The 72089-nt window shown below is 39.1% G+C and overlaps 1 pseudogene; it reads right to left on the bottom strand.

Annotated features, from left to right (window-relative positions):
- Positions 1–31862: 31862 nt before the first annotated feature.
- Positions 31863–31966, bottom strand: LOC131480250 (U2 spliceosomal RNA; annotated as a pseudogene).
- Between the last annotated feature and the right edge of the window lie 40123 nt (positions 31967–72089).

Here is a 72089-nt window from a genome sequence, read left to right as displayed (position 1 = left end):
CAAGACACTAGACATGCACGTATCAAAAATATCATATTGCATATCTTAAATGTTTACAATAATAGCATGTACAAGGAAAACAGGACACCAGGGTCTGATACAGGGTCAGAAGGCTTAGTTGGGCACTCCCAATAAGCAAAATGCCAAAATTCGAGGCTGCCTAGTTCTGAAGATTGAAATATAATGGTGCTAAAATTCATTAAGAGCTTTTAAATAATGTAGATTAGGAGCACCTGAATTAGGAAGTATTAAATTAGATGTTGGAGTTCTACCTTGGCGGCTCAGGTGACAGCAGCCCTCCAGAGTGGTGGCAGCCTGCTTGCAGAGGGTATCCAAGCCAGGTTGGACCCAGTGCCCAGGACTCAGCCCATGCACACCGTCGCCATGCAGTGAGAGAGTCCTAGGCTTTGGGCGCCAGACTCTGCCTGCTGGCCACCCAGCAGCAAGCTCCAGGATTTTTAGGATATGTAATTGCTACGTAGGGACATCCATGGTTAAGTCCACTGTGAGTGTAGGTGAGGGATGAACCTTGTGTGACTTTCAGCGACAGATTACGGAACTTGCTGGCAAGCATGGGCCTGAGACCTGGTAGGTTGGAAGGGAGAGTCCATAAGATCTATTTGGGCCAGACTGATTTACCAGCCCACATGGAGTCCTGAGATGGGCTGTTAGTGTAGAGCCATCACTGACTGCCACACACCAGTCCACGCAAAAGCTATGGTTGGGGGCCTGTCTGGCAGGGCTGGGTACCAGTACCTGACTGAGTGGTGGAACAGGGGACAGGTGACACTTGGCAGGGTCAAGACACTAACCAGTAAGCAAGAGTACCAGGTCCAGGGGTAGTTTCTGTGGGGTGTGTTTGGGCCCAAACCTGATGAAATACAAGTCCCTCTGGTTAGCTCAAGAGTTGGGGTGGTGATGGGCTGAGTAGGGTGTGACCATGGAACTGGCCATCACTCAAGGGTAAAGGAACCGACAACAGTCTGGGCAGGTCAAGGCAGCAGCACTGAATGTGCATCCTAAAACAGGGTGTGGGGTGGGCCAGCCTGCAACTGGCAGGCAGCAGAATGGGCAGGGCTGAGCAAACCTTAGCTCACAAAGAAGAAAAGTAATCAGGATGGAGCACAGGTCATGCTGAGCTAGGCTCTTACACCAACTGGTCTGCATAAGCCAGGGATGCTAGGCCACAGTATTGAAGGCAAAGGCTGAGACAGGTGAGGGGCTATGCTAACTGGGTCAGAGCAACCACTGACACTCGTGTAATCTATGGCTGGGAACAGGCCCGGTTGGGAGTTATGCTGGGTTGGGGTTCCCACTGACGAATGCAGGGGCCAAAGTGGGGCTGAGCTCTGGTCTGAGTTATGGCTGCAGTACCCCTTGGCACAAATGTGACCTGGGGCTGGGCACACCGAGCCAGGCTAGACTCCAGCACCATCTGATGCTCCTGAGAACTAGGGTAAATGTAGGATGGACTAGGCTAGGTCTCTGCTCCTACTGAACCATGTGTGAGTTGTGTCTGGGTATGGACGAGCCTTGGCTAGACTGAAACATCCAACAGTAAGAACTGGAATTGATCGAAGGCCAGTTAGAAAAGGCCACTGTTACTGACAGGACAGGAGGTGGACTAAGCTGGCCCATGGACCCACTGGTATGTGCAAGATCTGGCAATGGAGAGGTTCTGATGGAGGAGTTTGGGAAACTCCTCTGTCAGGACATAGTCCCTGCAAATGAGCAAGAGAACCACAAACCAGGCCAGGGAAAGGTACACACCGACATACATTTGTTATAGGCTGGAACAGACCAGGCTGAACCAGTTCGCATTACCTGCTGACGAATCCAAGCACCAGAACAGAATGTGGCTTGGGCCATGTTCAGTTGCAACACATACCAGTACACATTATGGCTGGGATTGAGTACCTGCGGGCTGGGCTAAGCTGTAACCCTCACCAGCGGCAGCTGGAGTTCAGAGAGGGCCGGGCTAGGCCAGATTAGAGCATCCACTGGCAAAAGTTGAGACGAGAAGGCCATGCCAGACTGGGCTACAGCACCCAAACAGCACACGTGAGAACCAGGGGGAGAAGGGGGAAAAGGTAGTAGAGGGGAACGTGGAGGGCCTGCCTGCTGGAATACTCCTACAAGAAAGTGTGAGTTGGAATGGGGACAGACCAGACCAGGCAGGGCTACAACACCTGTGGGCCTCATGTGAGCGATATCAGGGAAAAGCCAGGCTGGCTGATTGTTCCTACTGGTATAAGCATAAATTGGAGAGGGTGAGAGTTGGTTGGGCTTTGCTAGAGCATCAGCTGGCAAGGGAGGCACATTCTGCCAAGTTAAACTGCAGAACTGAACCACCTGGAAAACTCACATCCGGGATTAGGCTCAGGAGGGAAATAGTGGGCACCTCCCTCTTGAGTTGCCACTCCCACAGGAGAGCATGAAAACCAGAACTGGGGCAGATCTGACTGGACAGAATGGCACCCACCAGCATGTGTGTGGGCTGGATAGTGGGGCTGGTTGGGTTGAACTAGGTTTCAATGCCCATTGACATGTATAAGAGCTAAATGGGATGTGGGACAGACGGAACAAGTCTGCTGTACATACTGGCAAGCATGGGAACCAGGGTAGGAGGCAGGTCTGGTGAGGGTTATGGGGAGTCACTCCAACTAGGGTGCAGCTCCCATTGGTTTGCATGAAGGCTGAGTGTGAAGTGGACAGAATCAGGCTTGACTGCAACACCCATTGGTTCATGTGGAAGATGGGTGGAAACTGACCCAGCAATTACAACCACCAGCATATGCATAAGCCAATTGGGGCAACTGATGGTGCCAGACCTTGTACTTGCAAGCACACACAAGCATCAGGTCTGGGGATCACCCCAGACAAAGTTTCTTTGGGGATTCCTCCAACTGAAGTGCTGATCTCAGAACCCCAACCATGAAGAGACTATGTCAGCCAGTGGATTCTGAAGAGATTTTATCGTGCACGGAATGGTGAGACTGGCATCAATTCAGAACTGTTGAACTGTCAAAACTGGTTGAGCAGGACCCTCGGAGCATGCCTCACATTGGGGTCCTGGGATGGGTGGGAGGCTGGGTGGGGCTTTTCCCTTTATCTCTTCCCTTACCGCAGATACTGAAAAAAATAATAATATTAATGTGGAAATAATGGTCTTACTCACTTTCCTGTATCCCTTGACCCTTATGCCCTAATCAACTATGTAAAGATTATCAAAATAAAAGAATTTAAAAAAAAACTAGATGTTTACTCAGGGCACAGCAGGAACCGTGAAGTGCTAACTCTGTTTTTACTCTAATCCAAACCAAACTGATTGTAACAACCTCTTCCCATCTCTTCCCTGAGTTTCTTGTCTTCTCTAGCTTAATGTGTGTGTGTGTGTGTGTGTGTGTGTGTGTGTGTGTGTGTGTGTGTGTGTGTGTATGTATTTTGTGGTGTGATCTTATAGACACAATGAAGGAAAACATTTGTTCCAACCCAGCACTATAGCCTCATGGCCAAATCCTCACTTTGTATGTGCCGGTATCTCATATGGGAACTAGTCTGTGTCCCAGACGTTCCACATCCCTTCCAGCTCCCTTTTAGTGGCCTGGGAAGATAGCGGAGGATGGCCCAAAGCCTTGGGATTCTGCACCCACGTGGGAGACCTAGAAGAAGCTCTTGACTTCTGACTCTGACCATTGTACCCACTAGAGGAGTGACTCAGAGGACGGAAGAGTTTTCTTTCTCTGTATAACTGGTTTTCAAATAAAAATAAATAAATAAATCTTTTTTTTAAGTTTGCTTAGGAACTATTTTATATCAAAAACCATAGACTTTTAAAAATACAAGTAGTGTGGTAAAATTATATTCTCTTGGATACTAATAGCAAGCATAATAGAAAAAAGATTTTAAAAATCATTTCATGGACCTGGTGCAATGGGTGAATGGTTAAGTCCTCACCTTGCATGTGCTGGGATATTATATGGGTGCTGGCTTATGTCCTGGCTAATCCATTTCTCATCCAACTCCCTGTGTATGGCCTGGGAAAGCAGTATAGGACTACTCTAAGCCTTTGGACCCTGCGCCAACCTGGGAGACCTGGAAGAAACTCCTGAATCCTGAGTTTGGATCAGCTGAGCTCTAGCTGTTGCAGCCAGTTGGGGAGTGAATGAACGGACTGAACATCTTTCTCTCTGCCTCCTTCTCTCTGTAGAACTGCCTTTACACTAAAAATAAGTATATTGTTAAGGAAAAAGTCATCTATATAACTTATAAATTCTATAAAATTTATAAATTCAATACTTTTCTCAATGGTAAGGAGCTAATTGATTTCTTCCATAAAAATCAAGGTTTAGATACCATCTTTTACTATTCTTGTTCAACATAAAACTGGTAACCTTAAATAGTGTATAAGAGGAACAAAAAAAACATGAAAGGTATCAAAAATGGAAAGAAAGAAATGTGAAAAACTTGAGCCACAGAATGTATGGAGTTTACACATAAAAATCTCAAATAATCTATAACAAAATCCCTAAAACCAGTAGGAGAGTTTAAAGAGATTGTATGATGCAAAACCAATATATGATAGCCTGTCAAAATCTTATCACCAATGAAACGTTTGGATCTCAAATTGAAATTCAGAGTAACATATTTACAACTATTACATACTAAGAAAAAACATTTCAGAATACATTTTTTAAAATCTGATGCAAATATATGTATATAACTTCCAAACACCAAAAAAGTAAAATCTGAGTAAATTGAGATACACATGATAGTCATGAATTAGAAAGCTTGACTTTAAGATATTAAAAGTCAGTTTTTCCAATTTAGCTCACAAATGTAACACAGGCAAGGATTTAAACACACACACACACACACACACACACACACACACACTTTAGGACCCAGGGTAATAGCCTGTTGGTCACATAATCATCTCTCATGCACTGGGATCCCATGTGAGTGCCAATTCATGTCCTGGCTGCTCCACTTCCCATCCAGCTGCCTGCCAGTGGCCTGGGAAAGCAGTGGAGGATGGCCCAAAGCCTTGGGACCCTGCAACTGTGTGGCAGACTTGGAATACATTCCTGACTCCTGGATCTTGGCTTCGGATTCGCTCAGCTCCAGCCATTGCTGTCGCTTGGGGATTCAACCAGCAGACAGAAGAGTCTGCTCTCTATATCTCCTTCTCTCTGTATATCTAGTTTTCCAGTAAAATTTTTAAAAATCCATTTTAACAAATTGATTATAAAATTAATATGGAAAGTCAAAGTCACTGACATAGTCAAAAAAATTCTGAGAAAGAACTCTGTGAAGACACATGCCACCCAACTTCAAGTCTCACTTTAGACATACATAATCAACAAGGATTGTATGAAAAGACAGAATTACAGATCAATATAGCAGTGTAGAGAGAGTAGGCCTCACCTGCATAGAGTCAACAGATTCCTGAAAAAGGTTTAAAGTCATTTCATTTTCAGTTTACTTAAGAGAAGATAGTCTTTTCTTTTGTTATATTTTTATTGTTACTATTATTTTCTATGAATCAGGGATTCTACCTCCCTCCTCATTTTCATCCCCTGTCCTTCTCCCCATATTATTATAGTAGCATAGTGTCTCACAAAATTTCTAACTACATTTATCTCAAACTCATTTTTCTGTGTGAATGAATCATAAGTACATTTATCTATATGAAAAAGGCCAGGAATAAAAGCTATATGTTCTGTGTTTAATTTATATGACATTATAGGAGAGGCAAAAGTGTAGGGACAGAAAAATGATCATTAATTGTTGGGGGAAAGGGAACTGGGAGGTGTAAATTATAATTTTTGGCAAAATGGTTGATTCTGTAGCTGTGGTAGAAAATATGTTATGATGAGCCTGGAGCAGGAAGTAAGAAAGGGTTAAAACAGAAAGGAAGAAAAACTGTGGTCTGTGTCAAAAGTCACTGTACCAAAGTTTTGGCACCTGTGGATATTCTAGTGATATTTGCTTTATTTTTTTTTTTAGCTCTCTAATTTTTCCTACTTTTATTAATATCCATGAGCTGACCTTTAACAGTTCCTGTTGGCTAAAGCTAAAACAGTTTCAGAAATAATAAGTATTGAAAGCATTGGATTATTCCCTAAGGACTAAAATAAATAAGTGCATATTGATATAAACAATAATAGATTGAATATATTAGTAAGGAAGATTATAAACATGTTCTTTATCAAAGTAATTTTAATCAAGGCCAGCAAGCACTTAGTAGACTAAGCTTCCACCTATGTCACTGGCATTCCAGATGGGTACCCATTCAAGTTCCAGCTGCTCTACTTTCCATTCAGCTTCCTGAATATGGCCAGGAAAAGCAGCAGAGGTTGACTCTAAGAATCAGGACTCTGCACCCACATGCGAGACCTGGAAGAAGAACTTGGCTCTTGGCTTCAGATTGGTTCAGCTCTGCCCCTCTGCAGCCATTTGGAGAATGAACCAAAAGATCAAAGATTCTCTCTCCCTCTCCCTCTTGCTGTCTCTGTAATTCTGAATTTCAAAGAAAAATAAAATATATCTTTAAAAAATAATTCTAGAGGCCCAGCACAATGACTCAGTGGCTAAATCCTTGCCTTGCATGTGCTGAGATCCCATATGGGTGCCGGTTCATGTCCTAGTTGCTCCAGTTCCCATCCAATTCCCTGCCTGTGGCCTGAGAAAGCAGTTAGATGATGGCCCAAAGCCTTACAATTCTGCACCAGCATGGGAGACCTGGGAGAAGCCCCTGACTTTGGACTAGCTCAGCTCTGGCAGTTACAGCCACTTGGGGAGTGACCCAGCAGACGGAAGATCTTTCTCTCTGTTTCTCGTTCTTTTTAAAAATCTTTTAAAATAATAAAAACAATTCTGATTAATAAAAGTAGGAAAAATTAGAGAGCTAAAAAAAAAAAAGCAAATATCACTAGAATATCCACAGGTGCCAAAACTGTGGTACAGTGACTTAAACCGCAACCTGTAGCAGTGACATCCCATATAGGTGCTGGTTTACACCTTGCTGTTCCACTTCTGATCCGGGCTAAAGAGAATGGGAAAGCAGTAGAAGGTAACATAAGCAGTATGTCTCTGCCCCCAGGTGGGTGTCCTTGGTTGGCTTCAACCAGGCCCAACTCTGGTCATTACAGTCACCAGGGGATAGATGATTTCCTCACACTCTCTCCGTTTGCCTTTCTGGAACTCTGATTCTCAAATAAATAGATCTTTAAAAGAAAATAGTAACAATACTTGCCATAGGCAAAAATTACTGATAAATAGTAAATTAATTGACAAAAATTTCAGAAGGCACAAGTTATATGTACCTCCTCAAAGTATATTTATTCAAATTAATAAAATATATTTATTAATAACTTTAATCATGACCACAAATTGTTTGCTTTCCTGGGCGATAAACCCTTGATCCTTTTCCACTGGAGTGTAGGATGTTTCAAAGAGATTCTCAGCAACAATTGGTTTATGGAGGCACTCAGCAGGCTACAAATAATGATGAACATTTTACAAAATACATAACTGCTCAAAAGGGGCAAGAGTATGAGACACAATGAAACTTGGATGAACTGTCAGAGATGAGAGAAAACTGAGACATGACTGCTGCAGGGAATGTGGTATCCTCAGCTGATCCAGGAATAGGAAATAGACATCAGTGACAAAGCAGGAAACTTGGACAAAGTCTATTATTTAGTTAGTGCCATTGTCAATAAATTATTTCCTTCCAATTCCTGAATTTATTTTAAAAGAATAAAATCCAAAGTTAAATCTGATCTTGTTAACAGAAATATTTACGGTTTAGAAACACTAGTGATTTCTATAATAAAAGGGTCTTAAATCTAGGTATAACCTTAAGAATTATTTTCTGAGTTAAACAAATCTACCTGAGTTTTAAATGTCAAGAAAAATACCATTGTACTGATGCTAATTTCCTGGTTTTAATAAACATCATGATTAGTGAAAAGTTAGCATTAGAGGAAGCTGAATGAAGAGGCTGGAGGAACTCTACATTAACTTTATCATTCTTTTTAAATTTAAAAATGTTTCAAAATAAGAGGGATTTAAAACAATTATTTATAGTTTGATTTCCTTCAATATTCTATTGCAAAATTATTCTGCTTTTTCCTCCAGAGTCCCCCAGAAACTGAACAGATTCTTTGTTAATATGAGATTAGCAATATGTGAAGCTAACATTACACCGGACATCTGAAACCTTTGGTCCAAAGTCCAAGGCCAACAAGCATGATTTCCAGCAACTTGAATCCCTTAGACCCAGCTTCCTTATGAACAAAATAAGAATTTTTAATAATAAGATATATATATATTTATATATATATGGCATATTTTCCAAAGTGAAATGCATATCAAAAATATTTGCTAGAAATAATAAAAGTGTCAACCAAAGTAAGCAATTATTGACACTCAAAGGAGAACACCAGACACCATGTCACAAAACTGACAAGATAGATCAAACTGCAAAGAGGCTCAAGGCTGAGACATGATTGGTTCATTCTCTCTTCAGGGTGAAGTCAACAAAAGAAAGAAAAGTTTGGCCAGAATCTTTTCCAAATAAGAGGGACTGACCATCCTAGCTGTGAAGGAATGATCAGATCCATCAATAATCGCAAGTGCAGAGGGCTTCGTTGCCTGAGGAAGACCATGTAATCAACTGGGTAGGAGTAATGACTACTTCAGACACACATAGAGAGTTTAATTTCAACTATTGAGTTAAATTACAAATCTACTCGTCCAGGCATCACAATGAATACCACAAATATCCAGGAAGGAATTTAGTATAATTGTCTTCCATAATGTTTGTGGCCACCTTCATGATAACGTTTAGTCTCTTCTCATTCAAGCAATTATCAGCGTTGCTGTGACTACACAATAAAACCTTGGAGCCTTGATCTTCTATTTCTGAAAGCAAGCTTACTGAGAATGACACAGGTGGAATCCCAGTGCTTCGTTTTTTAAATTTCAGAACCCTTTTCTATAATGTGTGTTAGGCAGCCACACGTGCAGATAGTCACATTCCATTTAAGTTTTCAAAAATTTTCAGTTTCTAGGTGAGTGTCAATAAAAGACAAATATTCAGGAGTCCTTTCCGTTCCCAAGAGAGAACAGGTTTTGTTCGGGGAACACGTTACACTAATGAAGCTTTGCTGGCAGCTGGTGAGTTAAGCTCTTGGTTGACACAATACATTTTCCTAATACCATGTTAAAGAACAGCCAAGCCCGTCTGTTAGTGAGTAATGCTTCAGTTATTTAGGAAGAGAACCAGAAAAGTCTGTGGAAAAAAATTTTTTTGGTATTCTGTTTTGTGTTTCTTAATTTTTTTTTTTGGTATAGCTTCAAAACTGCATGAAAATTACAAAAAGACATTTTCAAAAATCTTCCATTTATTCTTGACTCAGATTCAGTTAATGTACTCAGATGTAATTTGTGAGAAGTTCGTTTTGCCCTGTATCCTGCTGACTCTCAGCAAACTTTCATCAGTTTGTACTGGTGGTGATTGTGCCTCGAATCAATCACTAGGACTGCATTTCTGAATTGGTAATTTCCTCACTCCATCATTTCTCCAGCATCTATGAGTTGACATTCCACTACAGAAAGCTGCTTTTACCCATCATTTATTTATTCTTGGATTTATTTTCGTAGTTATTGATACATTCTTACTTTATACAATATGCTATAACTCATTACTAGTACTTCATTTCATGGTAAAAATTGCCAAATGTAAGCTTTTTCAAAAGGCTTCAAAAGTGCATTGAGTTTGTGTTTGGTCACTCTGCTTTCAAAACATTTTGAGGTTAAAGCAAAATTGGGTTCTACTGTTTGAACAGAAACACTAACAAATGTTTTCCTTGCTTAGAAACTCCTGTCTAGACATATTACTCTTTCACAGCACAAAATCTCTGTTTTGCTCCTTATCCAAAGCTGCAGTTAATTACACGAACAGACAGATGCTGAGCAGCCTTAAGGCTTTCTCTGCCACGGTGGCAAGGCTGAGCTCCACTCAACAAGCAGGTAGTGAGTGGAGACAAATGCTATTTGACAAGGCAGCACATCCTAGCACCCTGGGTTAGAAAACAGACAAGCTACTCTGTGTTCCCAAGTAAAGACAGAGGAATATCAAGCAGATGGTTTCTGACAGAAATCATATCACAGCTGCACTGCCAGACAGAGTCCGTGTGAATGAAATGATACACTATCTGTTTCCCATCTTCTTCTTTACCAGAAAGTAAGTATATCAAAGGTACATTGAAGGTGACAGCTCAATACAAGGTGCTTAGCAAGATTTTATCAGCTTGGTTTCCCTTGGGAGATATTAAAGAATTGCAAGGCTTTAAAACTTATTTTATTTTTATTATTATTATCATTACTATTAGTGAGTCAGATGTTATAGCACTTCCACTTGATTCTAGTGAACTTCCATTTTCTTAAACACTGCAATATAAGTCTGCTTTGTTCAGTGAATGTTGTATCAAAATGTAAAATTAAGGACTCGAATAGTCCTTATTTCACAGGAAAAAAATAGAACTGATAAAATTAGACTTTTCCAACATTTATTAAACAACAGTTGGCTGGAAAATTTGTTTTTGAAATGTAAACTCATGCAAGATTATGGCTTTTAGAAACCACCTAATGTCTAATTCTCATCTCAGCAATAAATATATAGCATGCAGAACATTTTCTTAGGTAATACAGAATAAAAGAACAAGACTTTGAGCACTACAGTCCTCAAAGAACTTAATATATCAAGGGAAAAAATACATATCTAAAAAGTAAGCTTGGTCTGCGAGTGTTCAGTCTAGCAGTTAACATGCTAGTGGAGATATCACATGCCGCTTCAGAGCAGGTGGGTTCGATTCCTGGATGCAGTTCTTGCTAATGCAGACAGGGATGGAACAGGTGACTGGGTTCCTGTCATGCACATAGGAGACCTGGATTCCATTCTGCCCACCCCTAGGTACTGCAGGCACATGGAAAATGAACCAGAAGATGGGAGAGCTGTCTCCTCCTTGTGCTTTTCTCTCTGTTTGTTTCTCATAAATAAAAATGATTTTATAAAAAATAAAATGGAGTAAATAATGTGGAACTTCATAGTGTTTTATGCTCTCCTACAGATCATCCTTCACTTTCAGCCATTGAACACAATTTTTTGGCTCACTGAGATCATGAGTACTTGAAATACATCTCTATAAACACACTTTTCACCACTATATATTTCCCTCCATCATCTTTAACATTTTGACATGGATTAATCTCCTGCTACTGATGAGAAATTTCCTTTCATATTTATCTCCTTCTTGGCCAACATCTTCAACCTTTTCTTCTCTGCCTTCTATCATACAGAGAGTTCTTACTGAAACAAATCTGTAGAGCTAATGTTCACTTTATTTTCACCAGATTCACTCACTGTTTCCATTTCAATTCTGATTGTTGAATATTTTCTCAAAGCATATTCTTAGGCACAGCCAATGTCTTCCTTATCTATCCTCTCAATGGTATTGCCCCTTCTCTCCTCTGATGTTTCTTAGCTATGAACAAAGAATATCATTCTTCCTGAAACTGTGCAATTACCTTGGTAACCACAAACAAGGGCTGCATCCTTTACAATTCTCTAACCAATGTCTAGTAGTTTACTACTCCCCTTCCTGGTAATTGTTGATTGCCTCCAAGGGTTAGGTGCAAGCCTTCAGTCTTCCTACTGGTGCTGAAAGAAAAATCAATTGTTCTCACAGTTCACCTCTGAGCTGCTGAGTTCTGGATCTCTACCTTGGGCCCAATTTCTCACTAGTCCTTCATTTAAAACAGTCCTCTGCACAAAGTGGAGGCGCTTAGAATCAGACTGCCTCAAAGCATCTTCCCTTATTAAAGTTGTTTAATTGGAAACATTGCTTAAACCATTCCATTTCTCAGATACCTCATTTTTAAACAGAAGGAAATTACAATTCTTGCTTCATAAGGTAGCAGTGAGAATTTAATGAAATGATTCATGTAGAATATATTGAATTATATGGATTATACGAAGCAATCAATCACTAATGAAATTCAAGGCTCAAAACTTTACCACTGTAAATAAAAACCAAAGAATCAAGAAACAGCCTTCCTAATCAAGCAAAGAATCTGTTAAGATTGTCAACTTTTAAAATTATTCCATTCATTCAGGCACAAATTTTGCAACTATACTTTCAATCATTGCTATTCTCTGATAGCCCATCCAAAATCAAGTTTTGACTAGTTTCTGATGAATTTTTTTCTTCTCTGTGTTTTATTTTTTGTTTTTATTCCCCACAAAAGTCTTCATCTCCCAGTTCATCTAAATCACAGCACAAATAGGACCCTGTAAAGAATCTGCTTTAGTACCAGGATTGATATGTTGCCATATAATTCACTTGTTATAATAGACATATATATATATATGTGTGTGTGTTTTATATATTATGTATATTTATATTCATATATTATATATTTATTTATATAGTTTACATATTTTACAGATTTATGATGTAGAAATAAATGTAATAGTATGCCTTTATTATCATACATGTTATCATATATAACATTATACATATTTCACTTTTAAAAGAATTTTATTTATTTAAAATGCAGAGTAACATAATGAGACAGAGACAGAGAGAAAGAGATCTTCCATATATTGGTTTATTCCCCTAAAAAGTCACAACAATCAGGGCTGGGCTCAGCTGAAGCCGAGAGCCATAACAATATCTGAATCCCACACAGGGGCTGAGGTCCAAATATTGGGACATCCTCAGCTGTTAGCAAGAACTAGATTGGAAGCAGAGCAGAGGGACTTGAACTGACATTCATATGGAGTCTAGCATCACAGGGAGCAATTTGATCCCCTTCGTCACAATTTCATCCCTATACAGTGCATACATTGTTAAACAGAATAATTTCAGACTTTTGAAGGATTATTGAGTTTCAGAATTTGATTAGATCATGGACTCAAGCCTCATTGAGTTTACCTTGAAGAAACTGAGATCTAGAGGAGTTAGGAAACTTACCTAATACATGTAACGAATCAATTATAAATCCAAGACAGGGGTATTTGAATCTGCAGTTTCAGAAGTAGAACATCATAGCTGTGGACATGACTGCCAGATGAAAGTTTAGAAGGTGTCACTAACAGGAGGAGAGGAGGCAACTGAGAGCTGAATGGATCATTTTTATCATTTTTCAAATAATATGAAATCTTGGGAGACCTTTTTAAGAGAAATTGTGATCCAAGCACAAAAGAGGAGCTTACTTGATGCCAAAGGACAGTGAGAGAGTCAGAGAGCAGCCCCGTCCATCCTAGCCCAGCCCAGATGATGGTACTTCTGCTAGAGAGATGGACCTGTAGTAGCACAGGAGGTGTGATATGGAAACAGCAGTAAAAACAGTGTGCAGGGAGCACACCCTTCCAAAGAAGAATGAGGGATTCTCTTTCCTAACGCTGCATGCAGAGTCCTCAGGTCAGACTAGGATTCACCAAAGAAGGGAATACAAGGACTATTCAGTGGGAAAGGGGGAAGGAGTGTATTGACTACAAATGGGAGTTCAGAAGGCAAAGTATAAAGCCTTAGACAGTGAAAGGAGAGCATGAGTGAAGAAGGAAGGACAGGGAGTTAAAGAGGTGAGAGACTTGAGAGAGAAGAAAATAACAAAAGCAAAGATGAATTTAACCCTAAAAGATGGAGAATAGCAGGAGTCTCAAAATTTACCCATAGATGAGGAGGGGAAAGGAGCAGCTGGATATGAAGGGGTCAAGTGCTGCTTTGAGGGCCTGAATTGCCAAACAAATGGAAGTGACTCAAATGTTTCCTTTAACTTTTGTCATGTCCCCTATCTGTTACAGTTTCTTGCCAGAAACCTTTCCATTTTATATTTCTTTTGTGTAACACAGCTGCACAGAAAAAAAAGATATAAACCAAACAGGGCAGTTTGACAAAGATCATAGTTTTAGATTCCAGATGACTGGGATGCTCCTAAGTGGAAAACTATGACTCTCACAGAAATGATCATGAACTATATCTACCCTGACTTGTTGCCCAAAGCCAATTGAGCATATTCTAAACTGGCCAGAATAAGTGGAGTATTTTCCTATGTTTTTAAAATAATGCAAAATCAAAACAGAAATTTCATAGTTCATTGAAATTTTTTAAATGGCAAATTTTCAGTGATGCAAGAGAAATAATTGCAAGGAAAAGGGACTATTAACACATGAGTGCTCAGAGCACCAGGGTGGAAAAAGCAAAGATGTAAACATCAGAATAATTATTCTCCTATTCAGAATTTATAGAATAAAAACATTACTAATTCAATAATACCAGAATTCACAAGTTTATGTAAAATCCATGCCCATTAAAAAGAATATATTAAAAGGACTTTCACTAGTTTGTTTCAGGTCACATTTCTTCTTCAAGAAAAAAAAAAGCTTTATGCAAGACAACTAAAAATCTAAACCAATCAGAAGTTTACCTTCACCCTGCAAATAAAGTTGTAATTCTGTTTTTAAAGTATGTAAGAACAGAATTAAGATATAATGGCTCATATCTAAGTTCTTGTGTGTTCTTTCTCTATATTTATATAATTATTGAAAATCTTCAAATTCTTTTCTAGACATCACTGATATAAAAAATGTGTTTTCTTTTTAATTGGCACATTATCAAAAATTTCAGCTTAGAGGCCAGCATTGTTAATGGTTGCTTCTAAAACCAGTGTCAGTTGGAGAACTGGCTGCTCCACTTCCCGTCCAGCCACCTGCTAATACTCCTGGGAAAGCAATGCAAGATGGTCCTAGTCCTTGAGCCCCTGCCACCTTTGGAAAGACCTCTATATAGTCCCAGGCCCCTGGTTAACACCTGGTCCAGGCCTGGCTTCTCTCCTTCTCTGTTTCTTCTTTTCTCTTCCTGCACTCTATTTAAAAACTTAGTAGCATAAAGTGACACCTAAAATTATTATCTAATAGCTTGTATGCGGATAGATAGATGATAGATGATAGATAGATAGTTATAGATATATACATAGATGCTTCCTGACTTAAAATGCAGTTATATCATAATACACTAACAAATGGAAAAATATAATAAAGCAAAGGGCATTTAATATACAAAACCTATTTAACATCATAGCTTAGCCTAGCCTATACTTCAATGTGCTGAAAACATTGGCATTAGCTACGAGCTGCACAAATTCATCAACACAAAGCCTATTCTATAATAAAACATTCAGTAATTCATAATATACTCAATACCTATATCCAAATCACATTGGCAACATAGCACAATATGAGTATTGGTTTTTACTCTGCTGATTACGTGGTTGAATGGAGTTACAACTCACTGACCCAGTATGGCCAGAGGGTGACATACAGGAAAATGCAAAATATTAAATTTATATTACTTTTGCACTCGTGTAAAATCAAAATTCTTAAGTTGAATCATCCCAAGCTGGGAAATTTGGCTTTTGTGGTTATGGAAGCCCACAATCTGCTATCCACAAGCTGGGTTACAGGAATGCTTGTGGTTTAGTTCTAGTCCAGGTCCAAAAACCTGTGATATAAGTCCCAGCTAAGGGGCAGGAGATTAGTGTGCACCACACAGCAGCAGGTAAGGTGTAATTTTCCTTGATCTGTTTGTACTATTGAGGCTGCCAAAAGACAGAGCGATAACCATCCACATCAAAGAGGACAATTAGCCTTAACCAATCACTCCATTAAAATGCCAACCTCTGTGGGAAACTCTACAGACACACCAGAAGCAACGTTTAAGTAGATACCCAAGCAACCCCATAATTCAGTTAAGCTAATACATAAGATCAACCATCCTGGATATGGACTACAAGCATTGATGGGCTAGTTCTTCTGTTCAGTGTCTCACGAAGCTGCAGTGAAGATGTCACCTGGATTGCACTTTGATCTAGAGGTTTATCTGGGGGAAGACTTGGGTTGTTGGTAGAATTCACCTCCTTGCAGCTGCGTGATGGAGGCATTTGTATTCCAAGCTGTCACTGCAGTTTTATGCTACATGGCCTCTGTAACTAAATTTATCTACTTGATATGATGGCTATCAATTTTACTTCTCTCGTTATAATCCTTCATGACCATCAACCTATCCCATGGAGGGGCAACCACAAGGACTTAAACTGGGCACTTAGCTTTATACAAGCACTAACTTTAAGAAACTCAGGGATGTTAATATCCATATTCTACCCACCAACATCCCAATATTATCAGTGAAAACTTTGTCTTAGACAAGCTAAAGATAAATTTCATTCATTACCTTAAAGTGTAAGAAGCATCTCATATGCTCTTTCAGCCATATTTATAATTGCAGAATTTCCTTTTTTAGTAATGATCATTGCTCATTGTTAAGGAGATTTTTAGTATATTAAAATCAGGTTTTCAGTAATCATGAATTTCCACTGAAATGCTTATTTTTCCTTTTCTCTTGCTCATCAACTGTGTTTTCCTTCCTTTAATTCTGCTAGTAGTGTTTTTACTCACATGATATCTCTTCCTCCTGTTGATCCTGTCTCCCTCTGGTTGTTTTCTGATCTCCATGAACCCATCTGATGGTACATAAAAACCCTATTTGTGGGCTCCATCTTCTCATTACTTTCTGAAATTCAAAAGATCTAAATAAGCTTGAAATCTACTCACGAGGTAAAAGCAGAGCTTCTGGAGGGAAGAAGTATTTCAAGGATAAGGATGTGAAATATGGACAGATAACACCCTTGTGTAATCCTGGTTTTCAGAGAAAATGGTGAACAACACGGGGATTTCCAGGTGAGTGAGGCTAGTCAGTGTCAACCACCTTGTTTCAACTTCAGTGTTAGAACTTAAGGTCCTGAGAACACTAAATGGCTGATATCCTCTAAACCATCAAGATGTCTATGGTGCAATGCCAATGACAAAATAATAGGATGAAAAACTCATTGTATTCTTAGACGCTTTTTTCCCTGTCCCAAAATGTAGCTAGATGTTGAGATTTTTTAAAAGGGAAAACAAATTGAAACACAGTAGATAGAGGATTTGCTTATTAAAACCATCTGTGTCATTTTTTTAAACTGAGAAACCTTGTCCTGGTCACATAGTTTGAGTCTCATACCTTTGTTCATAAAACCCGGCTAATAAATACCTCTAGTAGAGGGTGGTAACAAGGATGAAATCAGATAAAGTGTACATAGTACACAGCAGTGCTCAGTAAGTGGTGGTTGTTCCCAGTTCCTCAAAGCAGTGCTAAAAAGGAGTGTAATACCAGTGAAAAAAAAGTGTGTGTGGGGGGGGGCGGTTCTTTTAGATAAAGTGACTCCATTCATTCTCAAACCTTAATTCTGCTTCTAACTATCCGAGCTAAATGTTCACTCTGGTTTTCTTTATACAATGCCACTGAATCCATATACTGTCATATAGAATCATGGATGTGGAGGATAATTAAATATAAATAACAAGAATACAGAAGGTTATGGGAAAACTGAAAATGGATTAACCACATGGCTTGAGATGAGGTTCATGGCATCAAAGACAGTTCCAAGAAACGACCACTCACATCAGATTTTTTTTCTTAAGAATTATGTATTTTTATTGGAAAGTCAGACTTACAGAGGGAAGGAGAGACAGAAAGAAAGATCTTCCATCGACTGATTCACTCCTCAAGTGGCCACAATGGCCAGAGCTGAGCCAATCCAAAGCCAGAAGTCAGGAGCTTCCTCAGGGTCTCCCATGCAGGTGCAGGGTCCCAAAGCTTTGGACCGTCCTTTATTACTTTCCCAGGGCACAAGTAGGGAGCTGGATCAGAAATGGGGCAGCCAGGACACAAACTAGTGCTCATATAGGATTCCAGAGCACACAAGGCAAGGACTTTAGCCACTAAGCTACCACTCCAGGACCCTGCATTAGGTCTTAAAGCAGGGAAATTTACCTTTTAGAAAAGGTGATAGGTAAGATGGTATGTGCAGGGCCTGGCACAGTGGCCTAGTAGATAAAGTTCTTGCCTTGAGCATGCCGAGATCCGACATGGGAGCCAGTTCTAATCCCGGCAGCTCCACTTCCCATCCAGCTCCCTGCTTGTGTCCTGGGAAACCAGTCGAGGATGGCCCAAAACCTTTGGACCCTGCACCCATGTGGGAGACCTGGAGTAAGTCCCTGGCTCCTGACTTTGGATTGGTGCAGTACCAGCTGTTGCGATCACTTGGCGAGTGAATCATCAGACGAAAGATCTTCCTCTCTGTCTCTCCTCCTCTCTGTATATCTGACCTTGCAATAAAAATAAATAAATCTTGAAAAAAAAAGGTGGCATGTGGAAAGGTCCTTAGCCTTGAGATACCGATGCATAAATCAGTGGTGCAAAATTTGCTTACAACTGAAGTCACCATGAGAGCTTCAAGAATAGTGATAGCTGTGTCCCATGTTAAAAATTGGGATATAGTTTTCTAGATTGTGGCTTGGCCTTTGTAATATTTAAAGGACTACAAAGTTTAGAAACAAACCATATTGGCTTTCTGTAAGTTGTTCTGCCTGGCTGAGTGTAGGAGAAATAATGGGAGATAAACCTACAATATCATCTATAATATTTGGATTTTGTACTCTGGTTTAAAAATCAGTAATATAAAGATATTTCAATTAATTCATTGAGATAACTTTGCTTTTATGCAATTTTTAAATCTATGAAGTTTCTGGGCCCTGTGTGATACTTTGGCTAATTCTCCCCTCTTTGGCTAATTCTATATCCCATTTGGCCATCTGTTTGTGTCCTGGTTGCTCTACTTCTGATCCAGCTCCCTACTTGTGCCCAGGGAAAGTGATAAAGGATGGTCCAAAGCCTTGGGACCCTGCACCTGCATGGGAGACCTGGAAGAAACTCCTGGCTCCCGGCTTCATATTTCCTCAGCTCCAGCTGTTGCAGCCACTTGGTGAGTGAACCAGCAGTTGGAAGATTTGATCTCTGTATCTCCTTTTCTATAAATCCACCTTTGCAATGAAACATAAATACATCTGTGAAAAAAATATTTAATGTATTGTTTTTAATCCATAGATTTATTTATGTTTCCAACTTATTGTAAAAAAATTATACTAAAAAATTTTGCACCAAAATAAACTTAGATCTCAATCCCATTTTCTATGCAGCTATTGAAATATTCATTCCTATAATTTAAAAATGTTATGTACCCAAAAATATAAATATGTATTTTCATGTATTTATACAGGTAAAACCTAAGTAGTACGGTATGTGCATTTCAAGTAGCTGCACACAAAAGGTAAAAAGTATTAAAAGAGTAGATTAAGGGAAAAAAATAGTAATTAGAGCAGGTATTTTATTAATAATTTAAAATCTTTTTATGCATTCACAAGTTATATTTATTTAAATAGTGTTTTAAATAAACAGTAAATTAGGGTATGATTCGTTACCACAACTTGGATTTACCTATTTGATACAGAAATTTGATGGTTTCCTTTAATTTTTTAACTTTTTGAAGTTTTTCATTTTTAAAGATTTATTTATTTTTATTGGAAACACAGATTTACAGAGAGAAGGAGTGACAGAGAAAGATCTTTGTTCATTTGCCAAAGTATCCTCAACGGCTGGAGCTGAACTGATCCGACACCAGGAACCAAAAACTTCTTCAGGGTCTCCATGGGGTGCAGGGTCCCAAGGCTCTGAGCCATCCTCGGCTGCTTTCCCAGGCAACAAGCAGAAAGTTGAATAGAAAGTGGAACAGCCAGAACGAGAACTGTGCCCATATGGGATCCTGGAACATGCAAGGTGAGAATTTAGCCACTGTGCCATGGTCTTATAGTCTTCTTTTAACTGTAGAACTTATAAAATTATGTTTCAACAATTATCATTCCCTCCTCACAATATGTTTATATACCAGGCAGAAGAAATGAATCATGGATAAAATATACTGCATCATGTCTCTCATTTTCAAGCTCACCACCAAATTTGTAAGGAATTTCATTAGCATTTGGCTAGCAAATTTTCATTTCTATCATAGATTTTATAAACTGATCAGAAGATGCTGAAATGAGTTTTACTAAAATGGATTCCAAATACACTGGAAGTCTCATTTTGAGGTATTTTCAAACTAGAAAACATTTGTTCAGGTTTCTACATTTGGTGTGAAGGTGAAGTGCTTTGTCAAAATAAAAAAGATGACAACCCCACTTTTCTAAGTAAAGAAAATGAGGTCTTTGGGATCAAATGAATAATGTAAAGTTCTTAACTGCCAAATACCTGTCTTTCTCACAGGTTCCTCCTTCCTATGTGTTACCCTGTCTTTGTGTTATTTGAGAAAATTGAGACTTGCAGACGGGCAGTGAGTGACTAAAGTACTGACAATACAGCAGAAAGGTTTGCAACATGAGGAAGCAAGGGAGTCAGTGGGGCAGTGTTGCAGTAATCAGATACCCCAGCCGTGGTCAGTGATCAGAGCTTCATCAGCTGCCAGGTGGGCAGTGGGCTCAGTGGGAATTCAGAAGGTAAACACAGGAAAAGAACTACCCATCCTGCTGATTTGCTTGATTTGACCACAAGCAGAACAGACTGGTAGAGCCCAAGCAGGTAGGTGCAGAAACAGGATGCATTTCACGGTTTAGACCCCCATCAGTGCCACATCAGGCACCATTTTGTGCACTGAGGAAAAGTCGGGGGCAGAGGCGGGCAAGGGGTGAGGGGTTAAGGGGTAGGGCTGAAGAACCAACAGTAAGCTGTACAAGCGCTGAGCCAGGAAAGAACTCACTTTCGGTTCAATGCATTGCTCTGGGCTCACAGGAAAAGTAGTCCCAACTTGGAATCCTATGGGTTCCACCAAAAATAGGTCCGGGTGACGTTTAGACCTAAAGCCAGTAGATTCCAGCAAGGCCAGCACCACTGACAACCCCGGTGAATTAGGAGATCTGGTGACTCCCTAATCCCAGGCATTGCTTGAACCGGGGGTAGGAGAAGACTGCGCAGGCAAAGGCGCAGGATCACAAGAGATGGAGAGTGATGGGCCAGGAGCTGGGGCTGTGGGGACCGTGGTAGAAGCCTGAAGATTCCATACGCATTGACCTCAATAAAAAAAAATTATCGTTTCACCAAAGTAAGCTGATATTTCAGTTACACATAACATAAAGGCTTGAAAGTCCTATCATATCAATTACTTTAACCATGATAACCATGTGATATCAGTACACACAATTAATTTGTAACTATAAAGGACTGAAGCAGTGTAATGACAGCCGTGCTAGCTCATTGAAGTGATGCTTTACAATTTATTGTGGAGTTAGTGTTTAGCATGTTGTGCTCAGACCAGCGCTGGGACAGCGGCAATTACCACAGTAATTATCATGGCAGCATCGCAGCTAAGACTCTGGCTGACGGCAGTGCTAAGGCCGGCCTCCGTCATCGTGAGCCGATGTGGCTTTGGCTATGGCCGCTGTGCCTGACAGTGTTGCAGCTCCGGCTGTGGTGAGCTGGAGCCTGCCACTGCTGCTGTTGTCACCTCCACTGCAGACACTGCGTCCAGAGCTCCCCAGATGATTCACCAGGAGGCGAACGTGGATGAAAACGCACAAGGGCAGGTTTATTCCAGCTAGCTGGTGTCTCTGGAGCAGAGAATTGTCCCTGAGGCAGAGAACTGCAGGGTTTTTATAAAGTTAACCAGCCAATCAAAATTAGTTTTTCACGGCGTCGTTTACATAAAGCCTTGTATCTGAAACACGTTATTGGTCACTATTACTCTAACTTTCATGACCTTATTTGCATGGAGGCAATGGCTATGGAGACACACTTTGACTGAGCAAGTATTATCTTCAATTTGTTGATGTGATGTATCACATTTATTGTTTTGTGGATGTTGAACCATCCCTGCATGCCTGGGATGAATCCCACCTGGTCCAGGTGAATGATCTGCCTGATGTGCTGTTGGATCCTGTTGGCTAGCATTTTATTGAGGATCTTTGCATCTATGTTCATCAAGGATATCGCTCTGTAGTTTTCTTTTTCTGTTGTTTCTCTATCTGGCTTAGGTATTAAGGTGATATTAGCTTCATAGAAAGAGCTTGGAAGGATTGCCTCCTTTTCTATTATTTGAAAAAGCTTGTGTAGGATTGGGGTAAGTTGCTCTTGAAACGTTTGGTAGAATTCAGCAGTGAAGCCATCTGGTGCAGGACTTTTCTTGGTTGGGAGGGCTTTAATTACTGATTCAATCTCAGTGCATGTTATTCGGCTGTTTGGACTGTTAATTGCCGGGGGCTGCTCCCTTCGGGGTGAGTACACCGACCGAGGGGGGAGGTCCCCGCGACTGGGCAGGCCCAGGGCTCACCCACTGACCTCATTGAGCAGTGGATGGGATTGGGGAGGGGCGCGACCTTGGGCCTGGGGGTTTAAACTTCCTGTAGCCTACTGGCTGCGGGTGGGTCTCAGGGCGGTGTGTCTCCTGCCCAGATCCTGTGTGCACTTGGTGAGCTGTCTAAAAGCAGCCAGTGCACCATTTCTCGCCATTTTGTCGCCAGGCTTCGCTTGCTGACCGCCCAGCCAGGGAGCTTTGTGGTTTTGGTTCTTCAAATCGCTGCTTAAATAGCTCCAGTTTGAACCCAATGTGCTTCTGGGATGTGAATCAATCCTAAATATTCCCAATGATAGTAACTCTTCCTTTGAAAAACTTGTAATCACTTAACAATGCTGAGCACTGAACACCAGTTCATGCAAAAGGTAAGGCATGGGTCTTGTCCAGCAGGATATCCTATTACCTGACATGATGATGGATCAGCAGACAGGTCACATTAGGCAGGACCATAACATTAACTAGAACTCGAGAACCATACCCTGGAATAGATTCTGTGGGGTATGTGTGGGCCAAACCCTGTGGAAATTCTAGCCCCACTGGTTAGCTCAAGAGATGGGGTGGTGATGGCCTAAGCAGGGTGTGATCAAGGAGCTTGCCATCAATCATGGGTAAAGGAACCCGCAACAGTCTGGACTGGTCAAGGCAGCAGCACCCAAATGTGCATCCTGAATCAGGTGTGGGGTGGGCCAGGCTGCAACATTCACCAGCTCATACAAGGCCAAATGGAAGGCGAGACTGCACCGGGCACTGCCCAAAAACCCAATGTCATGTATGACAACTGGGTCTGGGAGTGCATCAAGAGGAGGAACTTGGGAAACTCCCCTTGCAAGACATAGCTCCCGCTGCTGAACATGTGGTCCAAACCTGGGGGTTGGACAAGCTGGGCAAATTAGCTCCAATAGCTGGCTAATGTGTGAATTGGTAATGGAATGGGATGTACTGGACAGAACTGAGCAAACCTTAGCCTACAAGCAAAACTAGAAACCAGGATGGAGCACAAGTCATGCCGAGCTAGGATCTTTCACCTACTGCTCTGCGTGAGTCAGGGACGGTAAGCCAAAGTGTCCAAGGCAGAGGCCAGGACAGGTGAGAGGCTGAGCCAAGCTGAGTCAGAGCAACCACTGGCATGCACGTGATCTATGGCTAGGAACAGGCCTGATTGGGGAGCTAAGGGGACACCTTAACTGGGTTGAGGTTCCCACCAAGGGGCGCACGAGCTGGAATGGGGGCTGCATTCTAACCAGGAAACAGTTGTAGCCTTGCTTGGCACAGGTGTGGACTGGGACTGGACACACTAAGCCGGGCCAGACCCCAACACCGTCTGGTGTCCTGGAGAACCAGGGTAGATGTGGGATGGACTAGGCTGGGTCTCAACCCCATACTGAGCCATGTGTAAGCTGTAGGTGGGTATGGACGAGCCATGGCTGGGCTGAAACATCCAACAACAACCAGAACGGGGTGAAAGCAAGCCAGAAAAAGCCACTGTTCCTGCTAGCACAGGAGGTGAACTGAATAGGGCTGGCTCATGGACACCCTGGTATGCGCAAAATCTGGCATTGGGAGGAGTTCTGATGGAGGAGCCTGGGCAACTCCTCTGGCAGGACACAGACCCGGCAGGTAAGCGCAAGAAGCATGATAGGAAACAGCCCAGAATAGGCCATGGAAAGTTTCCCACTGGCATACATTTGGCATGGGTCAGGGGCAGACCAGGCTGAATCAGTTCACATCATCCACTGGCAAATCCAAGCACCAGAACAGAGTGTGGGTCGAACCAGGTTCGGTCGCGACAAAAACCAGTGCACACTATGGAATGCTAGGGTGAGGTTGCCTGTACTGGATTTGACTGCAGCACCCAACCAGCATGCACGAGATCCAGGAAGGGAGGGGCAGAGCCGGCAGGGGAATAAGGGGCTGGTCTCCTTGCTGGACAGCTACTCCCACTGGAGAGTGTGAGCTGGCATGGGGACAGACCAGACTGAGCAGGACTACAAAACCTTTGCACCTCATGTGGACTAGATCAGGGAAAAGCCAGGCTAGGTGGATTATTCCTACTGGTGCAAACAAAATTAGAGTGGGTGAGGGATGTTTGGGCTTAGCCGCAGCATCAACTGGCAGAAGCTGGCACTGGGGACTAATTCTGTAAAGTCAAACCACAGAACCACCCAAAGAGTGCATAATCCGGGGCTAAGAGAGACCTGGGAGGGAAATAGTGGGTTCCTCCCTCTTGGGTTACTACTCCCACGGGAGGGCATGAAAACTAGGACGGGGGCTGGGGTGGCTAGACAGAGAAGCACTCAGCAACATCCGTGAGGGCTGGATGGTTGAGTTGGTTAGATGGAACTAAGCTTTAATACCCACTGACAAGTATGAGAGACAAATGGGATGCGGGATAGACTGGACTAGTCTGCTATACATGCTGGCAAACCAGGGTAGGGGGTGGGCCTGGTGGGGGTTATTATTGTGGGTCACTCTGACTAGGCTGCAGCTCTCACTGGTTTGTGTGAGGGCCGAGTATGTGCTGGGCAGAACGAGGTTGGACTGCAACACCCATTGGTTCCAGTGGAAGTTGGGGCTGAAAACAAAACCAACTCAGCAATTGCAACCACCAGCTGATCGGGGTGACGGACTGTGCCGGGCCCTGTGCTTGCTAGAACATACAAGAATCTGGTCTGGGAATACCTCAAAGTTTCTTTGGAGATCTCCCCAATAGAGCTGCTGCACTCAGAACTCTAACCATGAAAAGACAGAGGACAGAACAAGTCAATCAACCATCTCAGCTATATGTTGGCAGCGAAATACTGGGCAAACGGAGACTCTATGATGAACTATGTCAATCTGGATTCTTCAATGACCTCATCGTGCTTGGAGTGGTGAGATTGGCAGTGATTCATAATTGGTGAACTATCAAAACCACTTGAGCAAGAATCTCAGAGCATGCCCCACATCTGGGATCTGGGGTGGGTGGGAAACTGGGTGGGGCTTCTCCCTCAATATCGCCCTTTACCTGAGATCCTTGCTCAAATGGTTTTAATAGTTCTCCAGTTATGAATCGCTGCCAGTTTCACTCGATGAGGTCGTCCACTGATTGACACAGTCCATCATAGAGTCTTCATTTGCCCAGTATTTCGCTGCCAACATATAGCTGAGATGGTTGATTGACGTGTTCTGTCCTCTGTCTTTTCTTAGCTAGGGTTCTGAGTCCAGCAGCTCTATTGGGGAGATCTCCAAAGAAACTTTGAGGTATTACCAGCCCAGATCCTTGTATGTTCTAGCAAGCACAGGGCCCGGCACAGTCTGTCACCCTGATCAGCTGGTGGTTGCAATTGCTGGGTTGGTTCTGTTTTCAGTCCCAACTTCCACTTGAACCAATGGGTGTTGCAGTCCAGCCTGGTTCTGCCCAGCACATACTCGGCCCTCACATCAACCAGTGAGAGCTGCAGCCTAGTCGGGGCGACCCACAATAATAACCCCCACCAGGCCCACCCCCTACCCTGGTTTGCCAGCATGTATAGCAGACTAGTCCAGTCTATCCCGCATCCCATTTGGCTCTCATACTTGTCAGTGGGTATTAAAGCTTAGTTCCATCTAACCAACTCAACCATCCAGCCCTCACGGATGTTGCTGAGTGCTTCTCTGTCTAGCCACCCCAGCCCCCGTCCTAGTTTTCATGCCCTCCCGTGGGAGTAGTGACCCAAGAGGGAGGAACCCACTATTTCCCTCCCAGGTCTCTCTCATTCCCGGATTATGCACTCTTCGGGTGGTTCTGTGATTTGACTTGACAGAATTAGTCCCCAGTGCCAGCTTCTGCCAGTTGATGCTGCGGCTAAGCCCAAACATCCCTCACCCACTCTAATTTTGTTTGCACCAGTAGGAATAATCCACCTAGCCTGGCTTTTCCCTGATCTAGTCCACATGAGGTGCAAAGGTTTTGTAGTCCTGCTCAGTCTGGTCTGTCCCCATCCCAGCTCACACTCTCCAGTGGGAGTAGCTGTCCAGCAAGGAGACCAGCCCCTTATTCCCCTGCCGGCTCTGCCCCTCCCTTCCTGGATCTCGTGCATGCTGGTTGGGTGCTGCAGTCAAATCCAGTACAGGCAACCTCACCCTAGCATTCCATAGTGTGCACTGGTTTTTGTCGAGACCGAACCTGGTTCGACCCACACTCTGTTCTGGTGCTTGGATTTGCCAGTGGATGATGTGAACTGATTCAGCCTGGTCTGCCCCTGACCCATGCCAAATGTATGCCAGTGGGAAACTTTCCATGGCCTATTCTGGGCTGTTTCCTATCATGCTTCTTGCGCTTACCTGCCGGGTCTGTGTCCTGCCAGAGGAGTTGCCCAGGCTCCTCCATCAGAACTCCTCCCAATGCCAGATTTTGCGCATACCAGGGTGTCCATGAGCCAGCCCTATTCAGTTCACCTCCTGTGCTAGCAGGAACAGTGGCTTTTTCTGGCTTGCTTTCACCCCGTTCTGGTTGTTGTTGGATGTTTCAGCCCAGCCATGGCTCGTCCATACCCACCTACAGCTTACACATGGCTCAGTATGGGGTTGAGACCCAGCCTAGTCCATCCCACATCTACCCTGGTTCTCCAGGACACCAGATGGTGTTGGGGTCTGAACTGGCCTGGTGCATCCAATCCCAGCCCACACTAGTGCCTCGGGAGATTGCAACTGTTTCCTAGATAGAACGCAACCCCATTCCAGCTCGTGCGCCCCTTGGTGGGAACCTCAACCCAGTTAAGGTGTCCCCTTACCTCCCCAACTGAGCCTGTTCCTAGCCATAGATCATGCGCCTGCAGTGGTTGCTCTGACTCAGCTTGGCTCAGTCCCTCACTTGTCCTGGCCTCTGCCTTAGACAGTGTGGCTTAGTGTCCTTGACTCAAGTAGACGAGTAGGTGCAAGAGCATGGCTCTGCATGACCTGTGCTCCATCCTGGTTTCTAGTTTTGCTTGTAGGCTAAGGTTTGTTCAGTCCTGCCCAGTACATTCTGTTCCGTTACCAATTTCTTCAAAGAAAGAGTTACTGCCATTGAGAATGTTAAGGATTGACTGAGATCCCAGAAGCACAGTGGGATCCACCTGGAGCTACCTAAGCAGCGATTCAGACAACCAATACCCCAGAGCTCCCTGTCCGGGCGGCCAGCAGGCAAAGCCTGGCACCACATGGTGCACTGGCCGCCCTGGGTGAGGCTGAGTACTCGTTCACTGCCTTGAGGCAGTGTCTTTGGCATGAGCCCCCAGCATTGGGTCCGACCTGGCAGGGGCACCCCCCACAGCCGCCACACTGTGAAGAGCGGCACTTGCCCCCAAACCCAAGGCCCAAACCCCGCTAATTTAGTCTTATTTTCCTATTTTATTGGGACAATCTCCACGTTTACCCTTGGATTAGGTAGGCTACTCATTTTCTTTGTCAATAGAACATCTTACATATTGTTGGTAGGGCAAGTTTGAAAGAGGTGAATTCTTTGAGGTTTTTTTTTTTTTTTTTTTTTTTTTTTTTTTTTTTTTTTTTTACTATAGATGAATTTTGTTTCATTCCCAAAAATAAAAGAAAGTTTTGCTCAGTAAATTATTCTAGACTGACATTTTTTTTTCTTTTTAGAATCTGGAATATGTCAGTCCATGTTCTTCTGGCCTATAAATTTTAATCTGAAAGGTCAGCAATGAGTGCGATTAGGGTTCCTCTATATGTTAATTGATTTTTCTCACATGCATATTTAAGGATCTTCTCCATGTGTTCAACTGAAGAGAGCTGGATTATCATGTGTCATGGTGAAGATCATTTTTGGTCATCTGTATTGGGAGTTTTGTGCTCTTCCTGTACTTTGTTTCTCAATTCTTTCTCCAAATTAGGGACTTTTTTGTTTATTTTTTCATTGAATATATTTTTAAACACAGCTTCTCTTACTATGCCTTCTGGAATTACCATAGGTTGTATATTCAGCCTTTAATAGTGTCCCTTAACTCTTGAACACTTTCCTTAGCTTGATTCATTTCCTTTTCCGGTTTTATTATTTTTCCCATATTATTGACTGAAATGTCTTCCAAAAATGAGATTCTTTCTTCAGCTTTGTTAATTTTATTATTGAGGTTTTCCATTGAATTTTTATTTGGCTCCATTATACCCTTTATTTCTAATAAGTTGGCTAGAGTTTGTTTCAGTGTTGTATTTTTTGTGTGACATATTCCTTAAATTCCTGGAATTTCTGTTTGCGCTTCTCGTTATTATTAAGAAATTATGTAACAAGTTTTTAAAATTCTTAGTCCGCTTTGCTTCTATATCTTCCTCAGTTCATTCTGAAGTTTACACAGGTTTTTGCTCCTTTTCAGGAGAGACATAAGTAAAATTCATGGTGCATCTGTTCATTCTTTTGCTTTTGGTCGGTGCTATTCTGGTTACAAGACTGGTCTCTTTAAGGCCAGTTTCTAAACTCTGTTGCCCATGGATCTACGTTCCACGTTACTGATTGTGTTTGGTACCCAGTTCTTCATTTGCAGTCACTTTTGCCTAGGCTTCCACCATGGTCTTCCCAGCCCCAGCTCCTGGCTCACCTTTCCACCCCTTGTGATCCTGTTCTGTGGCTGCACTTTTGCTTGCACAGTCTTTCTCCCACTCCCAGTTCAAGCAGTGCCTGGGATTAGGGAGATATCAGCTTCTCCCTCTTCTCAGGATCTGGCCTCTCTGCCTTACCCTGGTTAATGACTATTCATCTGTTTTAATGTGTCCTTACCCTATTCTGCCATCTTGTTTCTCTGAGAGAATTCTTTCTTGCATTTTCCCAGCTTCTAGTGGCTCATCCACAATTCTTGGTATAATTTAACTTGCAGCTGCAAAGCTTCAGTCTCTTAGTCCATCCATGCATGTAACAACTCACTTGTGTGTCTGTGTTTCTCTTTCCCTCCTTCTTAAAAAGGAACCTGCTATATAGGACTAGGTTTGATCCCAATTCAATATGATCTCATATTAGATGATTGTGTCTGCAAATATTTGATTTTAAAAGAAGGTCTCATTCATAAATACTAGCAGTTAGGATTTCAACATGTCTTTGAGGGACACAAGTAAACCCACAATACCTTCTTTAGTTTAGGTCACCTTGTTTACAGATCTAACTCTGTAGTATATAAATCTGTATCCTTTCAGTCTTTCTTCCTTGTCTAGTTACTTCATCTAATGCCCTTTTGACTGTTATGTGCCTTAGGAACCCTCCACCAATATGGGAGACCCAGAAGAAGTTCCTGGCTTCTGGCTTTGGATCAGCTCAACTCCAGTCATTGCAGCCACTTGGGGAGTGAACTAGCACATGGACGATATTTCTGTCCCTCCTTCCCTCTGTAAGTCTGATTTTCCAATAAAAAATTTTTTATGAAATGACTACAGGAAGGCAGCATCACTGACGGTATAGGCTTGGCTTCCACCTGTGGTGCTAGCATCCCATATAGGCATCAGTTCATGCCCCAGATGCGTCACTTCCCAGCCAGCTCCTTGCTGGTGGTCTGGGAAAGCAGTGAAGGATGCCTCAAGTTCTTGGACCCCTATACCCACTTGGGGGACCCCAAGGAAACTCTACATTCCCAGCTTTGAGTCAGCTCAACTCCAGCAGTTGCAGCACATTGGGGAGTGAATCAGTAGCTGTAAGACATCTCTGAAACCTCTAAGTAACTGTCTTTCAAACAAAAATAAATAAATCTTTTGATAAATAAAATAAAATGTCTACATGTAGGATTGTGTTAATGATGTGCTAGAAGGCAGACTGTGGTGTTTAAAGATTTCAATTAGCACTCATTTATCATAACATCTTTCAATGAATCTTTGAGTTACTCTCAAAGCATAAAAATCCAAAAGGAACATTAGCTCATCAGTATCACACAGTAAAGGTTTGAGTTTAAGGAAGGCTTAAGAATGAAAAACAAACAAACAAAAAACCAGGGCCTGGCGCAATAGCATAGCAGTTAAGGTCCTCGCCTTGAACGTGCTGGGATCCCATATCGCTGCTGGTTCTAATCCCAGCAATTCCACTTCCCATCCAGCTCCCTGCTTGTGGCCTGCGAAAGCAGTCCAGGATGGCCCAAAGCCTTGGGACCCTATACCTGCGTGAGAGACCTGGAAAAAGTTCCTGGCTCCTGGCTTCAGATTGGTGCAGCACTGGCCGTTGTGGTTGCTTGGGGAGTGAATCTTTGAACGGAAGATCTTCCTCTCTGTCTCCTCCTCTCTGCCTTTCCAATAAAAATAAATAAATCTTTAAAAAAAAAACAGATTCATGGATAGTTGTAATCAAACAACTACAGGTTAAGTTAATCTGGCTTGTTTAATATCCACCAAATATAGTAAAAAGATCTAAATTTAAAACACTGTGGATGAATTAGGGAAAAAATTCAATATGTTCACCTATTGCTGACTTTATCGCAAATAAGTACAATCCTATCTAACATAATATGAGTTCATTTGGAAAGTATCATAAAATTTTGAAAACTTAATGAAGTTTTAGAAATTTCTACTAGGAAAATTGTTTTAAAGAAGCATTAAATTACCTAGGTTAGAATATTCACTGAAATTTTATCTATAATAATAAAAAAGAAGAAATTATTTAAATACACACCCCTAGGATAATAGTTTAAAATATGCTTTAATCACATAGGATGTCATAACAACATTAAAATTATAATTAGGAAGCTAATGTACTTTTTGGCAAACAATTTAAGTAGACAAAAACAGAACAGAAACAGGACTGTAGACTGCAGAATATAAAGAGCATGTATCCATTCAGTAAGAATGTACTAAGCAACTATTATGTGCAGGTCTTGTGTTAGGATAAGGTACACAGATCCTGCACTCACGTTCCCAATCTGAAAGGAATAGATATGTAAAAGTAAACACCATAATATAAAACACTATAATATAAAAGTACTGTAGTGCTATTCCAAAGTAAAAATGATTATGTGACTTGGTAATTATGTGTGCTGTTTTAAATACTGAAAAGCTATAAAGAAAAAACCTAAAACCGATAGTACCAGCACTCACAGATCATCGTTTAACATACATGGCAAGAACTCACAGGCATTTTAACATAAGACAGACTGCATAATTCTAAGAGCTATGTTATCTCGAGGCACAATTTCAACTAAAGCATTTTACAGTTAACATGATTGGTATCTTAAAGAGAAAAGTAACATTCAAGATTATCACAGAATATGTACATAGTATTTCTTCCACATATACTCCTAGAGAGAAGAAGAGAGGTTCAAGTTCCAATTTCATCTAGGAAGTAAAGGTTAGTTGAACAAGTTGTAATTCAAAAGGACACGAATTTCTAAAGCATGAAACATTTTTTCTATATGAAAATAATACCCATAGTTTAACATTTTAACACTTCAAGAACTAGATTTAACATATTTGAGGTTCCTAAGTAATTACTATTAATGCAAAAATCCTTTAATGAAATAAAAGTTATATATACACAGATGAGTAAAACTCCATGAAAAAAAAACAGTTCTTTCTCTTTACAGTCAAGTATTGAAAGTTGTATACACCACCTTTTGTGGAAGAAATAATTTTTTAAAAATCAAAATATTTATTAAGACTTTTACACTTGATCTTAGCCAAAAGGCCAAGAAGCAATAATGAGACTTTTAAAAGATGTTATAGGCACAATTATTTTTACAGATGACATATTTTATTCTTGCTTGAATGAGTTTTTGTTTTAATTACTGACATAAGGAATAAAAATGTATATCATTTCAATTTAAGATCAAAAATGTTAAAATTTAGTGAACATTAAATTTTCTTCAAAATGTTTTACGTCTGTGTAGAAAATGTACCAAATAAACATCCATGTCACAGATTAAGAAGCGGAGGGCCTGCAGGTAGTAATGATACAGACAATCTAATATATGGTGGAAAGAGTAGAAGAAAACAACTTGGGCTTTGGAATAGGACAATAAAAATTAATGACTTGAGCATTTACAATTGAAGCTTGTTGGTTAGAAACCAACAGTGGAGTTATATAGAACGCACAAAGTGTCAGGATTTCTTTTCATAATTCTTGACAAAGAAAGGAAAGCGAACATCTGAAACCTGTAATAAGTATTCTTAATTCAAATATCATCTAAGCTCATTTACCACTGAGAATTCATATCTGTATTTATCTTTAAAGAGAAGCATAAAGGCTTTGTTATCTCTTTAGACATTAAAGAGATAAAAGAATAAAACTTTGAAGAAAGGCCATAAATGTAGGAATTACAACTGTACTGCCTTAATAACAATTCTTCACTAATAAAGTATATGACACAGTACCTTTATATAATAAGGCTAAACACAGCAGAAAGTACATAATGGCAGTCCTACCGTAGATCAATTTAAGTCTAACATAACAGCAATGTTCACTGATCCCAAGACGTTATGGAATAGTAAACTTCAGATATTGTGCTGCTTTTCAAGTTTATGTGACTATGATTATTTAATTTTCTTTTGTGTGTGCTCAAGTATAGCTGCTATGTGACTACACATGAAAGAACCTGAAATTAATTTGTCTGTATGAGAACACCGACTGTACAAATTCTTATGAAAACTAACACGCCATGACAATAGTAATTTTGATAAAATTATAGCAAGTACTGCAATTCTCTGCCATTGGCTGTCTCATCATAACTGCTTTGATAGGCTTTTTTTAATTTATTTACTTCAACCACGTTGTCAGTATAGCTTTACAGTATTATAACAATGGGCAGTTTAAAATGTTTTAAAATGATCATCTTTACATATAAATCTTGAACGTTTTAAAAAAATATGAGATTCCAGCCTTTTTGATGGGAAAAATATTATTTAGGGAAAGATTATCATAGGCAGTTTCTTGATTGAACTGCTACAATAATCTGTGCAATATTGAAAGCATAGCAGCCATACATAGAAATAAACTTTCCTATAGTGAATAAGTATATGAAAGGACTTCAAAATGTCCACAAAAAAAAACAGAATTAAAAATAAGATTATTTGGGTGAAAAAGATTTTGAAATCTATACATACATAGTGTTGTTCAAAATGTTCATGGAAATGTGCATCGCAAAGACATGTGCGAATTAAAAAAAAATTACACCAAAATGTACATATCTGATTTCATTTTTCCATAACATTTTGAAGCATCCTCATACTTAACTGTTATTCAGATCCTTACAAGTAGGATACAATACCTTCAACTGATTACATATTACCTCAGTTTTTCATCTTCATGAAGTTATTTTCAAACTGTTAACCGGGCCTGGTACAGTAGCTTAGCGGCTACCTCATCTTAAATGAGCTGGGTTCCCATATGAGCACTGGTTCTAATCCCTTTTTCCCAACAGCTCTCTGCTTGTAGCCTGGGAAAGCAGTAGAGGACAGTCCAAAGCCTTGGGATCCTGCACCCACATAGGAGACTTGGAAGAAGTTCCTGGCTGCTGGCTTTGGATCGGCACAGCACTGGCCTTTGCGGTCACTTGGGGAGCGAATTATCGGAAGGTAGATCTTTCTCTCTGCCTCTCCTCTGCTCTGTATATCTAACTTTGCAATAAAAATAAATAAATCTTTAAAAATGCTTAAAAATAAACTAATGTTAACCAAACAACATCATTTGATGTTTCACAGATGAAAGGTAGCAAGTTAGATGTTTCAAAATATTTAAATTTATCCACAAAAGCCACACTGCATGTATATCACTTCAACTTAATTTAAGGCTTAGAAACTTCTGTTTCCTCACGGTCAGATGTCTCTTTTCATAGTGATGTTGCTTAAATACTTTGCCTCCAGTTCTGTTACAAGTCTAAAGTTTCACTGTGTGGTAAGGCCACAGAACTTGAGATTTCACACACATGCTAGAGAATGCTTTCTCTGACTTGGCAGGTACATGACATATTTAGTAGTGACTTTCTTTATTACAATTTCCAATGAATCAGTACCTATTTCACCACCCCCACAGGAATGCCACTAATTGATGATAGGGAAATAAAGTAGAGACTTCAGGTAATGGTTTTGTTGACTAATAAGAATTTAACTGAGGTTGAACAATATTAGCAAAGAAGATAATTTAGAGACATTTTAATATTCCACGATGAGGATATTTGATTGTCTATACCAGTGAACACAATCTCATTTCTACATTAATGAACATGAATTTTGATGCCATAATATATTCTAGAGGAAATTCTGAAAAACCTCACTCGACTCAGTTGGCAAAAAAGTCTTGTAGATGTTAGAAAATAGCTTAGCTGTAATTCACTTGGAACTAATTTCAGTCATTGCTACAGCATGCTGGGTAGAAAATTAGTGTCAAATGACAAAATGGCATGACTTCTTAAAAGCATTTAAACTTGAATTTTATATGCCCACAATGCACCTGAATTAAAGTTTCCAGGATTCAAGATTGAACCATAGTTATATACTGCCAACAGTAGCTTCATCTCAATCTTAAAGAAAATTATACCCATGATTACGTCTGAGATTTGGAAAGACATATGGGAGAAATTGTGTATTTCCTTATAATCCAAAGCAACAAAGAATTACTAGGAAAATCAATAATGCAATGGTACATATTCTATAGAACAGATATTTTGGATACTATGAAGCACATAAAACAAAGTTATCTTTTCCAACACAAATAAAAGTTGGCAAAATAAATTTCTATTCTTAATACAAATGCATAAAACTAAGATTATTTTAATAACCTACGTATTTTTTGCATTGTATCTACACCATTTTGTGAAGCCCATTTATACTTTTGTCTTGCAAAAAAAGTTTGCAGGTCATCAGTAACTCCCTACAAAACTGAGAACCATATTGGCCAGTATTTACAATTCTTCTCACTACATTCTTCCTATCAAATACACTAAATAGAGTGACTGATGCCCTGTCTACCACTTTTACTGCAATTTCATATCTGAATGCAGTAATTATTTGGTAGCTTTTAAACAGCTATTTCTGTTTTCATTATTTACTCACAGCATGATAAATCTGATATAGTTAAGTTCACAGAGAACATAACAAAAACCTGCGTTTTAAATGAACTAGCAAATTTGGAATGAGAAAACTGCAAAGTCACACTGTGATAAACCTATGTGATGTTTTCTTCTTAATGAAATAAGCATGCAAGGTTTCGCTTTCTCCATAAAGTTGAATTTTCTAATTTTCAGCATGGGCTTGCTACTAAATGGAATTTTTGTACATGGTTGTGGGATATGATTAATGATATCTCTGTGTCACTAGGGAGTCCTGCCCATCTGAATAGAAAACTATGGCAAACACAAGGGCTTGGCTGGGGACTAATTAATATTAAAACATATATTTTGTTCATGGCACTGTGTAATAAGTCAACATGCTTTCAGTTTACCCCATTTGAACTAAGCTATGCCGGGAATGCCTCTAGCCAAATACTATGTTATGAAAAATAAAACAGACGTTAAAGCTCTTACATCTGCTCATGCTGAAAGGGAAATGAAAGAACTGCTGTCTCTAAACTCCCTTTCATGGGAAGAAAGGTGGATTCTTTTTCTTTGCATTTTCTATTCTGCGGGAATAAATTCTATCAACTCTTCCCATCTCCTACCCAAAAACACAGATGACATCTTTCTTTTTAAAATAAATGACCTTCTAAAGCACAAACTCAAAAAAAAAAAAATCATAGCGTTATATAATATAATTCCTAGAATTAAGTTCAAATATTAAGAAAAATGCAATAGAGACAATGTGGAGGTAGGGGAAAGGAAGAACATTTTGTTTCTTTCTTAATTACTACTATAAAACATTAACAGAAAAAGAAGGAAACTTTTGTTTCATATTTTACTGTTAAGTGCCTCATCGGAGAAAAGGTGTTTTTTGAATTCAGAGACCAGGAATACAGTAGTTCTGATTCTAGCGGTAGTGAGAAGGTGCCTATAATTCACGTGGGCAGGGAACAAATAGTTTTATGAGCTTTTCTATATGTTTAATATTGGTATTATTTTAGCAAATTCTTTCCCTGTTATATTTCATGTGACTTAAGCTATGGGCTTGCTGAGAAAATGTTGGTCACAATCATGTCTATTCAAATCAAGTCCAAAAGCTCCATGTTTCTATTTAATCCTTATTTCAAAAACCAAAACAAATTTTTGAGCACGGCTTTTGCTCCTGAATGTGGAACTGAGATTTATCCTAACTTTCGATGAGATTTTGGCTTATGTATTTTAAAGGATACATAAACAATATGGACGGTATACTTTTATTACTACAGAAAGGCCAAAACATATTTACCTTTACAGAGTTGTAATAGGATCTATTTACATGGTTTCTATTACGCAGACATGCTGACAAAAGGAAACCCTCTATAAGATAATTTTTGTAATATATACAGTTAAACTGGTAAAAGCAGTATCATCAAGATTCTTCAATTTTTACTTCAATTTGAAATAAAATGATGAGGAATACAGCTATAATGGGAACTGGGTTTAAAAAAAAAGAACATTTTACATACTTGGACCAATAAGTCATGTATATGAATCATTTTTTCTGGCAATTTTGAACTGCTTATCTTTCATAGGATTTCTTATGGCTATTTACATTTTCACTCACTGAAAATCAATTACCTTCTTGCAATAAGGCTCATTTGCTACCTTTGAGTATAATAGAAACACCATTAGGATGATGACATTACCCAAAAGAAGGGCACCACACAGTTGGTAGACATAAATTAAGGGCCCTTTCACATATGCATTAGAAATACTGCTGTGACTGAAATATGCATAAAGTCTGTATCTATTAGAGCTATTAGTGTGTGGGGATGATGATTTGGAAGGGGGAGGGAAGGACTGGTAGATTGTGATCTGCTACTTTGATAAAATTATGTATTTCCTTTTCTGCCCGGTATGTGCCATTGATGCAATAAGCCTGGGCCCCCAGCTGAGCCGCCTTTGGAAATGCCACTGAGCATGGTATACGCGCTTCACTTCCCTTTGCCGAAGCAAGACATTGTCAGGAATAGAGTGCATATGTGCCGCCAAGCCCACTCCTCCTCCGTCACCCCGACCTCCACAGTTCTGCGGATGTCTGCCTGGGTGAAGCCACCACTCAGGCGGAAAACAGCTCCTGCAGATCAATTCATAGGATTTAGGGACATTTAACTTTCATCAGGCCCACATCATCTTATTGGTATTTGAGGACTAACTTATTACTCAACATTAATGGCCATAACATAGAGTGTTGTATATTTCCCAGGGGAAGAGAAAAAAAAAAACTAATCTAGAAATTCCCCCTTTTGAAACTGGAAAGCAGAGGAAACCACACTTACACCTAGTTATTTTTATCTGAGTCCTTATAAGCTTAAGTAAAACAAAATTATAACACATATTAACTCTCAGGGTATGAGCGAAGGCTCTATATCTTTCACAAAGGTGTCTGGATATCAAATTATAATTTGTGATAAACTGCTTTTAGGTTCATTTATCTTTTAGACAATCTCATAAATGCAGGCGGCATTTAAATGATTTTTCATTAAAGAATTCTGACTCAAAAACATTGTGTGAAATGCTTAGAACTTTACCAAAATTAGAAGAACTGATAGGCTGTGATTTTTTTGACATTAGAAAAATTGGCTAATACTAGAAACTCACATATTCTTTTAAAAGAATATGCACTTGAAACTTAAATCTCAGTAATGATTTCTCAAATCCATATCATTATATTTTATTATAAAATAAAACTTCCTAACTTGGTAATATTAAAATATTTGAGATTAAGAGCTATGTATATAACTCCAAAGAATTTAATATAGTACACATTATATTTTAGAAAAATATTTTAATGCTCTCAATTTTTAAAATCTTTTTAATGCAAATGTAATTTTACAAGAAAGGAATTAAAATGCAAAATGCTTCAATGTGTCCTGTAGAAGTCATCTTACCATTTATGGAAAATAAAAATTTTAGAAAACAAACTTTTGTCTTATCCCAAAATCATAGTTAAATATACATAGTCTAAATGATTATTATAAAAAATCCTGTGATATTATAAAAATAATTTCAACGATTATCACACTCTTATCAAATGAAAAAAACATTTTTTTTCCTAAATACATCTCCGACTCTGTAGGAATCATAAACTGAATCTAGAAAAACAAGGATTTTCATATTGCAGAGCTTGTCACGCAAACACAGCTATGCTGGTTTTTTTCATGGCATTATGGATAAAATAAACCAAGAAGTCCTAACTACAAATGTATTGAGACATTTTGATATGTTTGATATTCTATTGATGATTTTTGTAAGTAGGACACATTTAGTTAAATAAACTAATACAATGATACTACTACGTATGAACTAAGTTGTGTTGAGAATAATGTTATCATGAAATAATCTGCCCTTGTCCAACATCCTTCTTGCCTGTGTCCTGGCATGTGGGGCCAAATCCATATGAAATTTAGCTTGCATTTTTTATAGCCATCAAATAAATGAGAAGTTCACAAAGCTCATATGGAGCAAGAAACTGAATGAACACCAAAGAAATACATCTTGCCATTAATAACTAGACAGCATATGTTCAAAAACCCATTGCCACTCATGTAAACATTACAATATATATATTTAAATTTTAATTCACCAGCTCATATCTTACACAATATTATGTTCACTACAGCCTTTCTATTCAATTCCCCTCAAAAGTTAGAGTGCTGTAGAACAAAACCAGGATCTTAAAATCCAGAAACAAAATGTACAGATAATACAATGATGCCTCAGATAGAAACATGTTGTAGGAAAAAATGCAGCAGTAGAAAAAAAGAACAACTGAAGTTTGTAATTAAGGCAACCAACCGTACAAATAAGAGGCATAAAAGCAACAAATGGGTTGAACAGATTTGTTTATAATTCCTTCCTGTAATTCAATGTGAGCTTTCTGTGCCTATTGAAGAACAGCGTTTTCAAGGTATAGGGACAGTTTTGTTTCCTTTTATTCTTATTTTGATTAATTTAGCGAGGCTGGTTTTAAAGCATTTCCAACAGGATAAAATAAACCCAAACTGCTGTCAAGCACCTCTGATTCTTTTTAGATACAACACAATCAATTCCTGCTATTTAGAAGAACTTCCGTTTTAAAAGAAAGATTCTTTCCCTCCCCTTAATCCCTGTTAAAATCCCACCTGGTAGAGGTGGGAGTTTTGACTTTTTATCAAAAGGGACAGACAGCCCTTCCAGCAATTCCATCCCAGCTGTTTCGGGAGGGACAGCTTCTTCTATCTCCACAGTGCAAGTGGTAAATGAGCTAATTGCAGCAGTAATGATTTATGCACAAGACTGTATGTTGTCTGATAATTACAGAAACAAAAATTGCTCATGCTACAAAGCTGGCTAAAGAGGTCTCTTTTCAAGTCTAAAGAGGTAGGACTTAAACCTTTGGTGGAAGGAAATTCTAGACAATTTACCAAGAAATAAAATGTGTATGTTTATGTGTTTTATGAGTGTTTATTTTGTTTCTCCTTTTTATGTCATTTAACATCACTTCCACATTCTGATTCCAAGGAATCCTATCTCATGTTTAGTGTGGCCATTAACTATGTGAAGGTTTTGACCATTTCAGTATCCTAATGGGCTAAATGAAAGTTTCCTTGTTGTGCACTATAATCTGAACAATGGAGATTTTGTTCATGATTATGCCAACAAAAAGTTTTCTTGTAATTTTCATATGCTAATCCTGTATACATTTTATACACACATTGACAGACTCAAAGCTACACAGCATTCTTAGTAAAGACTAAAATGCCTAATACATTTCTAAACGCCGTTTTAGGAGCACACCAAACAGTCCATAAAAGTTTCACAAAATCACAAAGTTAAAGTTGCTTTTACAGTTGCTAATTTCTGCATTTGGTTTGTTTCAGAATTATGAACAAGTAATCTCAGAATTTTTAAGGAATCAGTTTTATTTTTTATTCTGTTTGGAAGCCATTTTGAATTTATCGAAGAGCTATGAAAATGGTGTGAAGAGTTCCTATATACCATTTACTTAGTCTTTTTCTGTATTAACATTCTATATAATCATGGTGCAATTATCCCCACAGTACTAAGAATTTAACATAGGTGAAATGCCATTAGCTAAACCACAGACTTCCTTCAGATTTCAGCATATTTTCCTGGTATGTCCTTTTTCGGTTCCAGGTTCCCATTCAGGTTACCACTTTTCAATTGTTTATATATTGCAATTTGTGAAAGCTCATCCACATTTCCTGTCTTTCACAATCTTGACACTTTTGAGGAAAACTGATCAGTAGAATATACCTCAGTCTGCATTTGTCTGATGTGTTCTCATCATTAGACTGAGGTCATAGAATACAACAGTGGTCCTTCCTCTTCACATCAGATCACTTCAAAAGGTCCATGGCACCAACACATCTTGCTGCTTCTTGATGATTATAACTTGGACCACTTGGCTAAGAGGTCCACTCAGTTTCTCCACCATCAAATCATTGCATTTTCTTAGTAATTAAAACATAGATGGGGAACTTCCCTTGAAATAGCCTGCTTTTCACTGAACGGTCACCGTTTTTATCCTGCTCTTGGAGCCTTTGCCTGTAGCTGTTACTATTAGGCTAACCTGATGGTGATTTTTCTGTTTTCCTCATGACCTCTCCATGTACAGCTGGAATTCTCTTGTTAAGTTATTCCTACTCTACTATTCACTTTTAAATTCAGGAAACTGTATTAGTATGTATTTATGACTACTTACTTTAATTATTGCATAAATTTATGTATAATTGCTGCAGTTTGAGCCATTGAGAGATTTTTGGTTCTTGTGCCCTTTTTTTACCATATACCCACATTTTAATTTTTTTGAAACAATACTTTCTGAAAGCAATGAACTCTATTTTAGGTAGCCATTTTTGAAGTTGTGCTTCTTTGTAGAAACTGAATACTTCACCTAACAAACCACAGATTTTCTTGAGAATGATCTTTCATTTCCACACACATAGCAGAAGGCTGGTGAGTGACATACACTTGTTGCATGCTTCAACCAAATGATTATCTCCTTCATTTATTCTATGCTTGAGGAAGGGGAAAAAATCAATAATAACATCATTATTCTGAAAAAGCCATCTCCAAGGCTTAACCCACCAGCTATGCTTTTGCGATAAACATGATAAAACCAAATTATATATGTATATGTGTACATGCATATAATATATATACATATATAATATATGTGTGTATATATTGCTTCCCCACTTAAAAATTGCAAAAATACAACCCCGACTATTAACATTTGTGAATACTGAACAGAACAAGAGATATAGAACAAAATTAGTGCATATGATTTAAAATTCATTATATGAAAAAATTTAATAAGAAAATAGCAGCAGTGGGTGGGGTTGTATTTCTTTACCTCCCCCTTTTACATAAATACCTTAAAATTACAGGTTCTATGGCTTTGCCTGTTGCTTTTCTTACTTTAGCAGAACTCAAAGGTATATCAACAATGCACTTATTATGGACCAGGCACAAATCTAGTCATTAATATTACAACCATTAGATATGGAAAACTCAGAGACATAGAGGTAACCAGCTTGCCCCCAGATCAACTGCTAAGTGCAATATTTACATTCTGAACCAGAGCCCTGCATTCCTCCTGCACTGAGGAGTTATTCCTGCTGAAGCAGTAGTGTGTGAATGCTTGCCTAGCCTTTTTACCAAGCATGCTTCAGTGCCCCTGGACTCTGAGTCTCTCAAGAACAGAGTTCCAACACTTAAGTTCCAAACTGGCTCTTGTTAATCTTCATGCACTTAAAAATATATTTATCTGAATTGCATAGAGAGGAAGAGAAAGAGGTCCTTGGTCCATTGCTTGCTCCCCTCTGTCCCTGATGGCATAGGCTGGGTCAGACCAAAGCCAGAAACCTGGAATTCCATGTGGGTCTTTCACCCTACGAAGCAGTGGACAAAATACTTGGACTCCCTTCCACTGGTTTCACTGGGGCATTAGTAGAAGACTGGATTAGAGTGGAGCAGTCAGGACTTGAACAAGCACCGATTTGGGTGCCAACACTATAGGTAACAGCTTAACTCTCAATGCTAATGTGCTGACACTGGGTCCTCAGTTTTTAACATGGTGAATCCACAGGTGGATTCTACTCCTTCGTTCTGAGTACAGTCCATGAAGCAATATGACTTTTAAGTATATCTTCAATTGTGCACATGTGGGCACTTTGACAAATAGCATCTTGACAAGGCACAACCTACTGACTTTCTAAATTTTCAATTCTCCAAAGACATTCCTAAAATGGTGCTTTTTTTCCAGGAAGCCCCAGAAATCATCTGGCTTTCTAAAATCACTCATTATCAACTTAACATTGGAGGATTATTTTTCCTGAGTGAACCAGAACACTCTGCGTAAAGAGTGGAATTCGTTTGCATCTTATTTCTTTCCATTTTCAGATCATCATTAATTCCGATTTTTATCCATTTTTCATCCTTAATCATGGTCTCAAAGTCAGCTCAGATACATTTTCCTTTTTTTATTTAGTGTATTTTAAGAACACAGAAGAGGTTTCAGTTAACGAGGATACATGTGCATATCAGACAGCATTATTTGTTTCATTCTTTTATCAGCACATTCATCCTATTTCATTCTGTGTTCTCTAAATCAAAACAAATATGTCTGGTTCCTTAACATAATTTCAACTTTGTATGAGTACTGTCATGTTTAATAATTTCTGCCAAATCCTTTAAAAATAGAACAAGATTCAGAGTCTGGGATTAAAATAATTTGTTTGGGCTGTAAAATGCAAACATGATTCTCTGGGTCATTTGACAAATAAGATACACTGGAGATCAATTCTAGATTGCATAACAGATTTTTTAGAAAGTTTTCCAAAAATTGTTATGTGTCCATGCGTCGCTGGTTAATGGTGCTCTTGGAATAGAGCAAGACGGAGTATAAAAATAGTGACATACATGTAAATATATAATAAATATAAATAAATAAATATGTATATAAATATAAAGGAAACAGAAAGACAAGAAGCAAACTTAAAAGCTAGGTACAAAAAATATAATTATAAAATAAATGTTTCTCACACTTCATAATGTGGAATTTTTCATAAATTCTAAGTGCATCATTTGAGGAAAGATTATTCAAGGGCTAATGTTTAGTTAACATCATGATATGTTGCTTTGGATAACTAAATATGTCATAACAATCTTAATAAATACCAAATGAAAATATTTCCAAAATAACTATATTTATTTATGCATCCCTCATTTATTTCCCATTCTATAACTTATATGTACAGCAGCTTGTGTGTTTAAGATTTACTAAACTATGCATTCATTATAGGTTTTGCTTTAAAGACTGCAATTTGAAATGAAAAAGTCAAAGGAAAAATGTAAAAAACATTTCAATTTTAAATGGATATATGCAAAAGAATGATTTAAAGGTAACAGGCTTTTTGACTTTGAACTTAGAATTTTACATGCTGTCTCTTGCTTTCTTAATTTATGAATCAGGAATAAGAGTAATGCCTAGGTGCATATAGAAATAAAAGCAAAATTAAGTTCTTGCTTGGGTCATGTTCCATAAGCATACTAAATGTTTATGGCAAACAATTAATAAATGTTATTAACATTTTTAAAAGAACTGGGGGAAAGAATGAAGAATTCTGGAAATGAAGTTTTTGAAAATAAAGGTTTTACAGAACAAGAAAAAATCTGGAAAATGTTCAAGAAAAAATGATATTTACAAAAATCATGAGTGGTCATAACATACAATATTATAGAAATGAACAAACAGGGCCCAACACAATGTTCTAGCAGCAAAAGTCCTCACCTTGAACACATCAGGATCCCATATGGGCACCGATTCTAATCCCGGCAGCCCCGCTTCCCATCCAGCTCCCTGATTATGGCCTTGGAAAGCAGTCGAGGATGGCCCAAAGCCTTTTGGATCCTGCACCCACATGAGAGACCTAGAAGAAGCTCCTGGCTACTGGCTTCGAATCAGCGCAGCACCGGCCACTTGGGGAGTGAATCATTGGATAAAGATCTTCCTCTCTGTCTCTCCTCCTCTCTGTATATCTGACTTTGCAATAAAAATAAATAAATCTTAAAAAAAAAAGAAATGAACAAACAGTATCTCCTTAAATGCTGTAATCGAGAATTAGTGTTAATAATAAACACTAAAAATAGTGCCTGGCTCATGGTAAATGTTTCACAAATGCACATAATTAATAAAATGAAAAGTTGCATGATATGATATACATCATTTAACTTCTCCAACAATGTCCCATAAGAGTTAGATCATAATGTGATAATTAAGAATGGAGTGTGGAGAAGTATAAGAATAAGAAGCAAAGGCAAGATTCTTAACCATCTGAGCATCTTAGAAAGATTGTTCAACTTCTTCGGATCTCGAATTATTCACTTGCAATTTAAGTGGAGAGGGGACTATGTAAATGGCCTGCAATTTTGTCAATGTCATAGAACACACAAAGTACAATAATATTTATAGACATAATTTATAATAATAACTACAGATATAATTTATGCTAAGCTGTTTGTTTTAGAGCAGAAATATGCTGAAAAGTGTCAAAGTTATTCTGAAAACGTTTTGGTGTAAAGGAGGAGAAAATCTATGTGCAAAAAAAAAAAAAAGATCTATGTACAGTTTCTTTAATGAACTGGACCACAGCTTCCATTCATTCACTTTTAGCAGTAACAAAACACCCAAGATTCTCCAAAGATAGTTTGAATATGACATTCAGCACACTGTAACTGCTTCAGTGTAGTGAGTGAGATGAAATATTTATATACAAGCCATAGGTGTCAAACTTATCTTCAAGGGTATCTTTTAAATGGGAAATGTTGTGGACACTGCTGTGATGGTGCTCATCACCTTTCACTGAAAGCTGGCATCCAACCCTCATTTCCCTCTGAGGATCAGCTCTCCCTTAGTCTAGCTAATAGTGCTCCAAGGAAAGTGCACCTGCTATCCAGGCCTGGACAACACCAAGCCTGAGTCTAACCCGATCAACACATCAGAGTGATCTGCTCTGAACTGGGTTTTCTTCATAAATAAGAGACTTTTGAGAGTAATTCTAAAGAGGTTCTGAAAGCTCTTTACCTAAGAAAGGTTCAAGTTCAAAGCTGCAAACAACATGTCCCTACCTTATGTATCTTGAAAGCAGAACTGAGAGGGAGAGAAACCACAGACAGTAAGCTAAGACAGCCTTTCCCCGAACACTTTTCAGATGACAAGTTTAAGTCAGATTGCAACTGCAACTAAGAGTCTAAATCAATGTAAGTAGGCATTAGTTATGTTGTTAGATTCTCAGATACCTGGTAACCAGGAATATGGTAAGTTCCATACAGCTATGGAGTTATTATACCACACAAATTGTGCAATTTTTCTTCCCTCTGTTACTACCCAAATTGTCTTCTTAAGTAGTGTATTTGATATTTAATTTTGTGGTTCTTGGACTGTTAGGCATGTGATTTTGGAATTTATTGTTTGAGTGCCCTATAAATGCTATTTTCTATTTCTTTTCAAATGCTACTTTGATAATGACAGGAATTACACAGACGGAACACAAACCAAGAAATTATCTAAACAGTCCTTTACCAGATACAACCAGTGTGTAAGCAGAATCCTTTATTTAATGATTTATTTATTTTTATTGCAAAATCAAATATACAAAGAGGAGAAGAGACAGAGAGCAATATCTTCCATCCAATAATTCACTCCCCAAGCGGCTGCAACAGCCGGAGCTGCGCCAATCCGAAGCCAGGAGCCTGGAGCTTCCTCCAGGTCTCCTACATGGGTGCAGGGTTCCAAAGCTTTGGGCCATCCTCAATGGCTTTCCCAGGCCACCAGCAGAGAGCTAGATGAGAAGCAGGGCTGACGGGTTAAGAACCAATGTCCAATTGGGATCCCACTGCACGCAAGGTGAGGACTTTTAGCCATGAGCTACCGCACCTGGCCTGGGAGCAGAATTCAGAAGAGGTTCTCTGACATGGCCTTCTCTAATGCCTGGAGTCTGTGAATGTGAAATACCATTTCCAAGATTATCACAGAACAGCGGATTCAGGGACCAGGAAATTAGTAGAGTATGATCAAGTCACTTCAGTTCCTTTACACAGAGAAATGTTCACCAACTAGTGGCAAAAGGAAAGGTTAGTGATTCAAATGGGGAGATATGACACACTGTTTCTATTGAAGATGGAAGGAGGTAAGCAACCATGAATGAGAGCTGTCTCCAAAGAGAGTGGCTTTGAGTGACAGCCAACAAGGAAAGGGAAATCTCTACCTAACAACCATGAAGAATTTCACTTGGCTAATAATCTGGGCTGATAAAGAAACCTGATTCTTCCCCAGATAAGAGTCTACCTCACTAACACTTTAATTCCAGCCTTATGAACCCTAAGCGCAGAATACAATAAGCCCATTTGGACTTAGACCCACAGAACTATAAGACAACAAATGCATAATTCTTTTAAACTTGTAGGTTTGTGGTATTTCGCTACACAGCAATAAATAACTAATACAAGGTAGTTATTACTATAATAACATGTGGTAATGATGTTTAGGGCAATAACAATGTTATTTAAACACTCAAGATATAGTGACAGTGATGTGAGATACACATTTTATTTGGCATTAAAATCACAAATTCTATTACATCCATTTTACAAGATAATTTAAATATAATAGGAAGCTTTGTCTCATATATGCTCACGTCTTCTTGTAGGCATATGTATATACAGACATCTATATAAAAAAGAGCAAGCCAGTCTCTCCAACAGTTTTTTCTGTATGTATTTTCTATGAGTTAAACAAGTAAGAAACCTCAAATTTAGCTAATGTTCTCAAGAGAAGTTCTCTTGTCTGATCTACTTCTTGCATATTCCATAAGCCAAAGTTCTCTCCTCTCTCACAACTTTACTGGATTTGTGACTCTTGGAGTGATTTCTGGTGTAGATCTCCAAATAAATTAAATCTGACATTTTCTACTGGATATATGCTAAATACCTCCACCTGCTGTTAGAACCAGGAACTCATTTTATAACTACTTTATAGTATGACTATAACAATACTACTAGGAATTGCTACAAAGATAGAAAAACTCCCAGTGCCCAATTCTAACAGTACCATTCCTTCAAGAGCTCTAATATTCTTATTTAAGAAAAAAACCTGGGGCACAGTGTGGTGGCTCAGTGACAACTCACCTTGCATGAGCCCAGACCCCAAATGGGAGCCGGTTTTTGTGCCAGCTGCTCTACTTCCAATCCAGCTCCCTGCTTGTAGTCTGGGAAAGCAGTAGAGGATAATTCAAAGTCTTGAAACCCTGCACCCACGTGGGAGACCAGGAAGAAGCTCCTGGCTCCTAGCTCTAGATTGGCTCAGCTTGGGGAGTGAACCAGCAGATAGACGATTTTTCCTCTCCATATCTCCTTCTCTCTGTAAATCTGCCTTTCCAATAAAAAAATAAATCTTTAAAAAATAAATAAATAAGCAAAAAACCTTGTCTTTTCAGGAGTACTGAGCCTGTCTAGACCACTCACAAGACATTTCCTTTCTGAACAGATCACCAACAGTAGCTGTCACTGTTCTCAGTGCTTAACATTTATCTTGGAAAACATATGGTCTTATTCTTTAAGCTTTTTATTTTGTGGTACTTATAGATTCGGATGACATTGTAAAAAAATAAGTACAAAGACATCCTAAAACACTTCCTCCCTTTAGCCCCAAGAGTAACACAAGGGCACTTCAAACTCTGTGGGGAAGTGAAATTAAAACCTAGATTTATTTTAGTGAAAACAATTTTGAAATTCATCATGCAAAAGTTCCTCAAAAAGCTCATGGAAATGCATAGTATGAAAAATTTCATGAATCATTCTTAATGCTGACTAGTATTATCATGAGAACATTCCCACTATTTTAATATATTTTCCAGTGGTCTCAATTATATTCAGAGAATATCGACATTTTAGCAGCTACAAATGAGACGTATAAAATAAGCACCAAGGGATCTTAATTGTTCTAAGTTACTTCTAAACACTGGAGATTTTTTGAGCTATCAAGTTTCCACAGTGATACATTGATGACTGAGCTAGATTTTATTTTATATTTTTTAAAAGATTCATTTTATTTTTTATTGGAAAGTCAGATACCCAGAGAGGAGGAGAGACAGAGAGAAAGATCTTCCTTCCAATGATTCACTCCCCAAGAGAGCACAATGGCAGGTGCTATTCCGATCTGAAGCCAGGATCCAGGAACCTCCTCCAGGTCTCCCACAAGGCTCTGGGCCGTCCCTGACCAACCTCCCAGGTCGCCAGCAGGGAGCGGATGGGAAGTGGAGCTGCCGGGACCAGAACCAGTGCCCATATGGGATCCCAGGGCGTTCAAGGCGAGGACCTTAGCTGCTAGGCCATGCCGCCGGGCCCTAGATTTTGTTTTTAAAATTTTCATGATACAGTTTCATGAGAATAGGGATTTCCCCTTTCACCATCCCCATCCTGTTCTCCACTACAGTAATATAGTTCTTGAGCAACAGTCACAAGTCCATCATTCTGTTATTTAAGTGTATCATGACAATAGTAGAAAGTTCCGCATCCTATTGTCGAGGTACATTTAACAGTGTCATTGGGAGTCCTCCTTTTATTCAGGAGTAGAGATGCATACTGCAACATATCTTAACTTACATTAATCTCCATTATACACTTCCCCTAGGTGTATATATATCTTGTATTTTGCATAACTGTTGTAATTTTTTGCACATTTTACTTATTTATTTGAGAGGCATTGACCAAGAGAGGGAAAGAGAGATTTGCCTTCCATCAGTGGTTTACTTCCCAAATGTACACAATAACTGCAGCTGGGTTAGCCCAAAGTCAGGAGCTGAGAATTCAATCCTGTGTTCCCATCTCACACAGTGGGAATTCAACTACTTGGGCCATCACCTGCTGCTTCCCAGGGTGGACATTAACAGGAAGCTGAAATGAGATACAGACCTGGACTTAAACTCAAGCAGTACAGATGGGGATGAAAGCATTCCAAGCAGTGTCTTCACCAAATGCTCGCCACTAGATTCATTTTTTAAAGTAAAATTACAATCACATCAATGTTTTTTAGATGATGTTTACATAGTTGATCAGGGTGGGAAGGATCGAAGATCGGGGAAAAGTGGGGTGTGATCATTGTTTCCAAAGTTTCTATTTCTTCTGGCTTTTTGGGGGAGGAGAGAGAAAAGGGGAAGAAACAATACCCAGTCTCCCAACTGTCCTAGTATCCAGGGATGGGGAACAACCACCCGACATCAACCCAGGGTTCTGATGTGGCTCACACTCCAAGGGTTATGCTCAGGTGGTTTCAGCAGTTCTAAAACTTTGTTGGTCTCACCAATCCAAGAATGAGGGAATGTTTTCAATGTCCATTGGCTGACATAGTCGATCTTAGAGTCTCCGTATACCCAGATATTTGCTGTCATCAATTGGAGTATTTATCCAATATCTGCCCTCTTTCCTCTGGCATGATACCAGATGTATTCTAAAGGCCCCAATGGGTTGCCATGTCATCTATGTGGATCTGGACCAGCTGTCTGTTACTCCGTCCTTTCCACTGAGGAGGACCAGTTCTCACAGGCAGGCCCCAAGATCCCCCACCACTAGGGCTCATGGACCTGGCACCCATGCACAGACAGGCTCAAAGACCTGGACCTGGAGACCCAGGACACACCAGACTCCCTCTCCCAGGGCTCATGGACCTGGCACCCACCTCCCTAAGACTGGCATGGTTTGTCTCACCTTGGCATCCACTAGAATGTGCTGTAGCTAGCTCAGTCCAGCCTGCCCCCATATTGATGGGTGCTGCAGCCTGGCCAGGCCCAGACAGCCCACAGTCCTAGCCCTAATATAACTGGCTAGTGTTGTGGTTTGACCTTCCTGAAACCTGTCCTGGTTCTCAGATCTGCCAGTGGATGTTATGAACTGGCCCAGCTTGTTCTGTCCCAAGACCTGACCCACATATATGCCAGTAGGTAGTAATCTGGCCTGCTTGACTTTGTCTACCTCTTGTTCTGACAGGAACAGTGGCCATGCTCAACCAGCCCACACCCCTTCTGGTTCTTACTGTTGGGTGTTGCAGCCGAGCCACACCTGGCTCATGCCCAGACACAAATCTCATGTGGTTCAGCTCTCACAAGTACCAGTGGGTGCTGAAGTCTAGCCCAGTAAGATGATCCCAGACCCACTTCACATCCATGCCAAGGGAGCCATATCCAGCCAAGCCCATTGCCTCCATTCCAGCTCTGATACTCACCTACCCAGGTGGAGTGTCCCCTTAGTTCCCCAATCAGGCCTGTTCCCAGCCTCAGATATTGTGCCTACCAGCAGAGATTATTGTTCCACAGGGTGAGAACCCATACTCCCTCACAGCTTCTGCCCCCAGATCTGATTCATTCACATGTTGGTTAGTGTCATGGCCTAGCCTTATATTACCCATTCCCTGTTCCGACTCTAACTGGTAAGTGCCATGATCTGGCCCTGCCAGGTAGGCCCCCAGTACTGGGGTCCCTGGAGTAGGTGTGGATGACATCAAGGTGTGAAAAGAACAGCTCCCCTGTTTGGCAGGATACAGAGGAGCTTCTCACTGCATGGCAGGGCCCGGTGGATGTCTCTACAACCACCTGAATGCAATTCCACCTCCCTTTGCATGAACACCAGAGCACCCCACTGAGAATTCTGTAATCTATTGAGGAATTGTTGTTTGGCCCTGTGAGATGGTTTTTACAACCAACGTGAGCTTGGGAGTCCCTGGTAACGTCTGGGTGAATGGCCCTTTAACAACGTATGCTATCTTGGTTGCCCTTATGACCTTTGGCTGGAAGAGCTCAAGAATGTTTGTACTAACATCAAGATACATGCTTTCAAACTAACTTAGGATTATTGAGTCCATAGTTCTAGTGGGAATGTATGTTTGTAGTTTTTCTATTTCTGATCTTTATCTTTTCCCCTCTGTGATATATTTTCTCCTCTAACGGATAAGATAAGTTGTAGAATGAGAATTGTAGTAGGAGTATATTACTGATTAATATGTGTTGTCTACTGAGGAATTCCTGGTTGCAACATCAGAATGGATAACATCCTGCCTTAAAGTGAAACAATTTGCAGATTTATCTTTGGAAGCACCCACTTGTCCATTGTAGAGTTGAAATAAAAATGGAATGAACATGGATCATTGCTAACTGCAATTCTTTTCACCTTTATAACTCCTGCTTTACTTGCTTAGCTAACAAACTGTGTGAGCTTGCAGGTCTAATGGCCAACTAGTGCCAATGGTCCCAGTCCCCATAAATCAAGGCCCCAGCCTAATTAACTCATAGATAATCCAAGATCGGGGTCTGGTTGTCACAGGGGGCACCAACGTTGAAGCCCAGACCTGAAGAGAGCAGACATGGACTACCAAGCCGAGATAAGCAAGGAATGCGTAATCCTTCCTCACTCACCTCTCAAGCTATTTTAAATTGTGCCCCCTTGAAGCTGTGTCAAACTGGACCTTAAAAAAAACTGTACTGCTCGGTGCTGCACTCTGTGGTCGAGTGGATGCAAAACCATGATGTAAAATGTCTGTGCCAGAGCTTGTGACTGCTTCTGTATAAATAAAGGGGATAGCTTCTTTGCATTGTCCGTTACGATCCTGAAATTGTAGTGGTCCATTTCTTTTCTCTCTACGCCTATTCCACACACCCTTCTTGAGTTCCAAACTTGGCTGGAGCTGGCCTCCGGCACCCCAGTGTGTGCCTCTGAGTGGTATTCAGTGATGGTCGATGCTAACTACCCTAGCTCAGGTCTCCCATGTGCACTGGTACTTCTGTCTGACGCTTAAAGTTCCTCCCAGTCCCTGCTCCAACCTGCTCAGTCTCCGCCCCCTGCTCACCTCCAATTACAGTGTCCCTGTCTGTGGAAGTCCCTCTGAAGTCATTCCTTACCTGGACATAAACCCTCACGTCCCTACTCACAGTCCACCTGTGCCATCCTCCAGACCCCCCCTATAGGCTCACACCCCAAGTCTTCAGAGCTCGCCGCTGGATGGCCCAAGATCCCACCTGCTACAGCCTCATGGCAGTGGGGCAGAATTCCCAGTCAAGCCTAGGCTACCTTGATCTCACCTGCCACAGCCAGACAACAGGCAAAGCAGAAATCAGTTATATTAATCTTAAAGAGTTTGTTAACCTCACTGAGAAAGAAAACTGCTGCTATCTGTGATAAAAAAAAAAAAAAAAGATTCAGAAAGAGAAAAAAAATATCTCTGGGTGTTTGCTGGAGAATTTACACTTTCTGAAAAAATTTTATCTATCTTGAAATGATACCTTTTTTCTAGACACCAATCTTATTATAGGGCTTAGAATGTAATCATAGTTTGAAAAAAATATAGCACACATAAAAAGATTCACTCTCAAATTCAGATAGTCAGATGACAGATTTACAAAAGAGAAAGCTTCCCATGACATGCTTTACCATAAGGAGAGCCATTATATTCTAAATAAACAATTACAGAGCCAGTGCTGTTGCATTGCAGGTAAAGCTACAATCTTCAGAAGCACCAACATCCTGTATGGGCACCAGTTTGACTTCTGGATGCTCTGCTTTTAATCCAGCACCTTACTAATGTGCCTGGAAAATCTGCAGAAGATAGTCCAGATGCTTGGGTCCCTGCCCCCATGTGAGAGATGCAGGAAAAACTCCTGGCTCCTGGTTTTGGATCAGCTCAACCCTAGCTACTATGGCCATTTGGGGAATGAAATAGCAGATGAGCTCCCTCCATAAACTCTCACTCTCCCTCTCTTTTTCTCTTTCCAGCAACTTTTTCAAATAAATACAAAATATTTTTAATTTATTTATATATATACATATATATATTTAATTGGCTCTAGGATTTCCCTTACCTCTCCCTAAATCTCCCCTAGTGTCGTTCCCCCATATTTTTACTATAGTATAATCCTCCATCAACAATCATACGTGCATCATTCGCCTATTTAAGTGTATCCTGACATTGTAGGCATGAACAATGGCAGAGTCCAGCAGCCTATTGTCAAGAGATATTTTACAGTGTCATTGGGAATCGATCCTTGATTTGGAAATAGAGATACATACTGCATTGTATGTTCACCTCTGTTATGACAGTCTCTATTACACAATTGCTATACATCCCCTTAAACGAAAAGCCATAAAACAAAATCAACAACAGGAAGAAAATTATACAATTTATAACAAGCTTAAGTTAAATATCATGCTACTGAAGGGCCAGTGGTGTCATTGAAGAAATGAAAAAGAAAGTGAAAAACATTCTTGAAGCAAATGATGCTGCTATATGACCTGAGTCAGTGAAGAATTTAATCAAAGAAAGAAGTATTTAAAAGAAATGAAAACAAAAATTAAAATATCAAATCTGCTAAGATGTAGCAAAAACAGTATTGTAAGGGCTCTTGATCTTGTATTTTGCAAGGAGGTTGCCTTATATCAAAGATAACATCTGTTATTTGTTCTTTTGAGGTTTACTTTTTTCACTGAACATAATGGTCTCTAGTTGGGACCATTTGGTTGCAAATGGTAGAATTTCATTCTTTTTAATGGCTAAATAGTATTCCATGGAGTAGATGTATCATGGTTTCTTTATCCACTCCTCTTTGGACGGGCATCTGCGTTGTTTTCATGTCTTTGCTATTGCAGATTGTGCTGCTATAAATATAGGATTACAGATCTGTTTTTCGTATGTGGAATTCATTTCTTTTGGCTATATTCTTAGCAGTGAGATAGCTGGGTCATACAGTAGGTCAATTTTCAGCTTTATTAGCACTCTCAATACTGACTTCCATGGTGGTTATATCAGCCTACACTCCCACTTACAGTGAGGAAGGGCACCTCTCTCCCCACATTCACTACAGCAGGTGTTTTTAGTAGAGTTTTCAATGTAGGCCAACCTCACTGGGGTGAGGTAGAAACTCAGTGTGGTTTTAATTTGTATTTCCTTGACAGCTGATGAGCCTGAGCATTTTTTCTATTAGCCACTTGAATTTGTTCTTCTTAAATCTGCTTTTTTAAAATTTTGTTCTTTTGAATTTGTCTTTTTTTAAGTAGAGAATCCATAGTTTCCATTTTTGAACTCCTCCTCTTGTCTTTCTGAGAAAGCAAACAGCAACTATCTTCCTCGACTTTGTTTCATACCTTTTCTCCAAAATACCTTTCAAACACATGTGGTATTTCCAGTTTATATATATATATATATATATATATATATATATATAGAGAGAGAGAGAGAGAGAGAGAGAGAGAGAGAGAGAGATAAATTGATGATCCAGGATTGTATATATGAAAGGATTTTGAAAAGTTCGTGAAAAAATGGAGTTAAAGGTAAATTTATTTTGGCTCAAATATATTTTGAAATCCAGGCACTTGAAGCTTTTCACAAGATACCATGCAGGCATTGCAAAATGGATGTGCACGGAAACAAACTTATCTGTGAATTTCATTTTTCAACAACATATTGGAAGTATCCTTGCATTTATCATTCCTTTTGTTTTCTTTTTTTCGTAAAAGTTGTATAAGAAACAATGAAAGCATTTAAGACAAATATTTTTAGGTTGTCAACTACATTTAATTTTTCATGAGTAGACTATCATATGTATTTATATGCTTCAACTTGGTGACAGAGGTGGTTTCATATACTCAATCTTTTTGTTTACAAAAGCTAAAATCACATTTTTTTTTACAGTATGGCTATAATTTGCCACTACTAAGTTACTCTATTGTGCATATACATATGCAAGTTGAAAAGTTCCTTGAGGACCTAAGGATTTTTTTTAAATGACATATTCAAATACCATGGAGTATAATTCTCCAAATCTCATAATTCAAAACGTACTTCTTGAATAGCATTTAAAAGGTAAGCAATGGACACCTGTCCAATAAAATTTCAGATTTTTTCTTTGTTTGTTTTGAAAAGGGAGCTTTACAAAAAGAGAAAGATCCTCAATCTGTTAGTTTATTCCCAAATTGCCACAACAGCCAGAACTGAGCTAATCTAAAGCCAGAGGCAGGGAGACTCTTTTGGGTCTCCAGTGTGGGTGCTGGGTTCCAAGGCTTTGGGTTATACTCACTGTTTTCCCAGGCCACAGGTAAGAAGCTGGCTTGGAAGTGGAGCAGCTGGGACATGAACCGGCACCATATGAATTCAGGAGGATTCTCTGTTGAATCATTATACTGGCCCCAAGATTTCATATTCTTAAAGCAGATTTTTTTGTATCTTTGTAACACTTGCACTTAATACTAATACTAGTAACAGCACATTGTATCATAAAAATTGCCATTTTACTGAGCAATTTCTAAACATACCAAAAATTAAACCAGATTTAATATTCATAATTCCACTTAAATTTTATAATCATGTTATTTCTTCTTAGTATTGGGGGAAGTTGAGTATCAGTGAGAGTAAATTTCTGCCCCAGGGGATGGCATTGCGGCACAGTAGGCTAACCTGTTTGCAATGCCAGCATCTGATATAAGAGGGTCAATACAACTCCCAGTTGCTCAGTTGCCTGCTAATGCACGTGGGAAGTTAGCAGATAATGGTATGATTACTTAGGTATCTGCTGCCCATGTAGTAACCCAGGAAGGCAGTCCAAACTCCTGGCTTTAGACCGACTCCGCAGCCCTGACCGTTTTGTAATCATTGAAGGCAGTCCGTAGAAGAAAGAATTCTCATCTCTCTCTATTTCTCTCTCACTGCCACTACTCCTCCCTCTCTTTGTCATTATGCCTTTCAAATAAATAAATATTATATATAATATATGTATATATATTATATATAATATATATATATTATATATATGTATATAAATAACAATACAGTATATATACACATATATATATATGCATATATGTGCCTCAAATCACACAGGTGATACTTACAATATCTGGAACTGCTTGACAGACTGGTCTTATTTATTCTGAGATGTTACACCACCTCTCTTAACAAGCATTCACAATTCTGTCCATTTCCAGAAGTATTTATACAAACAATTCCTTATAAAAAGATCATATTTAACACTTCTAATTTAAAATATAAAAATAACTATATTACATACTTTGTATTCCAGTTTAAACACATATAAAAATAGTGCCCAGTGCAATGGGTCAATGGCTAAATATTCACCTTGCAAATCCTGGGACTGTGGCCATTGAGGCCACTTGCGGAGTGAATCAGCAGATGGAAGATCTTCATTTCTCCTTCTCTGTAAATCTGCCTTTCCAATAAATAAAATTTTAAAAATAAATAATGTTTTAAACACACACACACACCAGCACTTAGGAGACTGTGATTTCTGAGGTTTTTTAATTGATAAAATGTTAAAGTCATTTATTCACATTAGAGACTGATAAGCCAAAAATTAGGTATAATCTCTGAAGTAACAATGAAAAAAAAAAAGCAAAAGAATGTGAACTGAGCATTCCGCGTAGCCAATACGATGCTGCTTGAGACAGCCACATCCTATATCTGAGTATCTGCGATCAAGTCTCAACTCTGGTCCAAATTCCAGTTTCCCCTAGCATGGTTTTGAGAGGCAGAAGATTGATGGCTCAAGAACATGGGTCCCCACACCCAGATGGAAGATGTAGATTGAGTTCTTGGATTGAGAAAGGGCATTGCCAAGCAAACGAGTAGGAGGCAAATACAACCAGCCTGGACCTATTAAGTACAGTTAGAGGCTAAGATGAAATTATTGCATAGCGATTCTGACAGCTGGTGCTTCCATTAACTTGGTAAGGGGGTGTGTAAATACAGAATATTATTGAGTAGTAAGTAAAGTATTTAGAAACGCACTTCGGGAATTGACTTGTGGAATAGTGGGTTAAGTCTCTGCTTGCAACACTGGCACCAGTGTGCCAATGCAAGTCTTGGTACTCTATTTCTAGTCTGCCTTCCTATTAATGTACTTCCTATTAATGGTGGCTTAGGTATTTAGGCCTCTGCCATCTGCAGAAGAGGCATGGATGGAGTTCCTGTCTCCTGGCTTCAGCTTGACCTAGCCCTGGCTGTTGTGGATATTTAGGGTGTGAAACAATGGATATCTGTCTCTGTCTCTACCTTCCTGATACTTTGCCTTTTTAATACATGAATAAATAAATAAATAAATAGCAAAAATTTTTTAGAAAAGATATTTGTATTTCAAAAGCAGAGAGGAGTGTTCAGAATAAACTATCTTCTTTCTGCTCTAATAATCATCACTCCCACCTTACTATGGCTTATTCTTCCTTTCCTTTTGAATTTTAGAACAGCCTTATAGGGTCAGACAATGCACTTGTTTTTTCAGCACTGTATTAGCTACTGCCTAGGATATACTAGGATAATGCTTGAAAAATGTTAAATAAAAAGAAACAGCATACTTGCCACCCAAAGCCCAGGACTCGCTCACCACGTGGCAGCAGTGGCCATGGCCAGAGTTCCAAGCATTGAGTCTGACTTGGCTCAGGTACCCTCAGCAGCCACCACACTGCTAATGGCTGCCTTCATCCCAGCCCCATGGCTGAACACCCCTTAGGCTCCTCTCGCTATAAGGTGGTGGCAACAGGGTGGAGCCAAGACAGTCAGGCTGGGCCAACTGTTCCTGCTGGTACAAATATAAGTCAGAGTGGATGTGAGTTGGTTGGGCTCTGTCTCAGTATCAGCTAACAGATGCTAGCCTGGGGAACTAATTCTGTCAAGCCAAACTAGAGAACCACTTTGGAGAGCGCATGATCCGGGAGTCAGAGTGGGACCGGTAGGGAAACAATGGGCACCTCCCTTCTGGGCAGCTCCTCTGTGTGGTGAGCATGAGATCCAGGACTGGGGCAGACATGGATAGGCAGAGTGGCACTCATCAGTGGGCTGGATAGTGGAGCTGGTTGGGTTGAACTAGGCTTCAATGCTCATTGACATGTATGTGAGCTGACTGGATGAGGTACAGACTGGACCAGTCTACTGTACAGACTGGTAAGCATGGGAACCAGGGCAGAGGGTGGGCCTGGTGAAGGTTATTGGGAGTTGCCCCAACTAGGCTGCAGATCCGATTGGTTTACATGGCCAAGTGTGTGGTAGACAGGATTGGGATGGGCTCCAATACCTATTGGTCTGTGTAGAAGATGGGGCTGGAGGCAGAACTGACCCAGCAATTGCAACCACCAGCACATGCATACGCTGATAGGGGTTATGGACTATGCCAGAACCTGTACGGGCAACCACACGTAAGAATCTGGTCTGGAATCACTTCAGATTAAGTTTCTTTGGGGATCTCCCCAATCGAGCTGCCAGACTCAGAACCCCAGCCACGAAGAGAATTGCAGGTTCCATGGTCTGACCATGGAGTGCATGTGTCAAAGCTGAGCCTCCTCAGTGGCTCAGATGGAGCAGTGTACAGCATATTCAGGTGCACACGGAGGATATGGTAATATATTGGAGCCTGCATAGGTCACCTGGTACCACAGCAGAGGACAAAACAAATTGATCAACTACCCCAGCCATGTTTGGCAGCGAAAATCTGGGCAAGTGGAGATGCTAAGATGGACTATGTCAGTCAGTGTATTCTGAGGAAATTTCATTGTGCTTGGAATGGTGAAATCGGCAGTAATTTGGGATAGTTGAACTATCGAAGCCACTTGAGGTATGCCCCACGTTGGGGACACTGGGATGGTTGGGAGGGTGGGAGTGGCTTCTCTCTTTGTCTCTCCCTTTCCCCAAGATGCAGAAGAAAAAAAAAAGAGAGAACGTGGAAACAAAGGTCTTACCCACTTCCTGTAGCCCTTGACTCTTTCAGCCCTAATCAACTATATAAAGATCATCAAAATCAGAAAAAATTAAAGAAACAATAGATACAGAAATTGGGAAATCATTTAAATAGCTGGGGTCTGAAAAATATGTGACAGCTATCCAGCAGACGGGAAAGACATGAAATGGATATAATAATGCTCAGACTGAATGATGCCTTCTCCAGTTTCTCATTTCCATCAATCACATTGCATCATTCATTTATACGTTCATTCATTCAGCAGCTTTATATTGAGTCACTACTATGTACCAGATATGGCCTAGCCCTGGAGATAAAGATACAAGTAAAACAGTTCCCCCAAAGTGTATCTTACATTCCAATTGTATGACTTGATCATAAAACAAATGTGCATAACAGGCAGCAATGAAAATTGAAAACAGAGAGGTGAGAGAGACAGGGTATGAACAAGCATGCTTGGTCTGAAAGGCAGCCATGAAGCCAAGCTGACCAGAACAGAAGCTCAGAGAAAATGGTTATGGGAGATTCTGTGGGCCTAGTAAACTAGCCGTACAAAGCATGTAGTAATGACTTTGGTTTCACTTCACAGGGGTCTAGAGCTGAGGACTCCAGGGGTTGACTTATGAATGTGAGGGTGCTGGAAAAGTTCATAAAAAAAAAACGTGTTTATGCAAAATATTTGAAATATGTGTAGAGAACAAACTTCAAATATTTGCATTGAATAAATACCTTTTAATTCTTCATATAAAAGCCACTATGCTTATTAAATTTAAACAGTGATTATAAGAAGAAAAGAGTAGAAACAGTTAAGTTAGAAAGTAATTTTGAACTCATCAATTCTTCACTCTCCTCCTTTACTATCCATACCACTGAATCCATAAATTTCTTACTTCTTATTTCACTAATAAACAACATTCAGGCCTTCAATAGTTTTACAATCAATACTGAATAAATAGACAAATAACCAGTATATTTTTTAAGGAAAACTAATCAGCATAGTTAAAAGTATGGGGAATTTGTGGTAACAAATAAAAGTAATAACAAAATGCTTATTCATATTTTTATAATATTTTAATTACTTCATACTTACAGACACAAATAGTCCTTTAATATGCTTATTTTGACAGTCTTAAGAAAGCATGTGCAATTACATTAGTTGTTCACTTTAACTTACAGCTAACATCTGGAAATGAATAAACTTTTTAAGATATCATCTGGAATGCCCACAGCCCATATCAGAGTACCTGCAATCACCTCTGAGCTTCACTTCTTTTTGTTTGTTTCAAGCTTTATTTATTCAGTTTTAATTTTATGTGTGGATGAGAGAGCTGTGAGTCTAAGGAACTTAACACAGTTTTATAATAATGGTTATCCCATAATCAAGTGATTGAAGAAAATAACTCCAGTGGAAACTGAAAGATCATGTGTTAGTTCTTGAATTGTCCATTTTTAAACCACAATAGTCCCACCCTCCAGTAAAGCAGAGTCTAGAATAACTGGAATGATCATATGGGTTGTCCAGTTATGGGCCTCCTGAAGCTGTATGTTCAGTAGTGTGGATAAAGCAGCAGCGTGACACAGCACTATTTCTCGTTTTCCTTTTGGCCACCACAATAGTATCTATGAGACAGTTAAGACTAAAAGACAGCAATTCTGTGGGAGTTCGTGGTTGATCCCTGTGGCAGCTTGAAAAATAGCCCCCAAGAGAAGCATGTGCCAATCCCCACACCATATGAATTCGTGTGTACATAGCAAAGGAAAAATAGATAGGCAGTCAAGTCTCCTGATTAGCCTGGCTTATCCAGACAGGTCCAATGTAACCACAACCATCCTTAATGTAGAACAGAGGCATAGTCGTTACAAGTGAGGTATTATTAAGAAAACCTTGATCCTCAAACCACTGTTGCTGCTTTTAGTAAACAGGAAACATGTCCACCCTGTGTCCTCTGGATGCTAAAAAGAACAAGAAAAAATTTTGCACCCCCACCCACCCTACCCTGAGCCTCCAGTAAAGCCCAGGGCACTGATCACTGCATCTATTTACTCCACTCAGTTGCTTTTCAGACTCACAGCCTGCAGAACAGAACATAAAGAAATCTGCATTGCTCTAAGTGACATCACAGCCGTCAAAGAAAACAAATACCTCTATTACTGCATTTCCTCACATTATATACTCCGGCAAAGGAAAGAAAGAAGCTTCCATGAAGAATATCATTATTCTATAGGTGGTTTCCATGAGCTATTGCAAATACCTTAACACCAGAGAAAGTATACATTTTACAAATAAATGATACAAACACTAGATGTGGAAGTTACCACAAGCGTAATGAAGTTTCACCATGCACCAACTAGCAATAAAGCTTAGTTCTTAGCAGATGGTAGGTATTTTCTCTTTAGCATCATTAGAAAAAAAAAAAAACTGAGCAGGCTAAAGTGTTTAAAAATATTGAAGATCTAATGTTGCTACTAAAGAGCAAGAAGCAGAGCAGGTTCCACCGAGGTTCTGCGGTCCTAGGTGATTCCAGGATCCCAGGCCTTGGTGTTGGAATGAGCTCCACTCCTGATTTTAGCTTCCTAATACATACGCCAAGGCAGCAGATCATGGTTCCTATAGTTGGGTCCCTGCTGTCCTAGTGGCAGAGCTCAACTGAGACTCTGGTTGCCGGCTTCTCCTAACCTCATCCCAGATATTACAGGCAGTTTAGCAATGAACCAGCAGATGATGGGTAGTTCCTCTCACTCACTTTGCTCCTTCAAATATATTTCTAAAAGCAAAAGTGATATACATATTCACACCTGTAGAGCACATAACTTCATGTTCTTTCAAATGGAGAATAATAAAACTAAAAATAAAAATGTCAAAAATAAGACTCTCAACAGCTAAGAAAAATAATGTAATCTGAAAGTTGGAGTTGTGACTACTTAATCAATTTTCTTTAATAAGAGGATCTTTATCAACAATTGACCTGTGTATTCACTGTCTACAAAAACTCCATTGATATTTATTAAACAGAAGTGGAAAATTCAAAGCAAACTCTGAAATGTCTATAATAGCAATGATATGCAAAGCTTAATGGAGGACTAATCAATCATGTGATACTGAACACCCAAGAATATCAGAATGCAACTCTTTTCATTTTTAATAGATGGTCTTTTGCAACTTATAATTATGGAGATCCAACCATAATTTGTCTGTTTAAAGAATTTCTCATATCTTTCTTTCAAAAGCAAGAGATTATAATAGTTCCTTTAGTTAGTACACCTCAAATTTATTAGTAAGACAGAGAAGACAAATACAGAAACCACATGTCATTTATTTCAAGTTTCATTACTTCCATTTTATCAGAGAAAATAGGCCTCATAAAAATTGACCAATGAAGGAGAGTTTGAATTTATATTTTCTGGGATGATAGATACAATAAAGTGATAACCAAATGTTCAGTGTTTATTCTGTCAATTATAGTCAGATATATTTATGGTAGACTGACAATTATTTTAGAATAATTGTGAAAGTATAAATAAGGATTGAAGTTATATTTTATAAGTGAACCTCTGATTTTAACTTGAATAATTATCTTAGGGTATAATATATATTATTCAAAATGGTCTGCTTTGGGTATGATTGAAATACTATTATATTTCAGGAAATCAGAGGATGGAAACACCTATTTGTAATCATATTACATCTCCCAGTGATTAATTTTAAGTACTAGATTAACTTTAAAATGTAAACCCTGTAATACCTTAACAATAAATTATCAGATTGAAGTTCAAAATTTTGAAATTTGTAATGGAAAAATGTGAAACAAAATGTAATGCAGCCTCCCTTGTTTTAGTTCAAATATTATCAGTAAATTAGATATCAACTGTCTGCATTAAAAGTGCTTTTCCTAATATAATACTTTTTTCCTATTTCAAATACAATTTTCATTACTAAAATTTGGAAAATAAATCATAAAATATTCAAAAGTTTTAAAAAATTCAAAAGCTAAATAACTATGGTCAGAATTATATTTCTTTCAAATATATTTCAGAAATACATTTCTTTCAAACCACCCGGCCATCTGGTCACCTCTCTATTTGTCTTAACTTTCATATAACATATGGAAAAATGTTAAATACATTTTATAACCGACTTTATACTAGTACCAACATTCATGAGACATTAAGGTACACTTAAATGTGTACCTTAGGGCCCTTAAATGTGTGTTTTCTTTTGAACAAGTGAGGTAGATGCCAAGTTGAGTCCTAAAGAGAAATGTCAATGCAATCCGGGGCAGCTGCCCGCTTCCCTGGGAAGGGAGAGGCTGGGGAGGACTACAGCAACCAGCAAACCCCTCAGCGCTCCACAAAGTCACTAGTGGGAAAAGAACAAAGGCTTTTCCAATGCAACTAACACAGATGTGCCCAAAGGCAAACTGTCAGAAACAGTTAAGATGACAGCTACTCACAGTTCATTATTTCCCTCTCACAGGTCACTGGGTGACAAGCTGGGTCAGCATGCTTTGTCGGCTGTCCCAGTCTTTCCCCAGCCCCTCATTCAATTTAAATACAGATAAAGGGCTTCTTTGGATAAATGAGCCCAAACAAATTTCAGACACTTATAGATACCAGGATATGGCATTTATTTTACTTTGGATTAAATTTAGAATTGAATGTACATACAACTTACTTTATTCAAACAAGGAGAAAAATGTGCATCTATACGTTAGTAATGGAGCAAAAATGTTTAAGGATTGTTGAATCATGCAAAAAAATCTATCATGATTTAAGAGCCTTACATGTAAGATCTCATTTCTTCAGTGGGAAAAAGAATTTTTTTTCATGTTGCCATAAAAAAAAAAAAAACAGAAAAATCAACAATTAGATTTCTTTCCATAAATGTTTTCCCAATATTTAATGGTAACCTACCTTTCAGCTTTAAAAGGTTTTAAAATATGTGCTTTTTTAAAAAACAAAATATACTCAGAAAATCACTGTAGAGTAGGATACATAAATACACAGAATATTATAGGATACAAAACCTATAATGTCATCTAATAAAAAGAATGTCAGGAAAGCTAAGCAAATCAGACTGAATCTGCTAACTATGTTTTTTTTTTTTAAAGATTTTATTATTATTGGAAAGTCGGATATACAGAGAGGAGGAGAGACAGAGAGGAAGATCTTCCATCCGATGATTCACTCCCCAAGTGAGCCGCAACGGGCCCGATGCCGGGAACCAGGAACCTCTTCCGGGTCTCCCACGTGGGTGCAGGGTCCCAAGGCTTTGGGCCGTCCTCTCCTGCTTTCCCAGGTCATAAGCAGGGAGCTGGATGGGAAGTGGAGCTGCCGGGATTAGAACCGGCGCCCATATGGGATCCCGGGGCTTTCAAGGCGAGGACTTTAGCCACTAGGCCATGCCGCCGGGCCCTGCTAACTATGTTTTAACCATTACTAAGACAAGCACTCTGAACATCAAGGTGAAGTTGCTCTGCCTGCTGGCTTCCTGAATTAGTTGTCCTTTTCTTTTTCCATGTTGAGTTGTGCATTTCAGGGTCACCAGCCTCTGGTAGATTATCAAGCATTTTCCTCTTCAACTTTGTGCCTTGCACAAGTTTTTTTACACAGCTCACATTCTTAAAGAAGATCGGCTTATTATGCTTGAATTCTGAGGAAAAGTCAACCATGAGTGGGATCCTTGAGGCTGGGTTCTCACATGAGGAATTGAATAGAGGTCAATACAGCTACGATGATAAGTGATGCGCTGCAGGTACACAATTTGAGAACAGGCAGGCAAATTCCTCCAGCAGGATCAACGTTTGGATGATAGACTCAAATCAGGAATAGTATCTGAGGAGGCTCAAAAGAGCTTGCTCACACCTTATGAGGCTCGCATCTTAGGGATATCACCATTCCTACACAGTATGTTGACTTCACATGGTATTTGCATTGACTCATCATCCATTTGGTCCTTTTCTTGCCCCTAGGGGATGCTGAGTGTGGTCTGTGACTAACATGTACAACTTTCTCTTCAGACCTGAGTCTGTCTGTACAACCCCCAAGTAAAAGTAAAGCCACAGATAACTCATCGTCCCACACTAAGGACATCAACAGCGCAGCAGCCCAGCAGTGCACAGGGGATGCTGGGTTCTGCAATTATTAGAAATGGAAATGAAATGAAATGATTTTGTAGGTACAAGTTTTAGACTCTTTCAGTGTATGTGTGTGTTCATGCATATGTGTGTTAATAGAATTCGAAATAATATATCAAAGTGGCACTAGTCTATCAACAGTTATGTGATATATATTATATACATATATAAAACATACATACATACAGTTTTAGTAAGGGTTTAATATGGCCACTCAGAATGATATCTTTCTGTGCACAGAACAGACTCTCCATAGACCTGTATTTCCAGTTTACCAGCTGTTTGGACTCCTTACGGAACCACTTGGAGACTCACTTTCTAAATCAACTGTTTGCACCTACAACATTAGGTTAAAATGAAAATAAGTAAATCAATCTACCATGTTATTGCAGAAAAGAAGTACATGTGGGCACCCGGTAAGCACTGAACAAACAGCACCTATTAGTTTTTGCTTTCTGTTTTGCCTTATTTAAAATTTGCTTTTTTGAGATACCCAAATAATGTCCACCATTTCAATAGCTGTGAATTTGGAGTAATTGCTCAGACAAGAATGTAAATGATCAGGCAGTTTACTAGGGAGGTCCAAAATGAGCCCTTGGTTCAAGCAAGTCTGCCTTAAATCACTTGCTGGGGGAGGTCTTACCTAAAGAATTTAACCTCTCTGTGCCTCAACTTCCTCTTCAGTTAAACAGACCTAATTCCCTGTTATCTCCCTGTTCATGTCTTAGTTTATGGGGAAATATAACACATAAAGCATTTAAGCAAATTCAGTAAAATTTAGCTGGTATTGTTTACAGTTTAATGTTATCTTTCATTTTAATATATGACCAATCACTGCTTATCAATTTCTCTCTGTTTCCCCATATTTGGTTATTTGTGTTTCTCTCTTTCCTTAGTTGCTTCTAAGGAAGTGCATAAATTTATATCTATCTTTTAATTATTTTCAGTTACATATTTTTCTTCAGGCTGTTCATCAATGCTTTATGTGATATTTAAAAAAACTATTTCTTTTTCCCAATCTACAACTCAAATCATCCATTTTTCATTTATTTAGTATAATTATTTCATTTTTATTTTATGCAATTATCATTTTTAAAAGCCAGAAAATACAAAGTTCTTGTTTGAAACTGAAATTATATGATGTATTTTTCTCTGCTGAATTTGGAAGACACATAAACTTAGCAAGACAATATAATTATCAAAGTAATCAATATGCCAATTTATTACATCCTAGTTTTTTTTTCCACAATTCCTTTAAAAATGAGAAAAGTAATTGCTCCTTGTATTGTACTCTTTACTAGAAAACATTAGGAGGGAAAGAATTGAAAGTGCTTATGCTATGATACATTGTAGGGTACAGAAAGAAGAATGTACACAAATCTGCAACTTGAAGGAGGAAAGACAGCAAAAACTATTTTTATTAATAAGGATAAGTATCTATGAGAAACTCTGCTACATAACACTATGTGTTACAGGTACACATTGTGTAATCTTCAGTCAGCGTATACTTAATTATCCTTTCAAATCTTCAGTATTTCTTTATAAAACACCTCAAATCATATTTTTGCTTTGTTAAATAGAAATGTACATTGGGGTTGGTACAATGGCTCATAGGCTAACCTCCACTTATAAGTGTTGACACTCCATATGAGCATTGGTCATGCCTAAGTTAACTTTACTTCCAGTTCAGCTCCCTATGTATGGCCTGGGAAAGCAGCAGAGCTCAAGTGCTTGGGCTGCTACACTCATGTGGGAGACCAGGAAAAGTGTCCTGGCTCCTGGTTTTAAATCAACTCAGCTCCGGCCATTGTGGCCATTTGGGAAATGTAATCAGTGAATGGAAGATCTTTCTCCCTTGGTGTGTAAGCTGCCTTCTAAACAAAAATAAAATAAATCTAAAAAAAACTATACATTACCCATGTTCACTCTAAGTGTGCAATAAATTCCCAAAACAATCTAGTTATACTGTCGCCCATTCCTTCTTCTCAAGCTTTGGTAACCTCAATTCTATAGTTAACTTTCTTTCTTTCTTTTTTTTTTTTAAGTGTATTTATTTATCTTGTAAGACTTACAGAGAGAAAGGTATAGACAGAAAGACACACAGAAAGATCTTCCATCCTCACTGGTTCATTCCGGAGATGACTACAACTGGCAGGGCAGGACCAGGCCTAATGCAGGAGTCCAGGGCTTCATTCAGTTCTCCTACATAAGAGGAAAGGGTACATATTCCACTGCATTTCTTGGGCCATTAGAGGGGATCTAAATTGAAAACGAAGCAGCTAGTACTTGAATGAGTACCCAAATGGGAAACCAGCATTACTGGCAGTGGTTTTGTCTATAATGCCACAACACCAGCCTCTTATTTTAAATTTTGCGGAGATTACCTTTTTGTAAACTCCACATATGAGCAAAATCATGTTACCTCTTTTTCTGTTCTTGGCTTGTTTCACTTAACATTTGCTGCAGCAAATGACAATATTTCATCCTTTACTGGCTACTTTAATGTGTATATGTACCACATGTGTTTAATCCATTCATCAGTGGATGAGCACTTAATGTTGTTCCCATTTACTGACTATTGTGAATAGTGTTGCAATAGAAGTGGGAGTGCAGATGTCTGGGTATGTATTCAAGAGGGACTTGCTGTGTCATACAATAGTCCTAATTTTAGCAGAACACCTTTTCTGTTTTCTGCAATGAATTATTCATTTAAGTTTATACAAATAAGTTCCTTTTCTGTAACCATTGGAAATATGAATTGTTTCTTGATCTTTTTTTTTTTTTTCAGATGACTCACTATTGGAGATTAGCAACATTGGTCAAAATGAACTGATGAATCCCAAGACACAAACACTGGAGAAATCTCACCAAGAAATATCTCTAGGAATTGATTCTGAAACAAAATCTCAAATATAATTATCAGTCAACACCTTAAGCAAAAAACACAAAGTAAAAATATTCTAAATTTCTAAATATTTCTAAATGGAAATAATCTTCAAAAACCTTTTAAAACATGTATATTATGAAAAATCAAGCATGGATTTCTAAAGTAGACAGTCTCTCCCTCCATATTATGAGCTTTATTCATGGAGCAAATATTTCAAAATGCCTATTGAATGCTTGAAATAGCACAGAATCTAAGTTAAACTATGAGTATGATGCTCCTATGTATACATTCCTGTGGAAAATTTTTAATTTACAGACTGCACAGTAAGAGGTTAACAAAAATTAAGATAATTACATAATTAAAGTTCATTAAATTTAAATATTTCCAGAATATTCTTTTTGACATTTTTGGGTTACAATTGATCCATGACAATTGAGGCAACAAACAGGGAAACAATAAACAAAGGAGAACTCTGTGTAATCCCTGTTGAAATTATTTTCTTTTTCTACTTATTTTCGGAACATTTTCACAACTACTACTTTCTGAACTTATCCGTTATGTGCCATCATCCCATATGAGAGACACCTATGAAGACTTAAATTGAACAGCACATATATCATGATAACTTAAATAAATGCCATTGAAATATTCATATAATTCAAATCTTAGTACTTCATGTACTCCGGGAAAGTTAAAGGAATCTTATTGAATTTGAGCAACTCAGAAAGACAGGGGATTGTGGCATGTTAGCTAACTAACTTTCCTTTTGTGGGGAGAGGGTCTCACGTTTTCAAACACTATATGCCTTTTTCTAAGTTCAGTAATCACATTGTATTGCCACAGTGATAGTACAAGAACAAAATGCAGAACCCTCATCCCTAAACTGCCCAATGCTTTCTAGCCACAATAGAAATATTGTCAAGCTGGGGAGAAGGAGAATCATGCAGAAGTAGAAAAGTTATTAATACCAATTCAGCACGGGACAGGCACCAAAAGTCCATTCAAGTTTCAGAATCTGACAGCATAAGGAACCTATGCCTCTTTTCAGGATAATTTTGTCTAGAATAAGGATAAAAGTCTAAGGTAAGACAGATGACAAACCTTTGAAATCTGCTAAAAAGCAGGGAAAAGAAACAGCTCCCATGTAAGTTGAGAAAGATAGGCCAAGAACATCATAAAACTGTAATCTCAAGGGACTCATCTAGTAAAATAAGAATGAAAAGTGTGCTGCAAAATGTGGCCTGGTTATGTGTCTGCAGCTAAGTAGTCAGGTGGTAAAACATCAGAGATTTGAGAACTTTGTCTGAATAGGAACTAAGGAACAAGAAAGGACACAGAACTTAAGTCATGCTGTTCATAACACTCTCTATTAGCCATTTTGTTCATGCTGTCTTCAAAACACAAAGCAAACACAGATAATTTGAGATTTACCTAAAAGATGAAAGAGATAACAAATTAAATAATAGTGTTTACTACCAGAAAAAAAATGTCCTGTTTCCATTCAAATCTTGAGTGAAGACAAGTAATTTAAAAGGTAAAATAGCTTTTCATTAAAATAGAAATTTGCCAATTTTTATGCAAGTGGCACTTCTATTTACAGATAAAATGTTTAGGAATTGCCTTAGATGTTAGTTAGTATTACATAAAAAAGTGTTACTTAAAGAGATTATTTCCTTTAGAGTATTTCAGCAATATAATTTCAAACAATCATAGATTAAAATTTGCAGCCTAATATGACTTATCACTTCAAACTCAACAAAATTAAGAAGATCCAAGATTTTCTACTTTTTAAAATTTTTTTAATTTATTCATTAATTACATTGTATTATGTGACACAGTTTCATAAGTATCAAAGATGATTTTCAATTGGCTAGCAAAACTACAGCATCACTTTTATTGTAGTAAAAGGATGATGTTACTTCAAAGATCATCTATTATGTGCTTTATCTTCAGGCCCAAGTATAATATTCTCCTTATGGAAAATGAAAAGTATTACCCTGTCCCAACCTGCAGGACATGACACTCAAACCCTGAGGGTGGACTGGGAATGCCAGGCTGCTAGCCCCCAGGCTGTTGGCCCAAGAAACACATGGACACACGTACTTGGTGGAAAAGAGTGCCTCATGGTCTTTATTTTACTCTGTCTCTCTGTCTCTCTCTCTCTCTCTCTCTGGCCTAATATCCTGCTTGCTGTGGCCCTGCTTGCCCAAGGCAGACTTTGCAATGCAACAGGTTGTCAGGCATGCCAAGTCTAAGGCCCATAAGTCTGTGGCTCCTAACATCACCCATTGTATATTATTTTTGTAACTGGATATGTACTCCATACTGCCTTAGCCTGATTAATCATTGTAGAGTATTTCAGTGAGAATTCAGAATGTTATTGTTACAAAGAATAATTTCATCTATCTTCAGACAAATGCACATAAATGTCACCTCTTTTCACAAAATGTGACCCAAAAAGTACTGTGCTCAAAAGCCAAGGGACTTTTTAGATATTTCAATAGTCTTCAAGAAATCAATCTTACATGAAACTGAAGGAAAACATCGAATGTCATTGAGCAATAAGCTCGGTTCTGTCAGCGCCCTACCTCTGAGCGGGAGCCTTAGGGCGTTTCTCTTCCGGTTTGCTCACCAGTGCTGCTGTCAGCTGCTTTGTCTCCCCAAGAGAACCTTCTGGCATTCAGTCGATGTCTGAGCGTTCTGGCAGCTGCTTCAGAGCAGGGATGCTGGCATTATTTTGGCAGCACCTAGTAAGTGAAATGTAGGAATAATGCAGCAAATTTGCCTTGAGTGGAAATATCTAAGCTACATATATAGCAAAAATGTAATGTCTTTTGGTTTCATCAGTCTTCATCAGCAAAAGAAGGCAGTCCTAAGAAAAAGGTCATTATATCATCATTTATGTAACAAAATAATTGCACATAAATACATAGGCATTTCCTTAAATATAAGTATTGTGTAGATACTATGTGTACTATGTTAAACAATTAGCAAAAGTGAGATGTGAGTTTATGTTTGTCCCTATAACTTGGATAGTTTTTCTGTTTTCAAAATACATTTTAGAGCTGTACTTCTGGCCTGCCCCTGACTCACTCCATTGATCCCTTCTAAGTTGCTGCCATATTCCTATGAGCTGCAGTCCAGGCGCTGAGGTGAAGTGATACTCTGCCTACTCTGTCTGAGCTGCATTCACCAGATAGATCAGACAAACTGAGGATTACCCTGCAAGCAAGAAAAGCTCAATAAAAAGTAGCAGCTTCTCTTTTAAGCAGTCAAAAGCCTATCCAACTGAAAATAGGAGAGGATACCTTAGACTAATAATAAACTGATCTGGCTACTAAACTTTGCAATTTACTATCAGTTTTAGATTGATCACAATCAAGCCAAATAACTTAAATATTAAAATAATCGGTTAACCCTATCAAATCCAGGTAGCTAAACTTGCCCTTCATTTGATGAAATTAAAATGTCCAAATCACCCTGAAATATGAATGATAATAGAATTTATTGAATTAGCTCTACAAATGTGGCCTTAATATAGACAAAATACACATATGCAGCAGGTGATTGCTGTGTTTCTGCTACTATTCAGTTTTGTTCTGAAAAAGGAGTCAGATGAGATGGATGAGCATGAATGAATTAAGCCTAGCTCAGACAGATAGCTGAGAACTGTCAGAGTCCATCAAGCACATACTCATCAACAGAGACAGAAAGAAGTGGGACAAGATTGTCTTGTCCCACTCATGAATAATAATTCATGATTAGTTACTAAATAGCAAACATGACAACAAATATTTACAGTAAACTAAATATAACGAAGTACACGAAGTCATGAGGTCTTTGATGAGCCACCCAATGCTATCATTTAGGGTCCTCTGCCAAATAAAATGGGTGTGGTTCAATACTTATGCCATATATATATATA

The sequence above is a fragment of the Ochotona princeps genome, chromosome 4, assembly GCF_030435755.1.
Source record: "Ochotona princeps isolate mOchPri1 chromosome 4, mOchPri1.hap1, whole genome shotgun sequence".
Taxonomy (NCBI): domain Eukaryota; kingdom Metazoa; phylum Chordata; class Mammalia; order Lagomorpha; family Ochotonidae; genus Ochotona; species Ochotona princeps.
This window is presented reverse-complemented; position numbering and strand designations above follow the sequence as displayed.